Consider the following 72089-nt stretch of genomic DNA (forward strand, 5'->3'; position numbering starts at 1 on the left):
CCTCGCAAGCCGAAGCCTAAGGTTGTTATTCAGCAGAGGAACAGCACCTACGTTCAAGCGCTGCCACTTACCGGCGGTCAGTCCTAAAACAAGACCTTGCGCCAAAGATGGCAGCACCGGAGGGCGGAGTCTACGAAATGAGCTTTCTTTCCGGACAAGTGCAAGCCTTATAGTCAAATAATTCCCCGAAGATCTCCAATTCTTACGCATTTCAGGCCTTTTAAGATCCCATGTCAGGAATGAAAGCATCCAGAATTCTTAGACAAGCACTGTCGGTGACCTTCCGTGGAAGTCACCTGTCGACGTCACCCACAAATCTGAAAAATCTGCGCCAGCCAAACAATCATTTTCCCCCCCTTGGTGCCCACTGCCCAGCGTTGGAGTGAAACGGTGTGCACTTGTTTATGCACCGTTCCATGGAGTCAAGAAAATATAAACAGGCAGAGAATGCGTTAACGTTGTACTTTATTTATGACGATTTTGTATATTGTACAAACAGGAACACAATGGACCCATGACTATTCGACATGAAACAGGTTCAGCTCGTTTGCTCGTCAATTACCACGTGACGGTACGGGGGTACGAAAACACACTCCCGCATTGTTAGAAACACGACACTGTACTGAAAATAATCGGCATACTCTGTGTTGTGAGAGTGGAACAGTGCAGACAAATTTTTCCCAGACATTGCTCAAATCACGCAATTACCATTACCAAGGTGCCTGCAAACGTCTGAAAATAGTCTCCAAAACAACCTGTTTTCAGTTCAAAGAGGGTCGCGCACTGACGTAGAGTGTGCCACCTAGGCACTTTCCAAGGAACATTGAGTTTGACTGGAGTCATGTGGTAGACATAACATATAAAGCTCAAAAAAACAAGGGTAAAACAGAATAAGATATAATCGATTCACTTATACAAGAAAAAAATAATAAAGCAGTCCAAACCGTTCGAGGCTGGAGCTTATGCTTTACACATACTTGAGTTATACTAGGGCAGTTGCAGTGATCATCGCTGGACGAGACTGTGCCAAGTATATGCAAGGTATGACAGTGTCCGTCTCGGCTACGAGCTTGGATGACGGGACTTTCAGCGTGAGCGACTGAGTCTCAGGACGCTGTGGACGCTCAACGCGAGCTTGCCAGCCCAGTTTCACGAGCGCAAGTATTGCCAAGAGCGCTGCAGTCCGTCGCCTAGCGCTGGGTTATTCATCGCCAGAAAGCCCATCAGTCCAACGCGAAGTTGCACATCGTGTGTAAAAAGTTAAGTGACGCTCACAAGTGACGTGACCAGATCAGCACACGTGGAGTATGACTGCACAGAACGACTGAGAAAAGTCGCTGCCTGCGGGAGCTCTACAACCGCAGGCCATTAAAAGCAAACAAACAAACAAACAAACAAACAAACAAACAAACAAAGGAAGCTTCAAATCAGCGCGACGCTTAAACAATAAATTTGTGAAAAACGCCGCGCACAAGATATGAAAACGCAGTTTCAGATTAGAAACTAAAGACCTTTGTTCATTCAAAAATATGCACGAAACAAGCACGCACAGGTACAAATAATGGGGGCAAGTGAAAAACAAATCTGGGGAAGAGAAAAATGCCACTTCACACTTCGCAGCGAGCCATTCCTTTCACAATACGCCATAGGCAAGGGCAGTGGCTTCGCTCACAGCCGAACCCTGTCATCCGCACTGAGGTCAGCTACGCCTAGGCCTCCTGAAAACGCACCTCTTAAGCGACACACTAGAAGTCCGATCACCAAGAGCAAATGCAGCACTTGTTCCTAAATGCTCCACTCTCCACGATGGGTACAACCACAAAATGGTGTTAGCCTCCCCATCTTTTTCCAAAGTTAAGCGCGCGCGCACACACACAAACAAAAAGGAAATAAATGGTAGAAACCTCAAGCCATATTAAGATATGAGCTGCCACTAGTACGAGCGAGGGCAAGCACGAGGCTTCATTACTAATGGGAGAAGGCAAGGCCTTCTGAAAAACAAGTTGAATACAACCGTAACATGGAGCGAGCCGTAGCGATAGTAAAAATAGTAAATGAGAACTCAAATGCGGCGGTGTTAACCAAAAAGTTATATAGCAAAACCACAAAGCTTTTTTTATCATCTTACAACCGCTCATCATTTACCGCTCTTGTTATTGCATCTATCGACCGCTACCTGCACACGAGTACCGTGCGCATGCGCGGTTTGGTTCCCGGCAAATGCCTTAATGGTAGCGGGAGCGCCTAAACGGTAGGCTGATACATCGAAACACCGCCCCTATAATTTAGAGGAAGGCAAAGTTAGTAGCGCCAGCTCGTGACGTTGTTCGATAATTGCACGCTCAAAGGCAGACAGAGTGCATGCGGTGAGAGTTTAAGTACGTAGGGGCTTTTCCTGATGATAATGCTGTCGCGAGCCTTCGAAAAGCACTGAAACTATGAGGAGAGGAAGCAGCCTTTGGTCCGGCACAGGGAAAGCATGCGTTTTCCTGGTTAAAATTGATGTATTCTTATCTATGTACCACTATTCCCAGCTTTCTGTCGAGGTTTCTTAAACCAGTGCCGAAAATCGATAACATGCAACCTGCAGCACGAGATCACTACGCCGCCAGGGCGCCGGACCGATGTATAGCAATCCCAGGCATCCCAAATTTTTTTTTTTCCCCTATGGAGCCATGGGGATACCCCATGGGTGCTTTCCCTTACTGCCTCTTGTTGACAAGCCAAGTGTGTGATGACCAGTTGCTCGCTCAGTGTTTGTCAGGACAGAGTAGTGAACACAGTCCTTTGCGTGAAGTGGCGAGCAGGGGCTGTTCAGGCAATGGTGCGAACCTCGTGGGGCGAGCGGGCCTGTTTCTTGGACTCCTCGGGCACCAGCGCGCTTTTGGTGCGCTCCCAGACGGAAGCATCGCTGGCCTTGTACTCGAGGTCCATGAAGTGGCAGGGTGCCAGGCCCACGCAGGCGCGCAGTACGTTGACAACGCAGCAGCGCTGCTTGAAGAGCGCGTTGACCACGGGCGCGCCAGGAGGCACGGCGGGCGCCTTGCAGAGATACGAGAGCAGGGACAGGATGCTGTGGAAGCCCTGGAACTTGCTGCCGGCCACGCTGAACTCGATGCGCTCGCACAGCTCGGCCAGTACGAACAGGTCGATGATGAGCGGCGCCGCAAGCAGCGAGTCTTCGCACGTGTTGTGCACCACGATGGTGTTGTGGCCGCCCAGCAGGATCTCGCTCGTGTATTCGTCCATGGCGCGCTTGCTGTCGCCCACGTACGGCACATACTTGATGACCACCTGCGATATAGATGGACGAGACAGTCACTCCTCTCTCTCCGGTACCAGGTCAAGTAATAGGTGCCAGGTTAAGTAATAGGGATGAGGGTTCTAGCAGCCCTCATCCCCCACCCGCTTCTCCGGGACGCACGATAGAATGAAACGCTAAGGCGGTGCTACCGCACCTGTGGCCCTGAGCACACCCTGTCCCTCGTTACTCCGGATCAGACTGCAGCTGCGAACGTTCTAAAGCGCGCTGCTATGAACAGTACTATGATTCCATCAAGGTTCAAACAAGTGCTCTATTCCGTGGCAGCGCGTACCTACTGCCAAGGCAGTGAGGCATGTACAGTGAATTAGAAGCGTCCTACATCGTTCGCGCTTCGAATTCACTTTACGATTCGTTCCGTAAGACTGTTCGCAGGACCCTAGCTAAGTTGCCGTACATTTCGTCAGAAACGCTTAACAGACTACACGTAAGAGTGTGCGTCCAATACAAAGCTCTGTCGGCCGTGTGAGGCTACCAGCGATCTTACTCGCCGTCTCGTGTCGGCGGCCTTAAATCGGAACATTCTCGAGCTTCGGGCAAAAACGGGACAATTACGCGACAATTTGATACTTACGCAGTGGTCAGGCTTCTCTCCCGGTGCGTAGAGGATGGAGTTGCTGTCAACCATGTCGTCGACAACGTTGCTCTTGCTTATCTCCTTGGAGCGGAACTGGGCAGGTGCAGACAGATTCTTGCCGTCGTTGTTACCCAAGTGGTTGTAGCTGACAATGGAGACGGGCTTGATGCCGGCCGAAACAAGGAAGTCCACAAGGACAGACTTCAGTTTCGTTTGGCCAGACTTGAAGTCATCGCCAGCCAGGAATACTTGGCGCTGGCTAGCCAGCTCCTGAAGTCCCGGCACGAATGTGTTCTGGGGCGAGCCATTTATGTAGGTGCACTGCAATGTCAGAAATGCGCACATGGCGTTCAGTAGTAAACACACAGCTGAGGGTACAAGCAATGTCAGCTATGTTGCATTCTTAATTGCGCCTTCCGTACCCGATTATCAACAGACGAATATTCCTCAGCGAAAATAACTAACCGAGGTTCCCGAGGGCTTTGCACCATACTTCAACCTTCGTTATCTAACTTTTCTTAATGATTATGTCGCCGAAAAAATAGTATGCCTTCGACAGGCAGCCGTATATGCCCAGCGACTAAGCTGGATTTGCGATGACAGCATACGAATTATTTCATTACAGGAGTGTTCGCAATATGAAAGTTTTATCTATACTCCACTATGCCATCAAGCCGCTGCCAAGAAAAACGTGAATGCGTTGAGCCGCAAGAAAAAAAAAAAAATCGTTTTTGCATATGAAACGAAGTCCCGTTGCAGTGAAATTCGATGTAACAGAAATAACACACATGCTTAGTATTTCGTTAATATAGTGTACAGTCCCGTCAATTTACTCTGCCTGCCTAGTAACGCTGCCTGTTTTGCAACATTGTATTGTGCCTATATAGTTGAATTTTCTCTACCATTTTTTAAAGCTTTTCCTTACCCCTTCAAGCACGCTGGCGACGGCGAAAATAGTCGACGGAGACACTTCGGGGTGGTCGTTCTCAATGGCGGCAAGAAGGTTTGCGGCCGTATCGTGGACCCCTTCAGTCACGTCGCAGTAGCGCTCCGTGTTGGCGGTCCAGAGAACGATCACCTTTTCCACGTTGCTCGAAGCAACAAAATCGCGGATGTCAGCGCGGATGCGTTCCAGCTGCACTTGCTTGGTGCCTGCGGTACACAGGAAGTGAATAAACCGTGTTTTACGCACAGTGACCACATAAAAGATAAGGGGCGGCAAAGCGCAGGTAGTTGGGGTCCCTGAGCTGATCGCACTGCGGCCGAAATAACCGAATTTATTACGCCTACTAAACTAAGGAGAATATTAATAACCAGCAGGGTTGTGTCCTGTACAGAAAGCCGACAGACGTGAACAGTAAGGAACGAATGAAAAATTATGGCAGTGCGAATTTCGCTAAAATGAAAGTCAATTGCCCTTTGTAATGCAGGAAGTTTTTTGTGCCTCCAGCGGCAGCAGCATGCAAATGTTCAAAGTAGCGCGGCAGTGGCACCTTTGATCACGTTGTCGGCGCGGTCCTTTTGGTTGGCGGCAACGAAGGTCGGGTCAAAGATGCCGGGACGGGGCCGCATCTTTTCCATGTGTGGCACCAGCTGGTCCTGCAGCTGAACGTCGAGAACCTTGGCCCTGCGCATGGCCTCAGCCATGTTGAGGCTCGAGATGTCCCACCCATCGAACACCACGTCGTTCGGGTTCACCATGGGCAGCAGGTCCTTCATCGGCACGTACACCTCGCCCTGGGGTCCGTTCCCCATGCTTATGGTGGACGCTTGCGTAATGGAACCGTAGTAGTTGGCCATCTGGAAACGCGGACAAGTGCGAAAAAAATGGTCACGAAGCCGTCCCAGAGAGCTGAAGCAACAAGTGCTCCGTAAGTACAGTAGTGAGCAAAAGTGGTATACAACACTCCGCAGGTGACAGGAGCTGCGAAAAACTGCATTGAAACTTCATCTAGCAACAGCTATCTGGGATTGAGGCAATTGCAGCGGTGCCCCATTTTGTCTGCATGCATATGCCGCTGTGGCTGTCCCTGTCACTAGACGGCAATGCAGTTTTCCTGAGCTCTGTCCCTGGCTAAGTGTTGTATACTACTTTTTGCTCACGACTGGACATTCACATTACGTTTAAATCAACAACTCAAACGAATAAATCGTACTATAACAAAAACGCCTAGGGGCATTGCATATGAATTGATCATTTCCTTGCAGTTATCAAAAAGAAGAAAAAAGACTTGCCGCGCCTTACAACCCCCCCCCCCCCCCCCCCGCCTTGCTCAGTGCGCTATTACAGTCACTGTCTACAATTTTCCCTACCTACACACCAAAGAAGTGCCTGCACTCGACAGTCGAAACATTCACGGGTGAGTAGTACTGCCTTACTAGCGTTTATTTAACAGGGACCCTGAAACGCGGGTGTATATCGTGAGAAACTACCTGGGATTATTAAGATGCCTTGGGCACGAATCGTGGGAACGGAACGCATTATATGAGCATATCTGTATACAGCATCCGCATGCCTAAAACTTTGACGACACAATTTCAAGGCATCGTAGGGCACTGAGGTGATCAATATTTGCCTGGTTTTTCAGGGTTTCTCCATCACTCTGCAGGATCTGATACAACTTGCGCTGCGCAGGGTTCGCCTGACTGCTTCGCCCGATCAATGCCTAACTTGCCTTCTAGCTGAAAATTGTATGTATAATTTAAAATTAGGTTTTCAAAAGTTTATTTTTATTACAAGCAAATATTGGCCAGTTTTGTCAAAATTTGTCTAAAAAATGTTTTTGCAAATGAATTTATTAAGACATGGAGCACTTTAACGAAGTTGATATTTATCAGAATCTTGTATACATAGCTTATAAACCTAGTTTGTGGACCTAAAATTACAATTATCAAAATGCCGCCTTTTTCTTTTTTCCGCGATGCCGGAATAGTCAACCTTCCTTGCTCTGTTTGACAGCGAAGTTTCCAATTCACATGGTCAACATAAACTGCAGTGAATAAACTTGCGCTTAAAAAACAATTCTCCTTGGCACCGGCATTTACGTTTAGTGCTGGCTCTTCTCGTTTCCCGTTGCACCTACATGAATGTTTATTCAAGATGAATGCTTTCACAATGGGCAATTCTGACCTTGCATAGCTACTCCACCAATTTGGCAAAAGCGGCGCATGTCATTTTTAATGTTGGGAAATGATTACTCCGACGTTCACTTGAAACGCTTCAGGAATGCTAGGAAGCAAAGTGCATTGTGTACAGGTAAGAACGGAAGAAAATGGAAGGCGCAATCGCTTCCCAGCCATACTTACTGGTAAAGCAGGTAGTAATCGCAGGTAAGGTTCCTCGACTACACAAGACGTTTCTGGATTTCTGCTTCTATGGTCTTGATTATGTTCACACCTGATGGTACACCTGGGCTCATAAGCGTAAGCCATTGGCTAAGTGTGCGTGTACTACAGTAGCCGAACTCTGTTCCAGACGTCTCGTACGGGTTGGTAGAAACAGGTGTATATCAATAACCTCTACAGCATTCATGCAGCCAGCGCGGGTACTCACCTGGACCTTGTCCTTGGTTCTCCACGAGAGGCCTAGCTTGTTGGCTAGCGTGGCGGCCACCACGGTGGAGCCGTTGTTACCACCGATGCCGACCAGCATGACGCCCAGCCGGGGCACGCGCCTCTTGGTGCGGAACGTCATGCGGACGTCGCGAGGTCGCACGCGGCATACGTTGCCCTCCACTTTGGCCTCGGACGTCGAGTACACGTAGTCGGCCTCAATCAAGTCCGCCGTGTAGCGCACCGTCGGGCTGTCGATCTCCACCTTCACCATCGTGGAAGCTCAGGAAACCAAATCTGCTACGCGTGGACATACAACACGCGCCGCGTTAATGACGGACCTCCGGAATCGCCATCGCGTCTCTGCAGGCCGGCCGAGGCAGCTCCAACCTGCTGTGGCGGCCCCCGCCTCTGCTACGAGGGGCACCGCGGTAAACGGAGCTTCCTCCGCCGAAGCCTGCGACCAGGTATGATCAGCGAAAAAAAAAAAGGCAGGCGAGAAGCCACCTCGCCTCACGGGTGCTGACAGAGAAAAACATATCCCGTTCGCAGCACTTAGGCAAACTGAGCAAATTGGGGGCTTAGGCTTAGCAAGAGAAAACAGTTTAGCCACGAATACGTTCGTGGAGTAAAGTCGGCCCCAACGAAAGAATTCGCAACGAGGTGGATTCCACACCTGCGCTTCAGCGATGCACGCCGCGTAGGTAGCGTCCTAAAGGGCTGACTACGCGTTCTTTGGCGTGTTAGTGACTGTACGGGGTCAGCGCGCTGCAAGCAAAGGAAGGTGTAGAAGGAGCTGACAGAAAGTGCACTGAAAGACGGTACGAAACAAAGCTTCATCCGGTGCTCGGCTAGCCCGCACGCCAAGAACGAGGAACGTCTCCAGCCTTTCTGGAACCCAAGTTCACAGTCGTTTCATGCTACCACACGGTAGGGCAGGTAAACATTATTTCCTTGCTTCCTAGAAATCGTCTTGACGCGCACGACATGCGTGTTCCATAAGTGCTTAGTTTTACAAAAGAAAGACAAGTGGTTCCACGCATACATTTTGAGCGTTACTGCCTTCCAGGATAACGGCTCGAACGGTATGCTGACGTGTGTTAGCTCTCACGATTGCCATACGAACATGTACACGAATACGCACACTAACACGCAACTCACACACATACACGCACCCACCAGTGTCGAAAAAAGCATCTTGCACTAAAAAAGACGACACTAATTCAGGCCTTAGCTGCGTAGAAACTGGCCATGTTCGTTACCCTCGCGAACTAGTTTCAGGCACGAGCAAAGCGCAGAGTGCTTTCACGAGTGGCTAAAACACGAAGGCCATCACCGCTAACGCGAGATAATCACCGACAGCCCGAGCGAGAGCAGAGTTCATGCACAAGGTGCTCGACTCATGGGAGCTCCTTGTCGCGACACAAGGAGTCAATGCGCAGATTCACAAAACGAGTACGTAAGCTTAGCCGGCTCCGGTGGTTAGTAGAAGAGGAAAAAAAAAAGACGCGTCAGCCCAGAAGATCGCACCCAGAATGGTGTATCTAGTAGTGTCAGAAAAACGCACCGAAAGGTTTTGACAACGGGACTACAGAGTTCTGCAGCTAAGCGATTGATGCGTGGGATTATATGCGATGTTTTTGCCCGGCCCGCAATTCAAGGCTTCCGCGTGGCGGAGGAACCCCGTGCACGAGTCTCAATCTGGCGCCTCCGCACTGGCAGCATTTGGACGTCGCACGCGCCTCGTGCCATTTTGCTCAAATGCTGTCAGGAGTGGAGTGCGGAACAGAGTGAACCTCACGCTGGACTTTCTCCTTTTTTTTTTTTTTTTTTTTCCGGTTCGTCACTTGCTTTAATGGATCCAAGAGATTTTTTGTTTTTCATGAGCCTTTCTACAGTCACTAGAAAGCTCCCTGAATGGGATGCAGGTCTTGCTCAAAATTTGACATACCACGTTGTCCACTTGGCATGATCCACTTGCGGTCGATGACTTGGATGGCGCGCACCACTGAAGTTCAAGGGTGCTCTCGATACAACGAGAAAACCACTGTGTCTAGTGTTGCCTATGCCACAAGTAAACAGCCCACCTTCAGGTGCTTTTTGTAAATGTTTGCAGCATTGCACAGAACTCTACGTAAAGGCATTTGCTTATCGTTTAAGGTGTTAGTGCGCACTGTACTTTGGTAAGGCCTTCATGGGCAAAAGTTCTAAAGCGTATACCACTAACACATTTACAGACTGTCATCCGCAAGCGGAAAACTTCGGATGGAACTTAGGGTAGAGGTAGGATAGAACACTTCCGTCGTTGGAGGTTATTGGAGTGTGTATATAGTCTTCAATGGACAGGTGTTTCACGAAGATACACGCCACTTACTTTGAAAGTATATCACAGTGCCATTTTTTTTTTTTCATGAAGGCAGATGGAAAAATGCGGGATGAGACTAGATCACTAACATTTTTGAGTACTGTCATCCGCAAGCGGAAACCTTTCCTGTGTAGAGTTACCGTCTAATTCACATATCACAACATACAGTATCCATGTTCAGGTTCTGAATGGAATACATCTGCAAGTGGCGTGAGAACAAATTGAGCCAGAAAATTAATTGGATTTGCAGAAACTGTATGCTACACTATGAATAAGTTATCATTATCTTGGAGATGGGAGTTTAGCCCTTTTCTTCGAACCTGCTTTTTTTTTTTTACTTTGTCACTTTCTCGCGGCTTTCGTTACGCTGGTTACGAGGTCAGAACGCAAGGCGACGATTTCCCCTTTTCTATAATTTAATTGCTAGCCTTTTCTTCAACGTCTTAGGAGCCGCAAGTAAAATTTTACACCATTTTAGCGGGAAGAAAAATTGTTTTTGTTTCACATGTGATAATCGGTTTTGTATTAGTGCCGAGGCTGTGTACCAGGTAGAGAAGGCACGCAATAGTTCACTATAAGCCCCAGAATGACACTGAAACCCTGTTATGTCACCTCGAATACTCCTTCGCTGCCGCTCACATCGCGCGCCTCATAAAACACGTGAAGCGCGGGCCCACAGAAGCTTTCATTATTGGCAACGCGGCTGCATTTGTGGCAATTGCTAAAACTGGCTGTCTCGCCGATATCTGGAAATAGCAAATATTTAAGGCAGTTCTCTAAGCCAGGGGCTCAATACAGCGCTCTTTGGAAGAGAAAGCCCAAAACTCAGCCCCCGAGAGCTATAGCGTTCGCTGTGAGTAACTGCCTTTTCAGTAAACGGACGAATGCGCTATTTCGAACTGTACTACGGACGGTCTAAGCGGAAATGTTGACGTCAAATTACGTGTAGTTTCGCGAATTTGTGAACTTCGATACTGCTGTAAAGTAAACGCGAAACAATTGGTTGGCTCAGTAAGCAGACAAATGCCCCCGGCGAGTTACGGGAAGGCTCGCAGTGAAAAGGTGACACCTACAGTTTTGATGTCTCACCGAGGCGAGCAAACTTATCGGTACCCACCAAGCCGGCGGGTGACACGACAAGTCGGTTTAATTGCGGCAGAGTGTTAAGCCAAAAGAAGTGACAGGCACAGTGGGCTAGAATAAACGCTGAAAGCTGGCCGCAGCGACAAAGGAACTCTCTTTAAAAAAACGCTAGAAGCATTTTCTGGTTCACTAACTGTGGAAGTGTCGGTTTGCTGAAAACAAGTGACCAGCATGATGACGAACGCCGAAGCCGCGCATATATAAAGTACTGAAGTTTGTGGAGATGTCAGTGTGGGTAACTGCGCAGATGTGTGTCGGCGAACTCGAGTAATGTTCCCACAATGGAAATATCTACTTTGCACGTACACGCGTTGTTTGTGTCTGTGCTGCAAACCAACGTGGTGAAGCCACGTGGCTGAGACAGGCTAAGCGGAATGGTCATTGAGCGTTCGGGGGGACGACGATTGCCTTTTGGACACCAGCCTTGTGTCTGTGTTTTAGGCTGCCGCTGTTTGTTTGTTTATAATAAACTGTCACACGTGAAAGGAGTGACAAGAAACATGAAGCAGTTTGGCATGCAAGCGTCGAACGGCCGTCTTGAAAGCCAAACCGACAGTTCCCGCTTGCAATAATACAGGGCACAGGTTTTCCATGGGTGAATCAGTTTTATGTCAAGGAAAGGATACGGCGGAAGAGTATTATAACATGGGAGTCTTACAGGTATGGAAGACTAACAGACCGAGTTACCAATGTCTCGTATCGTGGCAAACTTTACGAGGGTGCTTACTGCCCTATTGAGCGCTCGTTCAAATCTGAAGGCACTGCTGCAACTACGAGCTGGGAGTGGTAAGTTCTCTTGGTCCAGTCCAAAACATGGAGCTAATTTTAATACTAAAACACCAGGAAAATGAAACTAACTTTCGTCGCACAACGCAGTGCGCTATGGGATTTTTATCAACCTTAAAGCACCATGCACTGAAACACACTCATGCTGATGCTGACGCCTGCGACCAGCCAAACTTCTCGCTATAATTCTGAGGTAACGCAGGAGAGTAGCTTCAAAACTGAACACCTTAAAAGTTAAAAAAATAAATTAAATAATCTCAGTTCGACGTGAGTATTTGTGTCGCGGCAACCTATGCATATGTTACTGCTACTGTATAACACAGTGTATTGTGCTTAACAAAATAGCACATTAAAGTTTATGTTAGAAGCCCAAGCGATACTATAAGGCTGCAAAGTAAGAGTCCATGAACACCTGCGCCTAGCTGGCTCGTCTTTCTGAACTTTGCCTTCCGGTTCTGCTGCTACAACAAATTTACCGCAGCATTTTTCGGCTAACTCTGCACCGTGGTCTGTCGTTTGACCAATGGTATCATGCGACTGCTTGTCACTTGCAAGATTTTCGCTGTCTATCCAGGGTCTTAAGAAAGGTTATGTGAATAGTTCGTCACACAATGCAAATCCAGCGTGTAATGCTGCTACAGGCTTTGGAAATGGCAAGAGGTAACGCTTTGTTCTAAGCACCGCGTCACTACGAACAAAGGAAAGCTTTTTTCTAAACACCTGATGGCTACAACCAAAAGGAAGCTGACGCGAAATATGTGTGAGCTACATACTTTGTTCTCTTCGTGCGCATACGGCGAAAAGGTGCAAGCAATGACTATATAAGGAACGTTTACTTGTTTAATCTAACAACAACCTAACAAGTGCCCAAATAAACAATCAAGGATTGTGGCAGCCCACAGAATGCACTGACACAGACCTGGAAAATGCTGCTTGCTAAATGCTGGGAATCTCAGCAAATATAGCTAAAGACCCCTGGGCGCAGATTGGAGTGCATTCAAACCATCTGCCCGTGAGAGAAATTGCATTTGCGCAGTGGTGACGATTAATTCGTTTTATTTTATGTTTCCAGCAGCCTTAGCTTTTACCATGTGTGGTTGTTTTCAAGGCTATGGTGGCAGTCTGAAGCACTGTACCCGTGAAACGCAATAAATTTAAGCCACGAGGTTTGGTAGTACTTATGATGAAATAACTCCCATGATATGATGCTTAGGGTCAGCCATAAGAGTCCGGCGAGAGTAGGGAAATTGAGGGTGCACAGAGACAGAATGCCAGTTTCATGGCAAAGCAGGACACTTCACACACAATATATCTTTTTTGTTTTCTGCGTGCTGATAACTTCCTCGCACCAAACACACTGCCGGCCACGAGGCGTGATCCAAAAAGCAACGCTGTGCGCTTTTCCCTCTATTTCCTTTTTTTCCTCTTTTTTTTTTTTTGCCATGCGGTTTTGCCAATTCAGATCGCCCGAACGAATTGCCATCAGTAATCGCGTCATGCTGGGGTCATATTCATTGTGGTTCCCGGCCGGGTTTTTGATGCGAGCGCAGTTGCATTGGTAAAGAACGTTATGAATGCGAACGGCATCCCACGAGCGGCGGGATTGGAAGAGATACCAGCAGATAAAAATTAGTTTTTCAGAAGACTCCGCTCGAAAATGATAGCCGGCAAGCCCAATATGGGGGCCGAAATTCTCGATCTCGTTTTTGGTCTCTTCCAAAATCGCCTCCCGAGCGAAGAATACACTCCTGTGTTTGACACCACGGACACTTTTTCTTTTAAATCGCATTCAGGGACTTTGCACGCATTCGTCCCTGTTTTGGAAGCCCCGCATACTGTACTTGTAAGAGACACAAGACACGTTGTCCCGAAAGAGGTCATAAGCGTTAGGCCTAACCACCCGATATAATGCACATTACGAACTAAAAATTTCCGCGCTCCGCATAACCGCAAAGTTCAACCAGCTTGTTGTACTGCTGCGCATGTTAAGCATGCTTTACCTGAACACACCCAAAACCGCATATAAAGCAAAATTGTATCGTACAACAAGGTAGTTTCCATGAGGTTGCGCGGAAGCGTCAATAGACATATTCACAGTCGAACATGCTTCAAGTTGTTGTTTTTACATGCTTGGACAGTTCCGACAAAACTAATATCCTGGAAACCCGTTCTTACGAACTTACGAAATTACGCAAGTGCACACAGGCTATCTCTGAACAGCAAGATCTGCCGACAATTTCATGCACCGATCTTTATGTACACCCTCAAAAATGTGAATGTCAGTCCAGATATATATATAGTTAACGCGAGTGACTGAATGGTGGCAAGCACGACTGCGCCCACTAAGAACAAAGAAGGTACTTTATCCAAAATAAACAACGGCCTTGTTGCAAAACCCATTAACAATGCCATACTGCTGAACGGGTTTGCCTGGCTACACAAACGTTGGATAAGAAAGCCTCACCCACGTCCCAGAGTCGGTGGCCTTTCAAGACATGGCGCGAAACCGAAGCGAGCAATTTCGCGTGACCAGGTCCACTGAGTGACGTGAGTTGCTTTCTTCATCCGCTAGTGGCGTTGTAAACGCTACCGGTGCCACGGTGCACGTTGAACACTTGCTCTTGGAAATTTATATACAACGCCAAATGTAACACCAGAAGTTGGAAGCTTGTCACGCACGTAGGTTATTGCAGTGCTTACTGTTCATTTTAGGCGAGCCCAATTGGCTAAAAATGGGCCGGTAATAATTTCTTTTCCCTTCAAATTTGTACACAACAGCTACCAAACGCAAGCAACGCATGAAGCGGGGATCTCTTGCAGTAAAGTCACTGCTATCTGATATAACACGCCCGACAGCGGTTCTTGTTTCGGTAGTAAAAACGTTTACTGTCAGTGCCCCTAGAAAGCGGCGGTCCTTGCTTAGGAATGGCGAATTAGAACCAGTGAGGTACATCCTTTCCTACAGAGGAAATAACATCAGAATATACAACAAAAGACAAAACGCACATGAACGACAAGGGACAAACGATGGTATTTCCTCTCGGAAATCATGTACCGACCAGGCCTGCGCCAAATTTCGCACGCATCACCGGGTCCCATAGGCACGACCCCGTTTGGCAGTCATTCAGTGTGCACCAATTGATGGTCAACCTCTACAACAGACACTGCAGCAACCAGTGAAGAGGGGACACATTGGGGACCTTCCGGCCACGAAACAAGGTTACATCTTCTGGTTGAGACTCGTACACAAATACCGTTCTAAGAAACCCCACTGGCACACGACCAGCTCTCTCGACACATCCGGAACTGAGGCGGTACATGTATCCGCGTGCGCCTGAGGCGTTCAGGTCGACACCGACCAGTGCCTAAGCTACTGGCGCCACCCGAAGCGGGCTGAAACAGAGAAGAGAACTTAAGCATCGCAGCGCTGGGGGACAGCAACACACAAGCAGAGAGAGAGAGAGAGAGAGAGAGAGAGGCTCGAAACGCCGCCGCCCGGATGGGGAACGAGGCAGAACAGCGGCCCACCACATGCGAGGCCAAGCGGCTCGGCGGAGCGCGGGAAACTTTACGTTTACTACGCTACAAATGGGGCGCCACACGGCCGGCAATGCGCTGTCCGGCGCCCACGGGGAGCGGCCAACAGGGCATTACCCCGGGACGGGTCCCGAAGCTGAAAAACAAACAAGCGACATAAACAAAAAAAAAAAAAAACGTAACGAGCGTATCAGACTGCTCCGCGCATGCAGGCCACGAACGCCAATCGATTGCGACCTGAACGATGACTGCCTGCTGTCACGCCAAATGATTCAGTTTCTCTGCCGTTTCCCCTTCCGGGACGCGGCGCTTGGGCGCCTCGTTCAGAAAGCAAAAAAAGATTCGCCTTGGAGCGTAATGCAGTGCAGGTCGCAGTGCATTATGCGCTCGAGACGACACACATGAAATTGGACCAAGACTTGGGTCGTCTGGCGCCCATGCACGCGCTTTCATGCGGCCGCATTAAGATTCCTAGGCAAATCTGTCACTGCGCCTGCGTGCACACAACACTGTGCTGTCCGGTCACGTGATTTTGCCCTTAGGTGAATAAATGTGAAAAAAAAAAACAAAAAAAAAAAACAAAGCATATTCTGCTCTAATTTATTTTCGAGCACTTGCAAGCTGCCTCTATTCAGAACATTAACTTAAGGATCGCAAACCCCGTTAACCTAGAGGGCGGTATCTTATGCAAGTACCAGGCTGAGTCGAGCAACAAATCATCAGAACGAATAACAAAATAACAGAGAAAAGTAAAACGTAAACGGCAATTCAAAAACAGCCAACCGGCATATTCATCTCAACAAATTTAGGAGTTTTGAAATCCGAGCGCAACAACCGCACGCAAGTCGCGGCAGAAAAACAAAATAGGGGTAGAGGCTCGCTACGGGCAACGAAAGACGCCAAGATGGCGGCCTCGCTGCTCGTGCAGCCCGGGACAGGGACATTTTGAAATGTAAACAAGAATGCCGGTGCCCCGTAGGCCGAAAAAGTAATTTATGAACGCAAGCAGCAGTTGGTGCCAAGACAGCTCGTGGAGAAGAGTAAAAAAAAAAAAAAAAAAAGCGAGTGCGCCGGCTACATTCCAGACGCATAAATAGCAACAGTGCAAGGCAGTATGGAGGTGTGGAGAGTAAATACACCCCACAGCGCGTTCATTCTTTTTTTTTTCTTTCTTCTTTTCGCGCGTCGCCTTTTGAGGGGTGTGCAGTGTTTATTAACCGCACTACCAAGCTCTGCTACTTAACGAGCTCTTGGGTACGAATTTCGGTCTGCCGTTTCGGAGCCGCTACAAAATATAACCACAGCACGCTGAATCTCTTCATTGTTATTATAGGTAATTTACGATTCCTTATATCCCATACAGAATGGCTATTAGCAAAAAAAGTGTACGTAAAAATAACCTGTCATTTCGACGCCCCCCCCCCCCCTCCCCCCCGTTTAATTTCTCGTTTACTATTTTCCCGTACAGACACATTCCATTTAAGTGCGACGCTTCTACTGCAACGTGACTGACTGATTGAGGAATTACGAGATAAACGGATATGTAATAGCGCAAGTTTGAAGTAAGAAGGAGGAATAATATTAAGGAGAACAATGAGTGCTCTGCAGCAACGTTATGAATTCCCTGGCCGGTTCAATGACTATACATAAGTTCTGCGCCTTCGCTTTCCGATTGGCTGGTGTAGCAGTGAATAGGCCAGCCATCAAGCGTTCTTGATTCGAACCGCTACGTGTATTGATGAAAGAGCAACGATCGATTAACGGCTCTGCAGGGACTAGGGCACCACGACTCGTTGGAAGCCATGTTCTTCTCGAATAAGCTCGGAAAGCGCGCCGAGGAGCGCAATGCGATAGCGAAGAGCGACTTGTAAAGGGCAGGCCGGCACAGGGTTGAGTGCGCGCAGGCATGCTTTCAGAGGATCCGACCAAAAGCGGCACCTACCGTACGGCGGGCAGGAACACTGGAGACTGGGGCAGCAGGAGACGCTGGCTGTTATCGGCGAGGGTTGGCAGCCGAGTGTCTGACGATCTCTGCCAGGCGCTGAGACTGGAGTGTGCTCTGCTCGAGGGAGCGAAGAAGCGACTGACGAGTGGCGAGCTGCGTCGACTATTATATAAGCGCGTCCACTTCCGGACTGGCGGAAAATCGATCCTCACATCGAATGCGCTCGGCGGGGAGAGAAACGCCTAGAAGCGGAATTTTCCTTCGGCGGCTACTGCACAGGCGCAGCCGGTGGCTGGGCGTCCCGTTGCCCCAGCGACGCGGTCACGTGGCCGCGGCGGGAAGCGAGAACGCGAGAATGCGAGCGGCCGTCACGTGGTTCCTGCATGACGCGCGCGGTGGAAGCGGGAAGAGTGGCGTGGCCGCCTAACCTTGGCACCGCCGGCGGCGTAGACGGGAGACGGTCGCTGACCGGCGGCGCCCCACCCTGGCGCGGTGCTTCCCCCCGCGCACCAGAGCCTGCGGAGAGGTGGACTTGCCGGCAACAACCGGTCCCGCCGGCTCGGACGCTTTTCGGGAACAACACAACACACTGCAGCGCAAAAATGTGTGTGGCGGTGCAGGCACACGTCGTCGCCGAAAGAAACACTGGGTCGCGATCTGAGTGCGACCCTCGCGGACAGGGGCAATGCAGGGGCATCCGAAAGCGAATTAAATTCTCTTAGATTTCCCTCAGTAGAAAGCTCAACAGAGTTTGGGGCATAATCGTACACGAAGGGTGAAATTTCACGCACGCTGGCGTGTTTATGGTAGCATAAGGTCAAGAATTTTAGGGCAGGATGCCAGCAGCGGGAAGTTCAATTAACGATGCTCATCGCTGAATATTGTACAATATAAGACGAAACAAGTAGTTGGTATACCGGCACAGAGTTTCTAACGTGAAATATTTGGACAGTTTAGACGTCCGGACGCGCTTTTTGCGAAGCGCCTGGGCCTTTTCACGGTCAGGGCCCCTTCTGTGCTGTGCGCATCCTTTCTTGGAAATTTACGAACATCGTTCATAGGCTGCGCACCTATACTCAGGGACAACTTTCTGTGGCAACATGGTGGAAGCTACGGAGCCAAAACGCACCAGCTCGCTCCGCACAAGAATATAGTGCCACCAGAAATTTCGCAGGTGATGCTCTGGAATGCTATACTATTACGGAAAAATTAACCTTATTATTGTATCAGGCTTATACTGCAGTACAAGCCAGTACAGCGAGAGTTTAATACGCAACTTTCGTGTCAATGGCTGTCTGGTGGGATGCGTCTGCCGCTTTTCTCCGCCCATTTCTGCGCGCTTTCGCAGTGTGCGTCTGTTTTTGACAGCGTACGTCGTGCGCGTTGCCGACATGCCGAGGCAAGGTACTTGGAACTACATGGCGTAGTAACACAGTTAGTAAAGCCCCGCCCCCGTAGCTTTGACTCCATTGCCACAGAAAGTTGTCCCCAAGTATAGTACTCTAGCTTGACATAGATTTCGAGCTGGCGGAAGCTCCGACAAACGCGGAACATTCGTTGTGACAAGATGACAGTCTGATGACAAGCGCGACCGTCTTTCGAAACAGAACAATCCCCAGGGCACTTCCAGAAGGGGGGGGGGGGGGGGGGGTCTTAAACCTACTGATTGTTGAGTAGACTCCGCTCTCAAAACAGCGATGACTTTCGTCATCGCATAAAAATAATTCCCCGCGATGGGCTTTCATGAAAGATTAAAGTACACATTTCGTTGATGAGATACATAAAGAAGCTGCGTATAAAAAAAAAAAAAAATATGGAAATGACGCCTTGCTTCTCTTTCATGGTTTGCAACAGTGACCGCGCGTTTCGCCTCTTACTATTTTCATGTAAAGGTGAAACGACCCTCTCTTCCCACCTTTTCTCATGTTAACGTCAAGAAGGCCTATATAAAATAGACCACCACCTTGAGCGCCTTCTGCTTCACGGCGCAGTACTCAAGCACTTTTTTTTTTTTTTAATACACAGCGCAGCAAACATAGGACAAGCGAGTGGACGGAAACAGCGCTGACTATCAACTGCATGATTTATTTAAAGAACACGAATATATACCAAAATGCTCTGACAACCAAGTGCGGATGTTCGCAGATTAAACAACATTTCACTTTAACCAGTTTCGTCAAGATATGAGATTTCTCGGGGATGAACGTTGGGGTGCTTACGCATGTGTCAGAATTCTTGTGAACAAGATAGGCCCCTTTTAATTATCGTGTTAATTTCTCTCTGTGCATGAACAACACTGTAGTTTCTTTGAACAGGGGAGTGCAAGGAGGTTGCAAAGGGGGTTTTTGGCTACATTCTTTGCGTAGTGCCAGGTTCGATGACGGGGCCTTTTCTAGGGAGTTTTCATGTTCTCTTAGCCTTATGTTTGTTGCGCTGTGTATTTTTTAAAAAATGATGCACCAACTAGCTCAACATTCCGTTCTATTGCAATTCAAGGACTTGTTTGTCCAGAGAGCCTCTTTGCCGTCCCTTATTTCTGCGCACGTGCTTCGAGTGCTGTGCGCCATGATTGCGCGCTGTCATGCGAGCTCGGCACTCGCGGGCACAGCTTCCGTCCGCTCGTCATTGCCATATTTGTCGCTGTCCTTGGCCGTGGCGCGGCAATGTGAGTGGCGCGCTCCGGAGAGGACACGATGGGGACACAGAACAATGCGTTCCGTCGCCGCGGCGCGAAATCCGAGCACCGGAACAGCCGCCGCTTGTGCGCACGGCCCGCGTACCAACCTGTACCTGCGCGCTCTCCAAGCTTCTAGAATGATCCAGCGGCCACGTAGGACGAATGAAGAAGAAACAAAGATGGCGTGCAAATCATCCCGGTAAGGAATAAAACCAGCGGAAAAACGCAGACAAAGAGAAGCACACAACACAACGCTGGACTGACAACTGAGTTTATTGCTAAGAAACTGACATTCATATATACCTTTCAGCGAAGAAGCAACACATGTGCACGTGGCAAGAGAAATAATAAAATAATAAAAATGATAATCATGGGAAAAATTACCTTAACAGCACGCTATCTATGTGCGCTGTAAAGGCGGCTTAGGAACTGAAATTCTTTATCGTACAAGGTAACAAAAGTTTCGCTAACATAAGTCTCATCATTATTAATAATGTGAAAAGCTTCCAGGATTTCGCGTTGGCTCTTTGTTTTACCCTGCCCCAGGATGACTGTTTCCTTAAGCAGCGGTCTGCATTTATGCTTCCGGCAGTGCTTCGGCAAATTGGCCCGTTCGTCGGAAAGTACGGATCTTTCATGCTCACGAAGTCGGGCATTTAAGCACAGACCTGTCTGTCCAACGTACATATTCCCGCATGATAATGGAACGTAATACACAACTTGAGTTGCACAGGGTACAAATTTTGTCTCATGGTTCACCGTGCACTGTGACTTTCCCTTATTTTGTAATTCTCCTGCACGAACCAGCTAATTTAAGTGGAGCGGAAAAAAAACCACTTGAACACCTTGACAGTTGGCGACCTTTGTTATGTTGTGTGCACGTAAGGCATGACTTCGATCTTGTGATGAAAGTCTTCGGATATGTTGATGAATTTTTGGTACTTTTGAATATTCCTCCCGATGACAATCTGCATGATGCAGCCGCTGACGTTTTGGACTGCTTTAGATCATGTTCTATAGCTCTAACATTCACTCACGAACCACCAGACCGCAACAGTATTAGGTTTTTAGACATTGTTCTGACGTATCATGACAACGAGTACCTTTGCTAGGCCTATGCTACACGTACAAAAAAGGCCTTGCTACCATAAAGCTTACGTCATTCAAAGTTAACTAAAAGGAGTATAGCTAACCTGCGTCTCAAGAACGCGTTGCAGAAAAGCTGCTTTCACACCGTGCACGATGGAAGGAATCTCTGAAAAACTGCTGAATGCAGTAAAGACGAAGCAAACGAAGCTGACAGATAAAATGGAAAAAAGAAAGATCGAAGTCATTCCTTACGTGCACACGCTTTCACACAACATAAAAAAGGTCGCCAATCGTCAAGGTTTTCAATGGGTGTATTCCGCCTCAAGTAAATTAGCTAGTTTGTGCAAGAGAATTAGTAATAAGTCAAAGTCACAGTGCACGGTGAACCATGAGACGACGTTTGTACCCTGTGCAACTCAAGTTGTGTATTGCATTCCGTTATCACGCAGGAATATGCAGTACACCCTCCCACTTTTTTAACCTGAACGCACGAGCGTCGACCGTTGAGTCGATAAGCGCCATATGACGGGGTACAGTGGCGAAATCAGCGAGAATACGCGCATGCGCGCAATGAGCACTTCGGTGCAGCTGTCGTCTGCGAGGCTGTTCTGGGAACGGGACCTCACCCCTGCTTCTTTTGAGCACCGTTATCGTCATTATCATTTTTCTTTTCTGAACGCTTCCAAGAAGTCAAATAAGCGGTCAGGTGGTAGCGCTGGATGGAATGCGATATACGCCCGCTGACTAACTACATGCGTATCAGCATTTTGTTTCTTTTTGCTATGGATCACGTAGAACTTTCCCGTGGCAAATTCTTATCAATTCGTTTCGCTTACTTCGCTTATCAATTCACACCTTCCTCTTATACAGGAAAGCGAGCGGTACCACGTGGCCTTTTCTAATCTTTTCCCAGCGGCATGTAGAAAGCAAAAGGGAATGCGACAACGCGCAAAAAAGCAGGTGGGGTTGGATCCGGTTCCCGTAACAGCCTGGCAGAGGACAGCTGTACCGGAGTGCTCATTGCGCGCACGCGCGTATTCTCGCTCTTTTCGCCGCTGTGTTCCGCCGTACGGCGCTTATCGACTCGGCGGTCGACGTTCGTGCGTTCAGGTTAAAAAAGTGGGAGGGTGTACGTTGGACAGACAGGTCGGTGCTTAAATTCCCAACTTCGTGAGCATGAAAGATCCGTACTTTCCGACGAACGGGCCAATTTGCCGAAGCACTACCGGAAGCATAAATGCAGGCCGCTGCTTAAGGAAACAGTCATCCTGGGGCAGGGTAAAACAAAGAGCCAACGCGAAATCCTGGAAGCTTTTCACATTATTAAAAACGATGAGACTTGTGTTAGCGAAACTTCTGTTACCTTGTACGATAAAGAATTTCAGTTCCTAAGCTCTTTACAGCGCACATAGCGTGCTGTTAAGGTAATTTTTCCCGTGATTGTCTTTTTATTATTTTATTATTTCTCTTGCCACGAGCGCATGTATTGCTTCTTCGCTGAAGGGTGTATATGAATGTCCATTTCTTAGCAATAAACTCAGTTATCAGTTCAGCGTTGTGCTGTGTGCTTCTCTATTTGTCTGCGTCTTTCCGCTGGTTTTAATCCTTACCAATGTGTACCAACTGGACCAACTCTATACTCTACTATAGAGCATCCCGGGGCGCTGCGATTTGGTGCGCTGCGCGTCTCCCCAGGGCGCAGTCAGTTAAGTAATCGGACACTTACGAAATTAGGAGATTTCCGCCTGAATACCCGTTTCGGATGGGGTGTGGAAATAACAGTGGGAGATGCGGCAGGACAACGCGGTTCGTCTCTCATAAAGGCCAAACGCGATGAGAGAGTTGCGCACCCAGGCACCTATTTATGGAATATACGTGTTTGTTTTTCTGCAAGCGTAACATTTTGCATCCCACTCACGGCGCTCAGACGAGCGAGAGATAATGACCCGATGACGCCTTCCGCTCATCCGTGGGTATTAGTGTTGTACAGGCAACACGACAGCTTCGTTTTTTATTGCTTCGGCAGTTGTTGATGTCACAAGCACTACTGTGAGAACTACTAAACTGCACTTTATCAACGTATATCGGCGTTCTGCCTTGTAAATATCTGTATGTTGAATTAATCGCGAGAGGAGCTGCGAGGTTTGCTTCGCGAACACGCTGCCTAGGCGAAGTGCCACGCTCTGACGATCAGTAAATACACGATAACGCATCTACATGTAGCATTTCTGCACATATAAAAGGAGAAGGGTTGACATTAAGCACATGCAGTTTTACTATGCGTTGTTTATTTAGGCGCAGGAAAAGTCAAATATCTGTCATAATTCGCAAGGTAAATGATAGATTATATATATATATATATATATTGTGAACCCTCCACGGACCTTCTTTCATTTGTACATACCATCGTCATCGTCCCGCGGCGCCGGCTTCGGCGTGCGTCTGGGTTCACCATCAGATTAAACGCTGACACGGCGTACCTTGCTTTGCTGTCACGACTTTGCCGTCTCGACATGGCCTTCTTTCACTATATATATATACCCGGGTGTCCCAGCTAACTTGAACCAAGGGTTACAAAATAATATATTTGAGGTAGGTCAGTGAAACCAGTTGCATACAACTGCCAGCCTGTTTGCGCACTACAGGCAATTTTTTTGTCCTGCAATTCCTTAATTAGCTAATTATGTTAATTTCTCTAATTTAATAAATATCGACTTTAGACCAAAAATGTGAATTTGAAAGTTGTAGAGCACCTTCAGAAACCCCCATTCCATTAATTGCGATGAAGAAAGTCTCACGTGTATCTTTTTTTCCGGGCTCAGAAGAAAGCCCGCGAAATACAAATCGTACCGAGAGGACACTGTCCAAGGTAATCCGCTTTAGCTCTGTTAGCTTCGTCTCCATACTTGACCGCAACTGTTGCCTCAAAGAACCCGACTAAGGTATAACGAGGTTCAGGCTTTTTGCGTACGACGTTTTTTTCTTCTTCCTATTTCTTATCACTCTATTTAAGCACAGGGTTCCTCGGCCAAAATCTGGGGCAGAATCTTCGCTAACGGACACAGCTAGCGTTAATTGACCTCGGCAGTCGGCAAATTCCTTTCCCCCCACCACCTTTCCGTCGAGCAACGGAAATTCACGCAACAGTTTACACAAGACAGCCGCCGAAAGCGGGCAACCGGTCGAGGGTAGCGCGTACTGCAGCGATGGTTCGACGCTGCAAGCCTCAGGAGTTCACGGCAGTGGAGCTGTGTGGCCCGTTTTCTTTGTTTCTTTATTTTTTTTTCTCGGCGGCTCTAAGCGGCAGCAGCTGCGTTCTCCCCAAACAGCTGCTCGCCCGCGAGGCGAACTTCTGGGCCGGCGAGCGCGACCGTAAAAAAAAAAAAAATGCGAGCAGCTGAGCGACTGCGGCGCCTCCCCACCGCGTGCATGCGGTGTCCCGGACTAAAGACGCCGACCATGTAGCGGGGCCACTCTGCGGCTCCCAAACTCCAATTAACCAATAAACGTTTCCACCACCACCAACCACCGCGGCCTTCTCAAGCCGCCCGGTCCCCTCTCGTAGAACAAGCCCCCCCCCCCCCCCCCCCCCCAATCTCTCTCTCTCTCCTCCTTTCCGCACTCCCATCTCCTCCCCTTGTTCGCCCCACGTCCGAATATTAGCGAACACCCGATGCTGTTTGGAAGAAAACACGACTTGATTGCCATCTTGCCTTTCCTGTTCGAGAGCCGAGACGTTTCGAGAACGTTAACGACTCGGTAGCACCGGAAGAAGCGAGGTTACCAATCGTCGACCCACTTTTATACTCGCCAAATAAAAACCAACAAAAAAATTGCTCTTCGGACTGGCTGGAGGGACCTCCTGGGGACGCGGCGGTCGATTTCGCGCGCGAACACGACGCTAGTTCCTCTTGGTTGACATGGGGGGGGGGGGGGGGGGGCTGTAATGGAGGGAAGTGCTGCAGGGGGCAGTATTGCTTTTGTTTCTATGCGCTACTGGCTGATTCCACGAAAAACAAGCTCTGCAGCACAGCGCACCAGTATAAACGAGGCCCACGTTCGCCTCCATTTGGGCGTTGTCGGAGACCGTTAAGAGCAGCGGCAAGATTTTTTTTTTTTTTTTGTTCGTGTACTTGTGTGTTAGAGACGCTTCGCAAAGCAAGATTCCACCGAAAATGTCGTTTACCGCCTCTGTTAGTAGATATACAAACGAACAAATTTATATTCTGCAAAGTAGGTCGAAACCGGTTCGCTGCCATGGTAACACGAAATGATAAAAAAAAAAAAAAAAAAAAAAAAAAAAAAACGTTACTAGTGCGGAGGTATATTTATCGTTGCTGGCGGGGTTTTCGGGTTCGCAGCTGGGGGAGCCGAGCTCAGCTCGAGACGCGAACCTCCTTTCGCCGTAACGCAAGCAGGAATCGATAAGGTTCGATCGCTCTCGGCCAGACGTTACGAAAGCGTCGAACTCTCGCGAAACCTCACCAATGCAGCAGCGACCCCTGCGACCTCGTTCACAACATGGTCGGGATTCGGAAACAGAGCACAGAAAGCATCCTTGTTTACTCAGAACCCATCTAACGGAGCAATGCCGACGAACCGGCGAGAAATCGTTCGCGTCAAGCGCCCCTGGCCAAGCTTTTACGCAGGGAGAGCCTGTGGGTTCTCGAAGTTTCGGCAAATAATGTCAGTAGTATGATATAGAGAAAAATGTAACCTGTTGAGCACGTCTCCTTTGGAAGTTGGAGCTGGTCAACAGCGCCTGAAGCATTTGTTTGTTTTGTTTCCCCCCCACTTGTTGTCAAATGCAACGAAAAGGGAGGCATCTGCCCGGCTTCGCTAGACGCAGAACCGGTTTCTGTTATGCACAGCCAGTGAGGAAAGCAAAACGAAACTTACTTCTATAATCCGCGGGGGACGCAGAGGAATGCAGCCTTTTCTTTTTTTTTTTTTTTTTGTGTGTAGGAAACAACACTCCCATGACAAGCATTCCGCAAGGTGTTTGAAGGATTTCCTAGAGGTTCCGGTTTTACTAAAACAAAAAAACAAACAAAAAAATGCCCCAAATGCAACCTCCCTCAACGTTCAAGTAGCTAGCTCAACGGTTGTGATTGTCTCACTAACTTTTTTGTATTTAGTCACACTTCTGTACACCGCTCTGGCTCTGACCTGTCAGCGATTACGGCGTAGTTCGCACTTCGTATTAGTGTTTTTATTTGAGGCGTTACAAGATGGTAGTTGGAGAACGTCCCACTCTTAGCGTTTTTCCAATTTGTCTGTGGAGTATAGCGGCAAAACCGTATGTAGCTTTTTTTTTTTTTGTACATGGCAGTTGGTTTGAAGCCGTTAATTCACCCTAGGCTCATAGCACAGGCGCATAAAATTAATAGGACGTTTATTTATTTATTTTTTTTCTTTTTGCTTTATAGCAGGACATCTAAACAAAATAAGGCCTTCCAAGTCAGGTGTCTTCGTAAAAGGTCTTTCTACGCCACCGTGTTGGTCACTGACGTTCCGGGCCTACAAGTAAACAAGCTAGAACCCTTTTTGTTCCCTGACGTTGGTCTAAGGCGCCTGCTGCGATTGAAAGCCATGAATGATTAGTAAGGCCCGGGGGAATCGCTCGGAAACAGGGCTGCGTAGGATGCCTACGGCCTGGGGGGAGCACAAAGAAGCGTGGGAAGTCAGCAGCAAGAGTGCGGCGACGGTATGGGCATCAATCATCAGGGCCTGACCAATACGTCCGCAGCAAGCGGAGGCGGTTACTGAATCGCCACTGCTGCTTCGAGGGCGCGGAAAACCAACGCTTCCGCCGTAGTGAAGCCAACGCTCGTGTGCTTTGAAACACAGTACGCATTTCAACGCCGTGTGCTGTTCGCGCGAACGCAACGCGCGCGCCAAAATTGAAAGCCGCTGATATACTGCGTCAGCCTGAGGCGAGGCAAACATCGACGACCATTGAGACGCATCCGCGACGAGGCGTTCTTTTCTTTTTCGAACAGCCGTGACAGCTCGCGTGGAGACATTTAGGGATCCGAGAAGACAATCTCGCGGCCTTGCTGACGTTGTTTCAGGTTCAATGCGACGAGACAGGCTCTGTATACGGAACATCCCATCAAATAACGTTTGATGAACACCCCGTGTCGTTGTAGCAAAGGCTCGGAGGCAAGGTTGTCAAAGGGAGCGACTTCGGAGCCACGTGCGGTTGCGGTGGAGTTACGCTCTTTGACGGAGCGTAGGAGGTGACCATTTTGTTATCTATTATCCTTGAGCTATTCCTATACGTTTCTTTCTTTCTTTTTTTGCCTTTTGAGATGCAGGGGAGCTGTTGCCCAATATCACTATTTAGGCTATCCGTAGTAGGTTTTGCGGAAAATACGAAGTGGGTTGCGGGACGGAGAAAATATTTCACCATTTGCCCTATATCACTCCGACTCTTTCAGAACGTGAAGAATGATCAAAAGGGTGTCATGGAAATGTAAACACACAATAATCGCGATAGGTTACTGTGCTAATTATTCTGCGGTACAGCGCAGAAGTTCGCTTACTGACCCCGGAACGAAAATTAAGTAGAAAACACCCCCACTGCGTTGCAGTAAACAGGTGCGATGAGAACGGGATACCTTTAGGTGTCAGCTAATGAAACAAGACACCGGAATTTAAGAAAACACTGTCAAAATGTTGGAATAGCGTACACAGCATGAAATCCGAATTTTGATCTCAGAACAGCAAATTGCAGAATACCGTGGCTGAGAGCACGTTAAGGTAAATAAATTCTAAGAAAGGAAATACCTACTGTATAACATCCCGAGTCGTCGCCAGAACACAAGTCATCGCCCATCTCTAAAGCACGTTAGACATGGGTTTCGCAGCTTGCCACAAATACCCCCCCCCCCCCCCCCTCCCGCCTGCCGTCGCTACGGCCAACAGAAAGAAAATGAGGAAAAGGGCAGAAACACTTTTGTTCGCATATCCTCCCGTTTTTCCCAGTATGGAAGGTCGTTATCTCTTTGTAACGAGGTATGCAGCGCAGATGCAGACGGTGTCCGCAATTCGATTGCCTCACGACCCCTGCATGAATCCTAGTTGCGATTATGTACAACATCTTGCGCTTCCTTTCGAAAGGGGCCCATTTAAGCGGCAGTTTTGCGGTCAGTAGTCATGCAGTCTCGGTCGCGATGAAGGGCAGCTACACCATCAAGAGGAAAGGGCAAGTTCCTGTTTTGGATTCGGCACAACACTGTTTTGGATTCGGCAAACGATGTTTCCTTTGATGGTCTCTGATGAGGACAAAGAGTGAATACTTCAAGTAAAGGTTCTTGTCGGACGCCAAACGAACGTTTTTTCTTACAGTTCTTCTACAAAAAGCGGTTCGTCAATCTGCTTGTATAAAGAATGCGTACATTCTATCTTAACTCATTTCCTTTCCTTTGGTAGCCAAGACATCGCCCGCCCCACTTTTTCAATGAATTTCAGGTGGCGGCGGGGTATGCCATGACTCGGGATATTAAGTTTTTTAGCAATATTGTAAGGGTTTCATTGCAATTTATTTCGGCGAAAACATCAACAATGGACAAAGGACAACAATTATTTTAATTCTTTAATTGAAGGGCACTCGTCAGTAAGAGTATTTAACGGTGATTATAATGAAACAATGATTTACAATTTTATGGAGTGCAGTGTTGTCCTGACAGAACAAGCGTCGAATTTCATCCCACTTCTGGGATTTAATTCATCTGGTCGTTTCATTTTTATTTATATTACCGTTCATATTTACAAAGGTGGATATTGTCAGTGTTGTGAATTCTGTTTCCTGTTTTTCCCTCTACATAAGTGGAAACGGAATTTTGTCACTTTGCCGCTCTGCGCTGATTCTACTCCGCGTAGAGTATAGTACGGGGTTCTGAACCCAGTCAGGTGCAATAAATCACCTTTTGCGGAGGAACCTTTAGTTCCTTGCGCACGGAAAATGAGAATAAAGAAACGAATAAAAATTAAAAATGAGGCATCCGTCACAATAAGCGCCGCAAATATCCCGATGGAACTGAGGTAGCTGTAATACATTCATTTTGCACCTTGAGTGCAAATGCGTCCTTTCAGGAATTAGATATCGGACTGTCAATGCCCTTAAAGTGCAGCGTTAAGGAATATATATTAAGGGAGTAATTATTCAGTGACATCCAACCAAACGCAGCCATACGGCTACAAAGGAAAGCTATATAGCTTTCCCAGAAACTTCATAGTTAAAGAAACATTCGTCTGGTCCGGGGATCGAACCCGGCACTACCGCCTTTCCGAGACAGTCGCTCTACCGACTGAGCTAACATGGACGGCTAGCACAACACATGGCAGGGCGAGAGCGAACTGATCTATAACTCGATCTATACACTTAGGGAGCTGTTGATGGAGATAGCCCAAACTTCGCTAGTACACGGATACTCATAGATCACATGGCACGAATGAGTGGTGGCCGAATTATGCCATTCCTTTCAAGTAAAACCAATATACTAATCAAAGTTCTTAGCTCCGGGTCAAGCTTTAAATGTGGCCCACTGAAGTTAAGATATAGGAGGACAATTACTATCAAGCTTAATTCTAACATTATCCATGCCTAAAAATCGAGCTGACTGCGTATTAGTAGAGTAAATAGATGGACTTAATAAGCGGTATAAGCTGAAGGTTGTACAAGCCTATGCACCTACATGTAGTTATGATGACCAGGCAGTTGAAAGCTTCTACGAAGATGTACAATCGGCAATGCGAAAAGTAAAGACGCAGTATACTGTACTAATGGGCGACTTCAATGCCAGGCAGGAGACAAGGCAGTAGGTGACTATGGCATTGGTTCTAGGAATAGCAGGGGGGAGTTACTAGTTGAGTTTGCAGAGCGCAATAACTTACGAATCATGAATACCTTCTTCAGCAAACGGAAGAACCGGAAATGGACATGGAAAAGTCCTAACGGAGAGACTAAAAATGAAATCGACTTGATAATGTGTTCAACCCCCGCCATCATGCAAGATGTAGAGGTAGTCGGGAAAGTGCGATGCAGCGACCACAGGATGGTGAGGTCCCGAATTAGCCTAAATCTGAAGAAGGAACGCAACAGATTAGTAAGAAAGAAACCCATCAACGAATTAGTGATGAGGGGGAGGGCAGAAGAGTTCAGGATCTCGCTACAGAATAGGTATTCAGCTCTAACTGAGGATGGCGACATTACCCTAGAGGCAAGGAACAATAATTTCAGAGATATCATTAATGAGTGCGCGGTAGAAGTAGGCGGTAGGATAGTTAGAGAGGATACCGGTAAGCCGTCTAAGGAGACGAAAGATTTGATTAAGAAACGCCAGAGTATGAAAGCTTCCAATCTAACAGACCAGATCGAATTAGCCGAGATATCAAAGCTAATCAATAAGCGCAAGGTGGCCGATATAAGAAAGTATAAGATGGAGAAAATTGAGCATGCTGTAAATCACGGGGGAAGCCTTAAATCGGTAAAGAAATTGGGCATAGGCCAAAAACCAGATGAATGCGATAAGGGACAAGGCGGGAAACGCCATCTCTAATATGGACAAGATAGTCAAAGTAGCCGAGGAGTTCTATACAGATCTCTACAGTAGCCAAAGTAGTCAGGACCGTAATGAGATCGGCGGTAGGGAAAAACAGTCAGACGGTCCACCAGTGACGAAGGACGAGGTCAAGAAAGCACTAGAAACTATGAAAAGGGGGAAATCGGCTGGAGAGGATCAGATAACTACAGATTTGCTGAAGGACGGGGGGGATATCGTGCTAGAAAAACTGGCCACCCTGTATACGCAGCTTGCCTGGTTTCATCGACGGTACCGGAACCATGGAAGAATGCAAACATTATCCTCATTAATAAGAAAGGGGACTCTAAGGACATTAAAAATTACAGACCAATCAGATTACTGTCTGTTACGTATAAGGTATTTACTAAGGTAATCGCTAATAGAATCGGGACAACCTTGCAACCTTAGACTGCAATCAAGCAAAGGAAGGATCAAGCAGGGTTTTGGAAACGGTACTCTACTATCTATCATATCCATACCATCAATCAGGTGATAGAAAAATGCTCGGAATATAACCTGTCCTTATATATAGCATTCATTGATTACGAAAAAGCATTTGATTCAACTGAAACCTCGGCGGTGATGCAGGCATTGCGAAATCAGGGGGTAGACGAGCCGTACGTGAAAGTGCTGGAAGATATATAGGTATAGTGGCTGCACAGCAACCATAGTTCTGCATAAAGAAAGTAACAAAATTCCCATAAAGAAAGGCGTTAGGCAAGGAGACACAATCTCCGCAGTACTATTCACAGCTTGTTTAGAGGAAGTATTCAGAGACTTGGAATGGGAGCAGTTAGGGATAAGGGTAGATGGAGAATACCTCAGTAATCTGCGATTTGCTGATGACATTGCCTTGCTAAGCAACTCGGGGGATGAACTGCAAAATGATGATTGATGACCTAGACAGGAAAAGTAGAAAGGTAGGCTTGAAAATCAATATGCAGAAGACTAAGGTAATGTTCAACAGCCTCGCGAAGGAACAGCAGTTTACATTAGGTAGCGAAATACTGGAAGTAGTAGGCGAATATGTCTACTTAGGACAGGTAGTAACCGCAGATCCGGACCACGAAAAGGAAATAATAAGAAGAATACGATTGGGATGGAGCGCATTTGGCAAGCACTCGCAGATTATGACTAGCAGCTTACCGGTATCGCTCAAGAGGAAAGTATACAACAGTTGGATCTTGCCTGTACTCACCTATGGGGCTGAAACGTGGAGGCTAACCAAGAGAGTTCTACTTAAGTTGAGGACAACCCAGAGGGCTATGAAACGAAGAATGGTATGGGTAACATTAAGAGATAGAAAGCGTACAGAGTGGGTCAGAGAAATAACTCAAGTTAACGACATTCTAGTGGAAATTAAGAAGAAGAAATGGACATGGGCAGGACATGTAGTGCGAAGAGAGGATAACCGATGGTCGCTGAGGGTAACAAACTGGATTCCAAGGGAAGGAAAGCGTAGCAGGGGGAGGCAGAAAGTTAGGTGGGCGAATGAGATTAAGAAGTTCGCAAGGTCAAGTGGATGCAGCTAGCACAGAACCGAGTTAAGTGGAGAAATATATATATATATATATATATATATATATATATATATATATATATATATATATATATATATATATAAATTATTTATTTATTTCAGAAAATTACATACAAATACGAGCCTGCCCAAGCCAACAATGGGCTTGTGGGGCAGGGCCTTCGCCCTGCAGTAGGTATAATCAGGCTGCTGCTGCTGCTGATGATGATGATGGTGATGATGATGATGATGGAAAGTTCGCTACCTCCGGAGCGAGTCTTCTTGTTAGCTGAAGATTTTAGCCTCTACCGTGCAGCTGTAGAGGCACGAGACACGGTAATGGGGTCCGCTAACATTTCTTCCGAAAGGAAAGCAGAACGCCGACAGTGCGAGAAAGTAAAGGCAAGCTGGAATATTTAAGGCACGCGCATTGACCACGAGACAATGGAGAGGTAATAGAAAAAAAGAAATAGAATGCACTTTGGCAGCTGCGCGGGGAAGGACGCTTGAATTGGCTCCTCGTGGAGACGGCATAGAGCACCGCAGCTACATTTTGTCCCCTTCCTTTCATTTGCACAGAAAAAACGGTAGGCTGACCTTTACGTCGACGGCGCGCTGAGCGTAACCGAAGAGCGGTTTTTCCCCAGGCGAACGGCAACGCCCAAGCTGCCAGGCCGGCTCGCGGGACAAGGTACACATCCGCTGCATGACACGTACAGCGCGCCATGAGGCACGTGACGATATCGGTTGCGCGCGGTACCTGAGCGCTAGTCCTACATCAATTCTATTCCAGAACTCTCATGCGAGTGATGTCGCCGTTATAGGGTGTCCCAGCAGCAGTTCCAGTAAAGGAAAAAGTGCCCCATAACTGCGCACCATTTCTCGTTTATCAGCTGATCGCAGGATGGTTGGATCAAAGGTGTCCTCAAATCTCGATGCATGTCAAATAATCGCACGACGGAAACAATAAAGATGTCTGAAATACTTTAACAAAACTTCTCTGAAATGCGCTTTTGATTAGATTTTAATTTGACATTACTTCGCAGCTCTCCACTAGGACAGCCCATCGCAACCACGCTTCCGATTGGGCTCGAGGATTTTTTGCTTTGGTGAAGGTATCTCAGCCTGCAAAAAAATAATACTGAAGCTATTGTCACTTAGCTAGTGCTACGTGCACCTCAAGCCGCACGAGTTTGCGTTCATTTCGCTGGTAGTGAGAGGAATTCTTGTGAGTCTTATCAGCCTAATCTTTCCCGCAGGAATACTTGGCACGCATCTACAGCCGATAAGCAGGTTTAGCACGCCGCCTAGACACCAGCGTTCAACAAGCGTATCTGCTTTAACGCGCAATTTGCGTCATCGTCTAGGCAAACATCTCTTGTTTCTTTCGTTACGAGCCCAGTGATTACGAGCACGGAAATCTGCGTTCCAAGAATAACAGCATTATATTGAGACTACCCCGTATACGTAGCGTAACCTAGAATATTCCTCCCCCGTTTTTCTCGCCTCTAATCTCAGATTTTTGAAGGCACAACTGCGCATTTAATGTACGCATTTATTCTGTCCGGCCCTACGAAGTATGAGGGGTTCCGAATTAGCCAGGAAGCAGAAAAAGAAGGGTTTGGGCAATTGTGTCTATTTATAGAATTGTGTCCCACTTTTGCCTCAAGGAAATCAAAAACTTGGAAGTGAACTCAAGGTCGGATTTCACGGCCTCTCCTTTTGCCCCTTTGACGCCGTGGAAGAAAAGAACTACAGTTTGGAACTCGACTCATCATCCTGTAGCGCGCATGCACGCGGCGTAATTTAAGATTTGCCGATGGAGAGTAATATCTGTCAGAACTTTCGGCGAGGGCGATGTAGTCAAATTTATTTGAATGAGACGGGCAAGCAACGGTAGGTAGCACGTACAAGGGTGGTAGAACGGGCTAGTTGGTAGTGCATATTTGCAATAAGGAAAGCGTAAAAGGAAAGGAAGGAAAGCGTAGCAGGGGGCGGCAGAAGGTTAGGTGGGCGGATGAGGTTAAGAAGTTCGCAGGGGTCAAGTGGATGCAGCTGGCACAGAACCGGGTTAATTGGAGAAATATGGGAGAGGACTTCGCCCTGCAGTGGGTATAGTCAGGCTGCTGCTGCTGCTGATAATGATTTGCAAAAAAACAGCGCACCCTTAAGACGTGGACAGTGAAAAAGATACAGCGGCACAGAGATGATTTCAACTGTTCAAATAAATAAATAAATAAATAAATAAATAAATAAATAAATAAATAAATAAATAAATAAATAAATAAATAAATATTACTGACTCCCCCATGTATTAACCAAGCAAAGAAGAAAATACAGAGAGGAAGATAGAAGAAAAAGAAAGAAAGGAAAGGACGAGGGAACAGAGAATTGCACAACAGAAAAAGAATAGAAAGAAGAAGCGAGAAAAGGAGCGAGAAAAAAAGATAGCAAAGGAAGACGAAAAGGGGGAAAAGAAGAAAAGGAAGAAATAAGAGAAAAGAGAAAAACCTGTGGAGGCATCCCTGCATCGCAGCCACATATATTGGAGATGCTCGCCAGAGCTGCTTTCTTGGCCCTTGGCGTGATTACCAGCACGCTGCATATTTTTGACGACGGGCCCAAAATAGTGCGGACACGTCTAGGACAGTGTTGTATGCAGACTTCCGAGGGTTATTTGCACGACGTGACAGGGCAGTAGGGCCCGCAGGAAAGAAGGGCAGGGCCACTTTGTTTTTAGTTTTTTTTTTTTAAATACCGCGTCCGCTTTATCTTGGATGCGTTGGCAATGCGCAGTGCGCTGCTAATCAGTACAAGGGCGACAAGAGCAACTTGAAAGTGCCTCTCCAATATAATCCGTAACGGCGCGGACGCTTCTACAGTTCTAACCTTGCTTTATTTATATAAGCGTTGAGGAAAGAGTTGCGAAAGGCGAATAAATAAGCAGGATCAACTTGAGCACTGACGTCAGATTTCAACTCAGGAACGTTGGAGTTGAAAGGTAAAGCGATAAAAAAAATCCATATTTTATCGTCACTCGACGTTCTGTGCGCACCTTGCGTCGCTAGCTGAGTTGTGGCGTTCCCCAAGAAAGAACGCAAATTTAATTTTGGAAGTAGTGCCAGAGTCCTGTCAACGCTCGCAAACTTGAACGGGAGTCGATACCCGGATATATCGGGAACGCTCATTTATTTGGCTTTCACAAACTCAAGCAAAGCGGCAAAGAAATAAAAGTGAGGTTTCGACGATTTTATATATTACGGAGTATATCACTGTTAAGAAAGTGAAGTTGTGAGAAGTCCTGCCATAGGAAAGTGTCAGGAACAAATGCTAGATCATTTGAACCGTACTGACTTGGCAGTGATGGTTTCTCCGGAACTCTTGAGGCTTGCACGGTCAACTTTCAGTACTTGAAAAGATTATGGGCGCTGTGTAAGTGGAAGCTAAATGCAATCGATGAAATGCGGGGATTATAGTGTACGCGCCGACGGATGACGCTCATGAAGAACTTTAGAGACACTGGAGAGCATATGTTTGGGGCTCAATATAGTAGACCGCGCGCAGTGTTACGAATGGTCTTCACAAAACGACAGCAGTTGCGAAGTTATAGAACAGGATGTTCCGGCGCAAAACTCGTAGCCACGAGTTTTGCTATATTAATCGGTAGAACCGGTCATCCTGAACATACTCGACGTGCATCGAAGAGCAGGCGGCTTGATCAACTGGCTTCCATGCTTTGGTGAACGTCAGGAAATGCTGGATTCGCGTGCTCACACGTGCCATGACGACTTTTCCTCCTGCGCGCACCCAGGAGGAGACGGCAGTCGTCCGCATAAATATGCATGCTGTCCGTCGTCAACACCCGCGGCTTTGAAAACGTAGCGGTTCTTTTCCTCTAAGCATAGCAACATAGCTCGGAAAAGCTGGAATGATATACCGGACGTCCCGGCTACGGTTTAAAGAAGGGGGTGTGTCCTGGTCCCAGTGAAACCAAGTGAGGGCTATTGAGACTCGCGTGGTCAAGTCTACACTATTTTTCGTCCTCCAAACTTTGTTCAGGTCGGTATTGACTACTTAGCAAAGTCTTTATATTATTGGCTTTAATAAGAGAGTGTTATACAGAAGTTGTAGTTCGTCTTCAAAAACAGCTGACTCAAACGTGTTCCCTATATGTACTGCGGTTTTCCTACCGGTCTTTCGTGTGACACCGGTGCCGCTTGCAAAGCGTCCGAAGACACGTCTCAGGGAGCACAGTCATCCCGGCTTTAAAATACACCCCGTAATATGGAGCTTCGCGTGTGCGCTGGTCGAGAGATACGCGTCAGCAGCTGGTCACGTGATAGGTTTCTTTTTGAAGAGATCCTGAAATAGTACTTCCTAAAGCTTGGGAAAGAGTAGGAACGGTCTGAATTTCATCCCTAAGTCGGCGCACCAGAAAGCTTTTTGTATGGCACTAGAATAGCGTAGACCATTGTCAATAAAAAATCCCCTCGTTTCACAGATTGGCGCCTTGTTTTGACTGAGCAAACGTTTGACACTCGCACGATATCATTAAATAATTGGGAGACGGTACTTGTTGCTTAAACAGCAGAGCAGCCTTGTCATTAGTAATAGTTTTTGTATTTTCATTTTGTTCACTTTCGGGGCAATTTTATTGTTTGTGGTTTTTTCTCCGCTTCGTTGACTTTTTCTTTAGGGAGTAATTAAAGCTCGCGCGCTTTGTATGCACTGTAATTTAATCATATATTATGGCAATAATTTATTAGCGTTTATTTACTCTTAAAAAATTATCGCACCAGCCCGTCGGAAGTGCTCAGAAACGCCACATAGAAACGCTACACAAACGCCGCAACATGGATATAGGAAAGGCTATTCTACAATCACGCAACTTGCATCGGTTGTTAATAGTTTTGCATACGCTCTTGATAAATCTGGTCAAGTTGACATCTTCATGGACTTCAGTAAAGCATTCGACCTCACCGCCCATGTTAAATTAATTCAAAAGATTCTTCAAGTAGATCTTCCAAACTTTATAATTGATGAATAAAAGCGGTAAAGACGAGTACGAAGAGCAAAGATGCAAACAGGAAGAGCGCTGACTGGCAACTGAAGTTTATTGAAGACAGCACAGAGTAAAAACCCAAGCCAAGCCGCATCAAACCACACACGGTTCAGATACCAAAAACCAAATCATGACAACCCAGCACCCATGCCATGTTCAAAACATCTAACCTCATTATCTGTTAAAGCGATTGAGGGGTGACTGACACATGTTTCATCTAATCGTATGATGTGCCTGGCCTCAATGATTTCCCGGTTGATCTGTGCTGGATGGGCATCCGAGATAACTGTCTGTGGAAGAAAAGGATGGCAGCCTTCACACGTCCCCTCAATTCGCACCCAGATTAGACCCTCTAGCAATCTCTAGTGATCTCTCGTGCTCTCGTAACCAAACATTAATACACCTGCCTGTTTGACCCACATACACTTTATCACCGACTTGTGTATATCACGCCCACTCTACAAGGAACATAGGAATACTCATGCTTCACTCGACGTGTTTTTTTCCTTGACATTTTTCTCTGCTTTATTCTTAACTAATATGTAGCATAGTTAAGAACAAAGCATGGATGCACATCCGGCAGAGATCAACCGGGAAATCATGGAGGCCAGGCATATCATGGGTTTAGATGAAAAATGTGTCAGTGACCCCTCAATCGCTTTAACAGATAATGAATGAGGTTAGATGTCTTGAACATATATCATTTGTGCTGGGTTGTCATGACTTGGTTTTTGGTATTCGAACAGTGTGTGGTTTGGTGCGGCTTGGCCTGGGGGTTTTTATTCTGTGTTGTCTTCAATAAACTTCAGTTGCCAGTCGGCGCTTTTCCTGTTTGCGTCTTTGCTCTTCGTCCTCGTCTTTAGCGCTGTTTATTCATTATGTCTCCGTACCAACGAGCCCAAATGTCTCTTCTACTGCAGTTATAATTAACTTCGCATCAGCTTACTTATCGAACCGAATTCAGTTTATTAGTATGAATGACCATTATTAAAGTAACCTTCGTGTCTCTTCTGGTGTTCCCCAAGGAAGCGTCCTTGGTCCGCTATTATTTTCAATATATAGACATCGTTAGCGCAGTCGCTCATCAGGTCGAAATCAGGCTGTTTAAAAATGACTGTGTACTGTTTAACCTAATAACTTGTGGTGAAAAACCAGGTCTTGCTCAATTTTGCCTTAAATAATATGTTAAACTGGTGTAATAAATGGGACATGAAACTTAACGCTCAAAAAACTGTGTTTATGAAATTAACCCATAAAAACAGCAGTCTCGTGAATTCTTACAGCCTTCCATCTTTCCAGCTTTCCGAGGCAACTGAATATAAATATCTTGATGCTACGATAACTAATAATCTAAAATGGAATAAGCATCTAAGTAAGGCTTGCGCATCAGCCAGGTTTTCACAAACTCTGCGTTCTCAAACAAACTAAACAATGCGACCGCAGGCTTGACGCTTTTGGCCTATTCGTCATTAATCCGGCCTAAGCTAGAATATGCATTTGTCGTCTGGGCCCCATTTACTAAAAATTGAATTCAAGCTCTTGAAATGATCCAGCGCAAGGCGATCCGTTTTACATAGTGTAAATACCGTTCAACAGACTCACCAACTGCCATAATGTGGGAGAACCGGATCCAAACATTGCAAGTACGACGCAAAGTTCTCAAATTAAATTTTCTTCCTCTTCTAAAACACAGGAAGTTGTCAATGTGCCCAGATCCCTATCTTAAGTCATTTTCCGCATCACGGTCAACAAGACAGCGTCACTCTGATTCACTAAGACCATTCAGCGACAGAAATAACTTGCTTAAGTACTCCTTCTTTCCTCGTGCCATAAGTGACTGGCATGTTTTACCTATAACTGCATTACGTGCCATAGATTCCAATGAACAAATCGAATATTAACGTCATTACTGTTATCTTTGCGTTTTGTAATTGCTTTCAGTGCTATTTGAATTTGTACCACATTGTATTGCCTCTCCTGCGAGGTGCAAGGGCCTTCAAGGGCCTGCAGTATTCTGGAAATAAAATAAATTTGTGCTCGATGTCAAGAGGACTATAAAATAGTGCTTTTGCTAAAAATATTACACACGTTAGACGCATCAACATTTTGTTTCACTGCGACTTTTTACGTCCATAACCGTTGAGCACACCGACAGAGCGTGGGGATTGCTTGTTTCTGGTCTGTGTCATAATTTTAGCGAAAAAAAAAAACACGAAAAACAAACAAAAATTCTAGAATTTCTGGTCTGCATTAAACGGCGTGCAAAGCGGGCAGCCAGCCGTTTTCTCTCTCTCCTTTATTTCCCTATCCGCCTGTGCTCAATCACGAAAGACACCCCTTTGATGGAGCAAGCCAATTGAAGCACAAGGTGTCCGACAGTACAAAGACGGGGCATCAATTCGAAGAGCAGAGTTTGCACCGCCCTGGTGTATCCTTGGCGGGTTGCTTAGGCGCCTCATACATCAACGTAGTACTCCACGCCTTTGGGCTTGCATTGTAGTGCTCTGCTCTTGACGATTCCTCTGCCTTCGTGTTCGCCATTTGAGAGCTGGATGAGCATGCAATCTGGATTGTTGACCCATTGGAAATTTAAATGTAACACACGCAATGACAAAAGCTGCTATATATTGACATTTAAGCTCTAGCGTTTGATTGAATTTAGTGACATCGGTATAGGATTAGGGGGTTATTTTCTTTAGGTCAGCTCTTCACCGCCACTATTTTGCTGTGGACCTAAAAGAACGCGTTAGCGAGGCGAATTCGCTTTCGACGAGCCGGTAGCGGAAGCAGCGCATCAGTGTTGTGCCGCCGTTCCGGGAGCTTTTTTTACTTACTCGTCTGGGCCGCTTCCCTCCTCTCCGTCTCCTAGCCCGTAAACTAACACTCAGAAATGCAAAAAGCAGGCATTTTGCCCCCGGAAATCAGGTCGGAGCCAAAATTAGACTCCCTGACCTCGCTCGGCCCGCGCGAGAAGGTTTTGTTGTTATCCTGAAATGTTGGTCCGGCGCCGGCGCGACTGCAGCGCTTTTTTTTTTTTCTTTTAGCAACCTGTTATCAATGATGGGATGTCATTCGCTTACAAGCGACATCGCTCGTGACACATGAGAACCTGTTTGTGGTGATATTTTTGACCGGATCTCTCGCCCACCTATGTTTAGAGCAAAAAAAAAAAAAAGATTAGAAACCAATGACAAGATGCAAAACTGCGCAGAGCCATATACTTCGTCCTGTCAAAGGTGCGCCTAATTTCCTGTCTGCGCCTCGCTCAACGGTTACCCACGGGACTTGAAAGCCGTACCGGAATGCTTTAATGCTCCTATATTGGCTCGCATTGCGCACTCTGCGAGCTCTCTCGGGTGCGCATTGTGTACGCGTTCTGTTAAAAGACTCTGCTTTATTTACTTTTCGTTGGACGCAGATTTTCTGCGAATTTTTCATAAACGGCACTGCACGCTCGGATTGGTCCCTTCGTAAACAACAGAGAATTGACAACCGCTTTTAAAGCTGGGGAGAATAATGAAGAAAAAAAAAAAAGCCTACTGCTTCGCTGTCATTCGTGAGTCGTGGCCTTCTGCCTTGTTGCGGCGTAGCGATTTCTTTCAACTGTGGTGTTAGGTCGCCAGACCAGTTTTACGGTTGATTGACCGATCTGATTGGCTGCGTTGTTCGAACCGAAGCGAAAAAGTATAGGTTTAACACGGCTGCACCTAAGAAGACAGAGAAAGCACGCGAGTCCTCTAGGACACCATATCCGGGTCCAGACAACACGAAGGTGTCAAGGGCGTTTTGAAGGGTGAGGTTATGCACAGTTATTGACTGTTCAGCGACATCGCTCACAAATGGTACACCACGGGCAACCGTGGATACTTATAGCCATTGATAATGCTGTTGTAGCATTGCTTTAGCCTTGAGTAAACTATCTTTACAACTCTTGGCGACGCGAAGTGATGTCGGCCAGTGGCGTCGCTAGGGCCACCAGCACCTGGTGCGGAGGCGCGGCGCTTCCCCCCGCCCCCGTCCTAAGCCTATATAGTAGAGAGTTTTAGAATAGGGGACCCCAAGCTTTGGGGCCCCCAAGGAGCTTGGGGCGTCGAAATGCGCATGCGCAGAACGTAAGGCGCGCTTGGGGTCTTGGGTTAACGCTTGGGGCGGCCCCTATTTTTCCAAAATAGCGTTCGCCCCAAGCCGCCGTTGGGTCGCTTGGGTTACGGCAACATGGCGGCGCTCGGCCAAGCGGCGGCCGCTCGCCTCGGCACACATTCGTCGTCACCGCTCCATGGTGTCACGCGTTCATGGAAAACGAAAGGCCAACGAAGCTTATGCTATGTCTCATGATGCCCGCACAACCAAATTTTAGCGATAAAACGCACTATATTTTCAGATTGCTTCCGGATTTACCGAGCTGTTAGGCTTAGCAAGTTCGCCTCCTTTGGTTGCCATGGGGACCAGACGGCGGAAAGCGCGGAAGGTTCAAATGAGGTTTCCCGGTCTCGGCCTGGATTGACAATTGGCCGATTTCGTCTCGTCTGACGAAAACGGTTTATATAACCTGTAGTCTTAAGATAGTTTTTGCACAATAATAGTACTTTTTGATGAATAATATAACGTTGTTTGCTTTTATATATTAAAATGCTTTTCCTTGGCTACCGTCGTGGCGCTGCAATCGACGAACGCAAGCCCGGCTCCGCTGCGTCGGGAAAACCCCTATTCTAAAACTCGCCGCTCGGCTAGCACGTTGCGCTGCCGCGCGCTATTTCCTTGGGGGCCCCAAGCCTTGGGTCCCCCTATTCTTAAGCTCCCTAGTAACTCTAGTCGGGCTGTACACACCACGAGACGTCCGCGGAGGCACGTGGCGCGCACGACGCCCCTTCTCGGACGTGAAAAGCTCTGCGCAACTGTCTTTCCCATAATTCTGCAAACTTATTTTCTTTCCTTTTGATGACACCAATGTTCGGGTGATAGGCATTCTTTCGCGACCCCGTGAGATTCGTATAACTGATCACTTGATCGGAATCGGTGCTTTTTGCCAGCTCTCAATCGATAATAATGCCAGATCTAATATCCTAAACTGACCTATTGTAGACCTGAAATAGTTTTTTATTAGTTTCAACTCAGAGAAACTTCCCTCACATGATGCCACGGACACACATATCGTGAGAAACAGCTAGATCCCTAATGACAGGGTGGGTAGGGAGTCTACAAAATCAAACTCCGAAATGAATGTCAAGAAGTCCAATGCTGTCCAACTGTTGGAGACTTCGAGGGCAATGCCGGCTGCTTTGAGGTATCCCCTCATGCTAGGAATTTCGATAAGGAGAGCGCTGTCAAGACAGTCCGTCATAGAATTCGGTAAGTTTTGGAATAGAAACTTTGAGCTCTTCCTCAGCTGAATAAAGAAGGTTTGCTTCAACAGGTCCAAGCAGAGCTGCCACATCTCAAATCGCTTTTGGATCTTGCGCAGAGCTCGGTATAAAATATATCAATGCCCTCCAGCAACGCCCTTTTATTTTTGTCCTGCAACGAAAGACCCGAATCTCTGGCTTGCTCACCTGCCATCCTCTTCCTTAACCTGACACGCTTCTCAACTGCAATTCCAAGTTCATTGCATTTTATGAGCGCCTGCTCAACAGCTTTTTCCACTAGGCGACCACGTACCTTTTCGAGAAGAAGCTTTAGGGCCTCCAACTTTGCTCCTACTTTGTCAAGCGATAGTCCTTTTGTCTGCAAATACAGCTGCGCAGCATTGAATTCGTGCAAGTAAAAAGGTGCAAGTAACACAGGTGCAAGTAACACAGCTGCCCTCCTCATTTTTTTTTTTTTTTTTGTAGTCAGCGCGTAGCGATCAGACTTGCCATCCTCTGAGCAACATGCATTCCGTGCCTTTCGGAGTTTTGAAAGTGTGAGGGGGATGTGTGACCGTGCCGAGGAGCGAGAAAGGTACAGGAGATAAATGAACAAGACAAAATATAAGACTGCTGGAGAGATGCTGCCAGCGGTCCTAGCTTGGGAAAGGAGAGTGAGGTGAACATAAACAAGAAGAGGCGATGCGGCGGACGACGGCTGTTGCGGCTCGCGTCTTTCTCTCGCTCTTCTTTTTCTTTCTTCTCTACTTTCTATCTCTGTCTGCGCGAGGCAGCGGAGGTGGCTCAGCTGCAGAGCCAGTAGCAGGTCCATGCATTTTCTTTCCTTCTTCCCACAGCCACAACAACAGCGCAGCCGCCGACGGGTGTCGTATAACATGCTCCCGCGCAGGGTACACGCACGTACTACATAGGCCCGGTTCAACGTTAAAATGGCGTGCAGTCTCTTCTACGAGGAGATCACACTTGTCATTCAGTGTCTCCACCAATGCGCGCCTTTTTGTGCCTTTACACAACATTTATTTCGCCCCCACCCCTTCCCTCATCTAACTGCTGCCCCCCCCCCCCCCACCCCCAAAAGAAAGCCCAGCAGCGATCAATATTTGCACGAACCCCCTCTGCACGATCCCCAAAACGCGTAACCAATCGCGTCGGCCATGCCCCCAACACCCACATTGTCAGGGTTGCCGACATGCAGACAAGGACGAAGCGCGTTGGCACGCTGTCAAGTTCACTGGGTGGACTGCCGCCGCCGGCGTTTCCGTAAACATAACAAGCCGTCGGCGCACAAATGTCTTGCCCTACGCTGTACAGAAAAGTGAACGCTCTAAAACAGGTTTCAAAGAACTAAGCATTGTGCATGGTCCGTATGAACAGCAAATCGTCGTAATCACGAACAAAAAGTCTCACTGCGCCACTATAATACGGTGATATGTGCAAATAATATTCTCTAAGAGCCTGTAATTAATGGAACTCCTTACCGGCATTATTAACTAGCATCAATGATCCCATTCAGTTTGAAAAGGTCCTTACAACGCCAAGTAATATTTGTTCATTAACTGATTTATTATCATGCTTTGGTGCACTACATCACATTATTGGTCATAAATATTTAATGTAGATTTAAGAATGTTCTTAACCATAATTTTACCTGTATTGTTTTGTATTGTATAAATTATGCTTGGTGTTCTTTTTCACTGTTGTGAAATTCTCTTCCTCTATATAGTACACTCTGTACTCTGAGGACAAAAGAACCAAAGAGAGGAAATAAAAAAAAAAAGAAGCAACGAAATAGAAATTCGTGTGGAGGAAGTGAGAGGAAGTCAGTTCAGTGGGAGCTCGCAGAACCCAGTTAAAGAAGCTCGAATTTAAGGTAGGAATAAATTAACTAGCGAATTAGGAATCAAACGAGTGTGCGTAGAGAGGGCGAACAGATGAGCGGGAACATTGATGCGCGATCCAGAAGCAAAGTTAAAGAACAAACGAGACGAGCGATGGTCAATGCGTTGTTGCCAACGGGCCGCCGCGGCTTATTCGTGCAGCAGGTTCAAATTACGCGGGAAAAAATGCTTCGCCTTTTACGCCCTTTTTTAAGCATGCTTGACGCCACTAATTCACTAAACTGCGCATAATAACGGACCTACACAAAAACAACGCAGCAAAAATAGTTTCCCCTCGTCATCGGCAACAGTTTACGAGAAAATGGCCCACAAAAAACGCGTATTCCTCATAGAAAAGCACTACCGCCCTCTACGTCACGGGGATGGATGGATGGAATATATGAGCGTCCCCTTTGAAACGGGGTGGAACCAGTTGCTATCATGAACATTTTTTCCCTCTATATCTTAATTATTGTTTTAGATTGGTTAACTATACCATCATTATATTTATTGAATTTTTATTTCTACATTAGTATCAATATGTCACTTTTCTGATTTTAAGCCACCATTCTTCCAATCCTTTTTTTGCCAGCTTCCACAGCAGGTTCATTCACCCGGCCACTGGTATCTCTAAACCCCAGAGCTTCAGGAAGAGTGACTACGCCTGCATCGACTTCTGGATAGATACCATTACATTCGAATATAATATGGTTAATCGTTTCTGTGGATTTACCACCTACTGAACATGTGTCATCTTCCTTGTTAAATTTCTTTTTGTAGCTGCGTGTTTTAAGACACCTTGATCTAGCTTCAAAAAGTAGGGCACTGCCTCTTGAGTTATCAAAGAAAGCTTCCTTCCTGATCTGCTTTTTCCACTTTCGGTATAGTTCCACACTCTGTTTCTTTTCCATCGAATTTATCTAATTTTACCTTCTGTGTTTTTCACCTGTTGCTTAACGCTCTTTATTTCTTCGTCCTTGTGACCAGCATATTGGTAAGACCGAAGGTTCAGCTCCCTTCCACGCGGCCGGACTCGAGAGGCGACGATGCGACGGCAACGGCGGCGGCAGCTCAATGCACGGCTAACTCCTTTGTTGGTAAAACGCGGCGGTGTAAAACAATTCTTCGATATTTCGCCGCGAGCCGGATCCACAATTTCTACGTCGGTGCCTTAGTTCTCACGGCTTGGATCAAGGCCGGAGACTGATGACGAACACGTATGACGTGATCAGCTCAGCGAAGGTTGCGTGGGTTGTGCGGTGAGAACTCAGGCTCGATGGCGGGTCGAGTAATTGCACTCGTGTTGTGCCGTAAGCCAAGATGGTGTTCTGCCGGACTCGTATTCTCACGGTCAAGGCCTGGAACTGTGAATCCGATGCCCGGCGCCAAGTCTGAGTCGTGGCTCGTGACTGCAAGTAGCCATAACATCGCCGAGAGATCGCCACAACATCTCCGAGAGATCGCCACAACATCTCCGAGAGATCGCCACAACATCTCCGATATTATCAGACAGGTCGAACATGTGACTTCTGGACAAACGATGTGTCTTTGTGTGATGAATCACGTGGTGGGTGGAGCCTAAGAAGTGGCTAGAAGGCTATTGGACGATTAAGAAGCAGTTGAAGTCCCCAACTCCGGGGATCTGGGGTCGACAGACTGTATTTAAGCAGCCCACGGGCGGATTTTTGATATGCTCTATTTTACGCTCTCACTATGCCCCTCTTATGATTTTCCTGTACTCTTGTAGACATGTAGATAAGTCTCTTGCAATGTCATTTCTGCCGTAAGCCTCTGCCCATTCCTCCAAAACCCCTACTGCTCATCGGCCAAACCCCTACCAAGATCGACCAGAGTGAGAGCCGAACCGAGGGTCCCACATCTAACAATATTTACTGGTTAGTTTCCTAGTTCTTTTCCTCCATAATGAATCAACGCTTTTTATGTATAGGTATTTAAATACTTTAGCTGCCCATCTGATACTGTCCAATTTCCTCAGGCGTTCCTCATAATATTTTGCTCTGAGCTTCCCGTACTTCTAAAGATGCCCAACCCATATCTCCCTGTACCGCCTCATTTGTAGTTTTGCCGTGGGCACTAGCTAGTGCTATTCGTCCGACGGCTCTTCTGATTTATTTCCAATGTCGAATGTACTTCTTAATTTAGGCACAAAACCGCATTTTCGAAAGTAAGCCTGGGCACCATAATTCTTCCAAGTACCCCTCAAAATCTCATACCTGTTGTATCCCCACAATGCCCTATGCTTCATTATCCCGGCATTTCTTCGCCCTTTTGCCTTAAGTGGTTGCTCATGCTTTCCAATGTATGCCAATCCTTCGTTTACCCATACCCCCAGATATTTATATTCTGCCACTCTGGGTATTTCATGGCCTTGTATTCTAAGACCCTGATCAGTTGAGCCACTGAAAATCATCCGACCCGACGTAACTGTGCTAAAACTGAAGCCTAGAGCGTCCCTTTCGTCTCCGCAATACTTGACCAGAGTTTGCAATTCTTCCTGACTTTCTGCTAGCAACACAATATGGTCTGCATACATTAAACCAGGGAGGCGCTGCTCTACCGCCGTTCTGCCCGATCTATATGACAGGCTAAAGCCTAGGATACTTTCTTGTATCCTCCGTTCCATATTTATCATATAAAGCATGAACAGCAGCGGTGATAGAGGACAAGCTTGTCTTAATCGTTTGCATACCTTGACAGCTGGTTGGTTTGTGGGGTTTAACGTCCCAAAGCAACTCAGGCTATGAGAGACGCCGTAGTGGAGGACTCCGGAAATTTCGACCACCTGGGGTTCTTTAACGTGCACTGACATCGCACAGCACACGGGCGCCTTGCTTTTCGCCTCCATCGAAAAGCTGCCGCCGAGGCCGGGATTCGATCCCGCGTCCTTGGGAACAGTAGTCGAGCGCCGTAACCACTGCGCCACCCCCGGCGGGACCTTGACAGCTTCCGTACTTCTTATCGCTTCCCAAGTAATTTCTAATTTGTTAACCCGGTATATTTTCTGTAGAAACTCTTATCTCATGACCGACACCTTCTTTTAATATGATCCACAGGAGTTCCCTGTTTACGTTGTCGTACGCCCCCGTTTATGTCCAGGAAGGCCAAATACAAACCTTTATTTTCTACTCTAGATATTTCGATGCATTGGGTAAGCACGAACAGGTTATCATCTAAGCGCCATTTCTAAAGCCGTTCTGAAGTTCTCCAAGTATCTGATTACTTTCTACCCATGCTTGCAACTTTAATTTCACCGCCTGCATGACCAACCTGTATATACAGATGTTATGGTAATCAGCCTGTAGGATTTTATATGCATCCTTTCTCCTTTCCCATTATAAATCAAATTCATTTTACTCTGCCGCCGGCTGCCCGAAATTTGCTTATTCGTTATGACTGTTTCCAAAGCTTTTAACAGCGTTTCCTTACTTCTTGGACCAAGTTCATTAATCAGCTTGATCGGAATTCCATCTATTCCTGTAATGTTTTTTAGGAATATTTCTTTCTGCCTTTTTACAATTTAGATTGGTCAGTTCTAAGGTGCTTTGTATTCTGCTATCTTGTGTTGCTTCCTGATTTGCGGAGATTACCCTATCGTCGCTTTTAAATGACTCAGCTACAACTGATGTAATGTAGTTCACTGCGTTGTCTCCCTTATAACAATTTCTCTCGTTATCTTAAATCTAGTCCTGCTTTCTTTGATTCTTTTTACCTAGCCAGCTTATATGGTTCCAGAATTTTCTTGGTCCGCCTCTAGTGGCATCGTGCATGTCAGCCATCTAGCGATCGGTGGACTGCTTTATTTTACTTCGGACGAGGGCCAGTACATCAAGTTTCTTTTGTCGATATAATTCCCATTTTTGGTCTATTTCCTCCTGAGATACCTGTGCTTTCTTTGCCTCTCGCTGTTCCCTTGAAGCTGCCCGTCGTTGTTCAATGGCTTCCCTGATTTCCTTATTCCATCAGCTCCGTGGCTTCCTCTTTCCATTGCAGCGATTTGCTACTTTAACCTCCTTAATTTTTCTCCTTATGAGATGTCCTACCTGTTCATCATCCCAGTCTTCCATGGGGCTTTTCTCTACTGCTTCCTCTATGTCTGCTGCTATCTGCGCTATTTGATCGTCGTTTAATTTTGCGTTTACGTTTCGTCTAAGTTCCATTTCTCTTTTCATCAAGGGCCCCATCTGCAGACTAATACGTTTATGATCACTTCCCAGACTACACTCCCCTTCTTCGTCTATTTCCATTTTTGTGACCTTGCTATAAATTCCCTGCGACATTAGACAGTAGTTAATGGTCGTCTGCCTGTTGCGGAGTTCCCACGTGATTTGTCCCTCGCATTTTTGTTTCGCTATTTACAATACCTACGTTGTGTCGCTCACAGAAATCTAGTATTAGCTTCCCGTTACAATCTGCGTATCCATCCAGATCGTCGATGTGGCCGTTCATGTCCCCCAGTAGAATAATATCGGCCCCATCTCCAAACTGGCTTATATCGTCACTGAAACATTCAACGAGATCCTTGTTTTCTTGCCTGCATTGGTGTCCTGTTTCTAAATAAACTACTTCTAGCCATGTCCTTATGCCGGCAATTGTTCCTGATACCCAGATATGTTCTTTGCAAGATGATTTCATTCTTTGCCAATTTGTTCCTTGGCGTATCAACATACCTACCCCTACCCCCCTTTTTCCGTTCTCGTCCTGTTGCACCCTTCCCGGACGTAGCATTCTATAAATGGCAGATCTTCTAGATCCCCGAGATAAGTATCGCATATAGCGTACACAACTATTTTGCCATCCTTCAACTGCGGTTCTATCTCCAGCCATTTCGCTCTTTTTCTCCCTCCTTGCATGTTTATGTAGCTGAGCGTACTGCCATCTCGTAGGGCTTAGACGAACTAGAAGATTTTATCTGACGCCGGTACGGTCCGCTTTGTCTTCACTATATCTTACGCCGTGCGTGCGATGTAGAAGGAGCAATGCATCAGAAGCGAGCTCCGCCGGCTCAGCGCGCCACACGTGCGAAGAAGCGGGTGGCGCGGAGGCCGCGCGCCGCTATAGGCACGGCCAAGGCCATATGAAACACACCGACCAAGCTATGGAAGAGGCATAGTAAAGCTTTCACGGTGAAAGCTGAAAGCGTATGTAATCTGTGTGTATCCGCGTGACAGCTAACCATAAGCTAAAAAACAAAGGAGACGTACACTGGTGACACTCCGCGAGCCCATTGTCATCGCCGGTGGTCGCATATATGCTCTGTTATGCTAGGAATTCGCGCAGCGTATGTCTCGCATGTGCGCACGCATGCATGTTCATAGCCGTGCTCTATCGAAACCATCGGTCAGCTACACCCGCAGAGAGATAGGAGGTTTCATCATCGTTGCGTCATGCTATGCCGGAGCTATAGCTTTGATACTCATTCCCCCCCCCCCCCCTTTTTTTTTTGTGTGTGTGTGTGTTTCCGGATTGTGAAAGAAGCTTGTTGCATTCTCATTTTTGAGCCTTTCTGATACCTTTTTGCCGCCGGCGTACCTCTCGCGGTGCGTGCAGTGACGCAATTCCCACAGGAAAGCTATATTTATGAATAACCCCGGGGCATCATTTTCCTCCTTTCATTCGTAAGTTACATCTAGCAGCTGTATGCAGGGGAAAATCGAAAATACAATAAAAATAAAACGCCGCATGTGGTAACCGTTTGCTCTGCTGAGACTACCACCGTATATACGTACAAGCAGAAACTGCAGCTCGGATTCGAGGAAAAAGGCTATGCGGCGATTAGAATCGAGAATACAGCTCTTCACCGAACCCTTATGAGGCTCCCACATTCACGCTCAGTGGTCCGGAGCCGCGGTTTTATTGTGTAAAAGAACAACCTCGTTCGTGTGACACTGCAAAAACAAACCATCGAATCGGTTTTATTTACGATCCGGTTAAAGCGTCTACTTCATAGCTCTGAGCGCTATTATTAGCTTCACGCCTTCACCTTGGTTTTCGACGGAGGCGAAATGTAACGCGCCCGTGTGCTGTGCGATGTTAGTGCATATTAAAGAACCGCAGGTGGTCAAAATATCAGGAGCCCTCCACTATGGCCTGTCTCATAGGGTAGATTTGGGACGTTAAACCTGATAAACCAAACAGAACCAAACCTTGCTGCAGGAATATTTCTGGGGAGGAATAAGAAATTGAAGAACACCCACTCCAAGCTAAATCTGATTGGAGGAGGTCAGTTTACTCGACTTAAGATCTTTAACATCGCCTTTTTATTGCGCGATACATTTAAAACATTACCTGCCGGGGTGGCGCAGTGGTTACGGCGCTCGACTACTGTTCTCAAGGGCGCGGGATCGCATCCCGGCCTCGGTGGCCGCTTTTCGATGCAGGCGAAAAGCAAAACTCCCGTGTGCTGTGCGATGTCAGTGCACATTAAAGAACCCCAGGTGGTCGAAATTTCCGGAGTCCTCCACTACGGCGTCTCTCAAAGCCTGAGTTGCTTTGGGACGTTAAACCCCATAAACCAAACCATTAAAAAAAATATTATTTTTGTATAAATAATTTCAATTTTAAAATGATTATCACTGTACCATCAGTACACATCCCGCAATCTCGCGCTAATAAGTCGTACGCACCACAACCAGTTCACTTGGTGCCCCTCTAACCCGCGTCGCACCAACGACCCTTCGAGGCGTATGCGTTGTGTATACCCGTCTGGCATGCAGATGAACTGGGTTCGAGCCGTAATGGCGACAGATATATTTCATACCTCTCTTTAATTTGGGGCGTTTGAAATTCCCGCACAAAGTCATGTAGTTGTGACGTCTTAACCCTGTCGACGAATCCAGATTTTTCAGCACGAATATCTCCGAGTCAGTGGTGCCGACAACTATACTACGACGCAGACAGCTTTTCAACCGAGCAATCTGTATACGTTTACCTTTGAATGGTAATGAGAGAACAACAATTGCGTACTGGTGCGCGGCAAACACGTTCTTAGGTTTGCTGTTACAGGATGCATGCAGCTGCGCTCTGTCGTGCTTATATATGGCGCCCAAGTTGCCCTTACACGGCATGTAAGTACCTGATCAATTGCTTTGCGTGCGTTGGACGGCATCATCATCATCATCACCATCACCATCATCAGCCTGACTATACCCACTGTAAGGCGAAGGCCTCTCCCATATTTCTCCATTTAACGGTAGGACGGCAGCGGATCGCTATTAGGAAAGAGCGCATAATGTTGCTGCTGAGCTGCTTTAGGGTATACGTGTACAGCGGACGTGCTCCGAGTGCATACGAGGATAGCGCGAAGGGTAACGGCTGCCACCTTTTGCCTAAAATGAGTTGTCGCATTGTGCAGGCAGGAAGAAGCGGCGGTAAACTGATTAAACATGCGCGCTGTACCTTTTACCGGGCAGCAATTAAGCCAAAACGACGGATATTATGGCTTGAGTCCAAGCTCAACATATATGGCGTCCGCGAGAGGCAGAAAATTAGGCACATACAGTAATTCTACATTTTATGGCGATTCTAATAACAGTCGTCGTTCGAAATATTATATATATATATATATATATATATATATATATATATATATATATATATATATATATATATATATATATATATATATATATATATATATATATATATATATATATATATATTGCAGTTTCGGTTTTATTTGCCCCGAGGCTGATCGAGGAAATGGGTGTCTATTCCCCACCTGTGCCATTTTACGTAACAACAAAAAGACATGTATACTTTGTACTTTATAGCTCCCGTCTGTGCATAAACCTCGCTTTCTCTGACTTGACATCCCGATACGCCCGTTCAGCTGGCATAACGAAAGCAACGAAACGCGCAAGAAATTGGTAGGATTTTCGGGAGCTTTCTATAACTGCGAGCTGAGATCGAAGCGTAGATGGTGCAAGTATACAAGGCTCTCATGCGTCCCCCTTTCCTGCGCTGCCTGTACACTGCAGTGAAGCGCATTTCCTAAGCATTTCTTAATGGGCGGCATCGGTCTCGATTAAGGTCGGGAAGCGTCAGATGCCGCACAGCGTTGGCGGCCGTCATAGCCATGGATGGGGCGCACGCAGGTAGAAGAATGCATGGCTTGAGACTGCTCCTCGGCACGTCCCTGCATGCGGCGGGCGGTGTAGTGGTATTCGATCATCATTTCGCGCGTCGATGAGCGCTAACGAGCCGCTTGGCTCATCCGATGCAACTCGGAAGCGCTTCCGTGACCGGATAACGGGCTGCATTTCGTCAACTATTTGCTCCTTGCAAGCGCTGATTTCGTCACTTGATCAATGGAGCGATTACTTGGAATAACACGCGGCTGTATAAATGCGTCTACTCCATACCGTGGCCCAGTCATGGCATCGTGCTTTTTCTATACTGCTAATACAGCTTAGTTTGTTTTATGTGTGTGTGGGCATGGGACCTCCACTTTTCGGAAGCCCCTCTTGTGGGGTAAGATTTGGGCAATCATCGGTGAAGGTGCATCTACAACCTATGAGCCTCCACAAAACTACCTAAAAGCAGACTTGTACACGTTACAGAAAGTAAGTAACCGATTACAAATGCAATTACTCCATCCGAAATGTAATTGATTACAAGCGTAATTACAGTTCCGCAAAAGTAACTGATCAATCACAGAGAAGTAATCGATTGCTTTTGCGTTACTTTTGTTCGAACAGTTTATTCATATATAACACAGGTGTACAGAGACGACAGAGAAACTGGGGATTGCGTGATTATACCGTTAAACTTTGTTAATTTTCAAGAGCAGCTGTTTTTCTATGTTTTCGTCACTAATCATCTTGCGTTTTCTCGTGAAGAGGTCCGCAGCTAAGCCAAACACTCTCTCAGTATAAGCAGTGGAGGGAAGGGCAATATTATAGCGAATGAAAACCAGCTCGTGGCTGCGCAAGGCTTAGAGGCTGGTGGCTGAGTCCTCCGAGAACCGCCGCGCTTCGCTGCTGCTGGCGCTCTGGTTAGGAGTTGCATGGCACGGTCAGCGAAAAGCGGAGAAATCGTCTCAGGAGAATCAGATGCGGCCTCTGACGTGGAACCGTAGCATGGACGGCTCAATTCATCGGCCAAGAGCTGGTCGACTTTCCTGGCATCGCTCTTCACTTGTCACCCACGTAGCCTTAAATCGAGGAATCGTAAATGCCGAATCTGAATCGTACAGAGAAAACGACCCGGAAAATAGTCCCGACTTGAAGTAATGAGGTTTCTTATTAAACATATTATATAGCCAATGTTGGTTCTGGCATATTTCTAACCCAACTGCAAACTTTCAACGTTAGAAAGTAAAAAGAAAAGGGTTTTCTTGATTGAAACAAATTCGCTATGCATGTATTGTCACAAAAAGCACCCAGAGATGGCGACACCACCAAAAACAGATCGCGGAAAGAGCAACGTGCGAAGCAGACAGGCGCATGCGGGCATATTATTTGCTGGAATGGCACAGTCACACGCTTCGCCTGTGTGCTTCCCCTTTATGCACAAAGGAAAGCCTTTTTTCCAGTATGATCAGCATATGCCTGCACCCCTCTAGATTGTACAATATAGCGACCTGCTCAAAAGCAGCTGCGCTATCGTGTCGGGTTCACTGGATTTTACTTGTTTTTAAATTTAAAAAAGTAATTGATTACCAGTAGTCAATTGCACAGAAACTAATTGAATTACCCAAAACGTTACATAGTTGATTAATTACAAAATTACGTAAACACGTAATTGATTACAATTAACCAATTACTTGTAACACGTTACGTACAAGTTTGCCCAGAAGCACCCCCCCCCCCCCCTCCCAGGTCTTACCCTCCCCATCAAAGGCATCCACTCAATAGAAGTCCTCGTAGCCCCGAAAAAGAAAAAAAGAAAGCGAAAGCGAAATCTAATTAAAATGAAATTTGGGGGACACACATGCTCAGCCTCTAAGGATATGATGCGATAGCGTGAAGTGCATTGTCTTCTCACTTATTTACCAAAACCTTAATATGTACCACTAATGTACCAAATATTCTTATCAGCATACAGTACTAAACTACCACGTTATTCAGCTACCGGTCGTAGGCGACACCCCGACAACAGGGTGTCCAAGCTAACTTTAGCCAAGGATTATAAATGAAGAATTTCAGGCGGGCTAGAGAAACCACTTGTATACAAGTGCCAGGGCACACCACAAGCAATTTTTCATTTTGGAATTCATATAATTGTTCTAACTCACTAATTATTGCCTTTAGAATAAATGTGATTTGAAAAGTTGGAAAGCACTGTCTGAAACCCCCATTCCATTTACTTACGATAAAGAAAGCATCATCTGTATATATTTTTTCAGGCTCTAAAAAAAGCCCGCGAAATACAGAAGAAAAAAAAATATATCACGTGACTAAAGCGTTCGTGTGCCACGGTTGTGGGGCTTTCAATCGTGGTCTGAGTGAACAAAATTAGCTGTGGCTGTGACTCGGCAGCCCTGTCCCAGCGGTAGGCTAATATTGGCGATGGTTGCACCAGACAGGGGAGGAGGAAAAGCATTTATTTAAAACCAATATTTGTGCACTTGTAGTAGGTGGCCGGTGGATAGCTCGCTGCGACTCGCACCGTCCGGTGCACCGACTGCCTGAAGCGGACGAAGAAACCATCGTAGACATACCGGCCTTCTAGCTGCTGCAAGTGCGCCGTGGAGCCAAGGTCGCAGCTGGTTTAGTTCACCGAAATTCAGGTTAAAAACAACGCAATCGTGGCGCACCAATGCGCCAACAATCACGTTATATATATATATATATATATATATATATATATATATATATATATATATATATATATATATATATATATTGTATTTCACGAGCTGTTTTTTAGAGCTTAGAAAAACGCTACACGTCAGGCTTTCTTTAACGGAAATAAATGGAAAGGGAATTTCAGAAGGTGCTCTCCAACTTTGCAAATCGCAGTTACTTTCTAAAGGAATAGTTAGTAAATTAGAAAAATATTGCAATTACTAATTAGCTAATATTGCAAATTTAAAATAAAATTGTCCGCGGTGCGCCAGATGGCTGGCAGCTGTATACAAGTGGTTTCTCTGGCCTACCTGAAATGTTGCCTTTTTTAACCCTTGGCTAAAGTTAGTTTAGAAATCCTGTATAAAGCCCTGCTTTAACAATGTGATCTAGGAGTAGCGTCGGCGCCGACTCGGCATCGAAGAGCACTGGAAGGTCGATTCTCATTCCACAATCCCACCGCAAGTGGGCAACCCGAGTTAGCTGCTCCTCCCAATTTTCTCATATAATGTGGTCTCAATAAGTAGCACAAACCATCGAAGAATTAGTGCTCGGTCATGTCAAGGGCCAGCAACCATCTGACAGCGAGCGCCATTCCAATCAGTTTTCGCCCACAACGCCGACGCCAGATTTTCTGGGAAACGGGGTATTTATTGCTATCGCGTTAAAAATATGATGGGTAAGTGATAAGTGGAAAACCGGAAATCTGCAAGAAATACTCCTAACGTATACATTTATCGTATCATACGATCGCATGCGCATTGCCTTCGCTTTGTTTTTCTTTCGGAAACAGTGTGCGTGTAACGGAAACAGTGACGGAACGTAGTGTGTTTGTGTGTGCACGGACGCACGCTTTTCCTGTGGATCATGTCACACGATTTTATAATCCCATGCGCTTGCGCTTTCTGAATGGAGGACACGATGCATATGGGAGGCAAAAAGGTCACTGCCAACTAATAGCAATATATCAATCACTGTCGGCTCCGATTTATTTCTCTGTTCACCAAGTCCTGCCACGTTCAGCACGCTCCTCCCGCGGACGTGTGAACGGAGGACGCTCTGCGAAGGGAATGAAAGCAAGGGTGCGGTTGTTTACCGTCTCAAAGAGCACAACAACAGTCTGCTGCCCTTGGATACGTGAATTATTGGTTAGAGCGCCAACTGGCAGCTTCTCCGGACTTGGCTGCTTGTGTGGGACGCGGGCTCTGTTAAGAATTAGGGCATATTTTTTTTTTTTTTTTTACTCTGCACTTCCTCTACGTTGACAGATACTATAAGCGGTAAATGTATGCGTACTTGGAGCACCGTATGACTTCCGCCGAACAGCCAACGTATTTTTCCTATTAGGTAAAGTCATAGCAAGACCGGCTTCATGAAATAAAGGCACTCGATGTCGATGATGCGCGTTGGAGGATATACGACCTGTTCTCGCCCATCCGACAACAGTGTGGTGCGCGCCCTGCATTGGGCAAAAGTGTCCAAGGTGGCCGGCTGACCAGGACTGCTGACACGGACCTGCGGCGCTTTCACTTTCTCCTCGCGGAAGCGGTGACGTGTTCTTGCCTCCCTCGCGAATGGGGGCTAAAAAAAGATAGTCGGCCCTGGCTGCAGACCGCAGCAGAAGCAGCAGTAGGAAGGGGACATTGGTGCGAACTTAGCTTCGGCTTCCGGCAGTCAGTATACAAAGCCTCTGCTTTGCAGGGGCGAACGAAGCGCCTGCGCTCGCACGCTTTCACAGTTGTGGCGATTTCTCCGTTAAAACGCATTGTAAACCTGATGCATCGGAACGTCGCGGATCGCTTTGGTAGGTCGTCGTTGTGCCCTGTTCTTGTGCGTAATTTAAGATAGAATCTGTAAAAAACAACAGCAACAAAAAAAAAACTGAGTCACAACAAATAGAGCAAGGTTAAGCCTAATATTAGGCGCCTCCTCATTAACACGTTGCTCAAATTTCAGGTTCGGCAGCATGTCAGCGAGCTGTGTCCTGTCTTCGGTGTCTGTTGTCCATCTCTTACTGCGCTAATCTTCCGGCAAATTCATGCACCAGCTGGCCTGAAAGAATGTTCTCGTAAGTGCACATGTACTGATTGTTGCACGCAAACTAAACCAGCCATGTTAACATGATGATAAAAAGAAGCCAGTAAGCGGTCTGTGCGCACGTGCGCGTGAATACACACACACATCTAAATATGCAAGTCAACTTGATGGCTTCATTTATATACGACAGGCGTTCATTATCTTGCCTCGTTTTAACTTGACATCTCCTGTGTACGCATGTGAGTGAGCGAATGTGTTTGTGTGTGTGTGTGTGTGTGTGCAAGTTAGTGAGGAGTGCGCGCGTGTGTGTGCAAGTTAGTGAGGAGTGCGCGCGTGTGTGTGTGAGTGAGCGAATGTGTGCGTGCGTGTGTGTGCGTGCGTGTGAGCGAATGTGTGCGTGTGCGTGTGTGTGAGCGAATGTGTGTGTGCGTGTGAGTGAGCGAATGTGTGTGTGCGTGTGAGTGAGCGAATGTGTGTGTGCGTGTGAGTGAGCGAATGTGTGTGTGCGTGTGAGTGAGCGAATGTGTGCGTGTGCTTGTGAGTGAGCGAATGTGTGCGTGTGCTTGTGAGTGAGCGAATGTGTGCGTGTGTGTGTGTGTGTGTGTGCGCGCGCGCGCGTGTGCAAGTTAGTGAGGAGTGCGTGTGTGTGTGAGAGAGAGAGAGAGTGTTTACATGCGCGCTCACATATCAGAATTTTTCTCCTGTTCATAAACCAACATTAAAGGTTTTATCTCCACGCTATTTTGAGTGCGAATCTTGGTTATAAATTGCACTATAATCACCAATTGCGCGCTCGCGAAGAGGCCGCTGGTCGGAAGGGTAGGGAAACAACGATATGTGCCACTCGGGCATGAGCTGAGCGCCAACGAATTAGGCTTCTCGTGTTGCACCATCGCGTTGCAATGAGAGATAAAATGAGAGAGCGCCGTCAAGTGACTCGTAACTGTTAGATTGGTGATGCAACATGGATGCAACGTTAAATTGTAATACCGCCGGTCTATTGCATCATACATAAGCCTGCCACTTCTTCTTATCGAACGCGCCCCGTACGCTGCTCTCTTCTTATTCCTCAGCTTAACGTTCATAATAGATGTGTCTGCTTTCTTTCTTGGCCTTTATTCATAGGGAAACATACGTAAAGAGCGGACACTTCCAAGGGTCCTGCGGCCGAGCTGCGCCAGCGCCCCGAGCGGCTGGTCAGACCACTAATTTCATCCTCAGAGATTTTCGGTGTGTGCTTTTGCTCTGTTTCTGTTTCGGTTTTAAATGCTTTCAGTGCTGATTTACCTTCAGCTGTTAAAATATTAAAATACATCGTCTAGAGCTTCGCGCAAGTGCTTTAACGATGCCATGCATACGGACGTATTAAAGTCGCGGATCGCAACCTCTTTACTGGAAATAGCAAGGCGCTCGCAGAACCTAAGCGTGGCTGACTTAGTTTATGCAGATTAAAATAATTCGATCAGAACTGTTCTTATTGTAATTTTTTGCCGTTATTGAGCTGCTTTTCTCAGTGGCACACAAGGAGGCAGGGGTTCCATACAAAAAAGTTTATTTTCTTGTTTACATATTGAATGCCACAGAAAGAATATTGGATCACACACTTTATAATACATCATACTACAAAGAGCAACAAGATTGAAGGTATGGTGAAGTACGCGGCACTGTGTGACGAAAAAAATTCGCATATCCACTGTGTGTTTTAGTCTAAAACATCACCCGTGAGAACAACAGAAACACAGTTGTGAACGGGTAGACACGAGTAAGAATGAAAAATTGCAGAAACAGCCCGCGCAGAATTTCTATAAATAAGCCTAGATCAGTAGGCTGTTCAGAAATTTAAACAACACACTGAATACATAATAGTATCCCAATGCTATGTTTGTACTCATGATCGCGGACAAAATTGCCCACTGCCCGTATGACAAAAGTATTACAGGGAGTGTACTGCACGCGACTAATAGCAGTAGATGTCAAAATGCAGGCCACGAACAAGCAGCAGCACTTTTTAGACCAGAGGGAGAATGCTTTAGCCATGAAAAGGAATTCGGCATGTAAAAATGGTGCTTACGAAGCGGCAAAAGCGCATGCATTGTGCAAATACAGCAAAGTAAACACCATTCACAAAACGATCCCAAATGCGCAATACACAGTTCTTCTCCTGCCAAATAAAAGGTTGTGTTACGATTCATCCGAGCCACCAAAAATTATCTGTCTTAAATCGTAGGTGCTACGGGGGATTTTAGAAAATTACGGAATCGAAGGAATGCACATGTTCTTCAGAAAAAACAACCCAAAAACATACAGTGACTGCACACTAAAAGTGCGTCACGGCTTCTATTCAATGCTACACGTGCAAAATACGTTCACTTTGCGCAACAAACGACTTGCTAAATTCTGAAGAACAGCGCGACTTGGACAAGGACGGAAGGAAGACAACACGGACAGGCCTTCCTTCCGTCCTTGTCCAAGTCGCGCTGTTCATCAGAATATGGCATACCAACTCGCCCAAGCATCAGTTCTAACGACTTGCTAAAAGCGCTCTTAGCTCAAAAAGCAACAAAATTATTTCTACAGACAAAAGGAAACACGTTACCGGCCAAACGAGGTGACGATTTGAAAAGCACGGGGAGGTGGGCGTACCCGGCGGCACATGATCGGTGCAGCATCAACGTTTATATGGAAAGAGCAAGGAAAGCATAAGCTTTGATGCATGCCGGTGTACGTATGATAAGCTGTCTACGTTTGAGGTGAAGTGGAAGCGAACTCGCTACGCCGCTTCGCGGGTGGTCAGACCATTGCTTGCTCGGCCGCGAAACGGCTGGAGTGTCCGCTCTTTACGTATGTTTCTCTATGCTTTATTTGCCTTATAGGAGGTATTCAGGTGACGTCACGGGCACTACTTCGCGGTGCTGAATACAGCTACAGCAGTGAAAATGGCGATAATGCGCTAAGATAAGCCTTTCGCCGTGCTACATGCTCTACAAAATGGCGGTCACTGTGACATAGGTGCATACTCCGTATACGTGAACAACGGCGATATATTCCTGCCTAAATAGCGAAGTTAGGACCGTAACGTTTTGTTTGTATGCAGAAACACTTTCCTATTTGACGCTATGCGATGCTCAGATTGGGTATTAGTTTGACTATCTGGTTTGTTTCTTTTTTGGGCGAGCTAACTTTACATCAGTATTAAGCGATAGTTTTTGCCTCTCGTTCAGTCGAAAAGCCGTCATCGGAGTCGGCGCCGCTTGTCGGTGAAAATCGTGATTGGTAGACGAGGTTACGAAGTCACAACCACATGACCTCATGCGGGAATTCGAAATACCTCATATCAAAATCAAGCTATATAAGGAATGAGAAATTGTCCAAATGAAGCCAAAATTGGGTAAATATGCCCCCATTGGGGTTCGAACCCAGGTCCTGTGCATTCCAGACGGGCAACGTGTTGTGGGGCACATGACCTACTAACATGTGTTTGGCATGTTTACTGATGTTACAGTAATGATAATTTTAAAATTTAAAAGAAAATGAGAAGCTTGAACGTCCCCTAACCTTTTTTTATAACGAACTGCTGGCTGTTTGAAATTGCCTCGGATATCTTCGAACTGATCGTTCAGTCTGCGTTCAAGGTTTTATTATGCTAACATTCGATTATGAATTTTTTTCCCCTTTAACTCCATCTTTAATTTAATTCACTGTCCAACACAGACTCCTTCTCAAGTTGCTTAATCCCACTCCTTTCATTCGTATCGTGGTGCCATTCAAGCTTTCTAAAAACTTTATCTGAGGTGTATGTAGGTAGGTGTAGGTGCCCCAGCTCCTTGTACAGCACAATTTCGAATTCTTGTGAAACAAAAAACCATCATTCATTGAAATGCTGGCCATATTTAAGAGATTGTAGTAGGAAAAAAAAAAAAAAAAAACACCGGTTCGCTGTTACTGTATTGTCATATTCGCTGAGTATTTCGGTATTGAATCGGCGCACAGGAATAGACGAGTGATGAGAATACAGTTTGCATGGTAGCCTCACGTTAAGGACCATGAGCGGAAGACAGCATTGAAGCGTCCTACGGTGTTTTATCTGCTAGCGAGATCTACGCTAGATTCAGGACACGGTTAGAGTAAAGTACGGCCGTATATCATGACATAAAGAATGTTGTCTCTACGTGTTTCACAGCACTTGGAAAGTTCAAACCCAGTGACCTAGTGGCAACAGTGCAGGGAATATATCGCGGATTTTTCCGTAATCTCTCGCGAAGGTGTTAGAATAATGTACACTATTTCGGAATGGTATTTGCGCCGAGGGCAATGCAAATGTTTAATTTTGCACACCATACTAATTACCGGTTTAAATACAAAAAGTACCCTTAAAACACATTACTGGCGTGTAGTGTGCCCGGCACACTGAAAAACCGTTATGACAGACGCGGTTATTTAACCCTACTCAAGCAATGCCACTTCAATGTTGCTGCTTTTTCTCCAGAGCGAAACGAAACGATTCATTATCTGTACCAGATAACAGGAAGCCTATTAAGACTGCAAAATCCCGGTGCTGCAAAGTGGACATTGAAGGGCACACAACACCCTTGTGAACTGCAGTAAAGATTGCGAAAATTCTTGCCCAGTTTTTGTCGCAATCTTTCTTTCTCTCTTTTATTTGGAAAACAGTATAAATGAAGCTGCGAGTTGCAGCTAGTCTATCACCTCCAAAGAAAAAAGCCTAATGCTTGCAAATAACGCGTTTTCTACGTTGCACATTTTGAGTCGGGAATTAAAAAGTAAACGCGATCGCAACTCCCGACACAGCTATGTAACTCAGTCATCTTATATTTCAAGTCTGACTTTACGAAGAGATAATGTAAGACGCAAGAAAAAAAAAAAAGAGAAAAAGTTAAGGCATTGACACCTGACTACCGCTCTTGAAGAGCAAACCTTGAGGTAAAACGTTATATGTTCACTGACGTCATGAACTCAGTTCTTTAGCCTCAGCATTCGCCCTCAGAAATAACGTCCAAGCTTCTTCGTAGCAATACACATCCGCTTTGTTTTTGTTTGCTTTTTTGTCCCAGATGATAAATGTGTCAGTAAAATGGTATAGTTGCACCTCGACCAAAATATAGTTCACTTTTAGATGAGTCAGCTATGAGACACTTTTTCTACGCATTCGGGACGCTGCCGTCTCTGACCATTTGAGCCTTTAGGCAAGCGTTAGCTTTCACTGGGCGCACATATGAGACGGCCAGGTGGACACCACACGCACGCCAGCAGGCAAAGGCGCACGTCGGGCTTAGGCGACTTACGTGCAAGGTCACTGCCCCTCGTAACAAGCCGGTCGCGACGAAGCCTTCCTTGAGTGTCGGAGTCCGTGGCCCGAGCGTATATACTGCCGCGAACGGCCGAGCAGCTCGGAGAAAAGGGGGCTGCAATAACCCTGGCTTGAGGAGCACAGTTGGAGACTTCTGCTGACGCGTTCAGAACTGCATCGCACGATGTTTTTCGTGCTCACCTTTTGCTACCTTTTTTTTTTTTTCGTCGCGAGGTGACGCGCGTATCGAGTTTCAGCCTGTACCAGACGATGTTATCAGGTCGCAGTCGTATCTACAGCGATAGCGGATGTTTCTTGCAGTACATATTGGGAGTTTACGAGCGAAGCACGCCTGAAATGTTGCCGTCTTATTTTGCCTTAACTCTGTATTGACAGGCTTATTACGCCCGCGCCAATTCTCTGTAAGAACGACTGTAGTTTCCGCTCATGCTTGAAAAAAACAACGAGAACTTCTTACAGCAGATTTAAACAAACCGTCATTTCAGACACGTTTCTGTAAGTCAAAGTGTCAACTACAACACAGCATGTGCGCAGAAAGCATGTTCTAAGCTCACCCACAAGATGAGTCCTCATAGCAAAGTCACAAGAAAAATTTAAGTTTGTGCACGGCAACATCGGCTGCTGAGGGAATGATTGTAAATTTTGCTAATGTGGCCCTTGTAGTGCATGACTATGAGCGGGCATTTTCACCGCTGACCTTATAACAAATGACGAATTTCATGATCATATCGTGAATTTGATGGTGCACGCATAGTTTGGACGGACAGAGCCATGACCAAACCGGTCGTTCGGCTCAAGGTGATAATCAGACTGCCTTTTTTTAAGGCTAAAACCTTTAACGCTTTATACTGTCGGCCACGATTCTGTCACACACTTCCGTCATACAGCTGTCCATCATCTCGACTTAGCCAGGCCGGAAACTTAAAAAACGTACCTGAACCAATTATTACTGTTATTATTACTATTATTAGTCCTCTTTCTCCAGCTTCATGCCAACGCTGTTGCCATGGGGACAGCCGCTGCTGTTTACCTCTAAAGCTGGTGGTAGATAGTGACCGATAATGATAGTTGTAGTTAGCGATAGTGACAGTAATGATGATAATGACAGACATGCCTATGGCTATGACGTCATCATAGGGTGACGTCATGGGTTGTGATGTGATGAAGCAAAAGCGTATTTAAACCCCTGCCAGTGATGATCGCTTTGCCCAGACGAAGACAAGTCCACTTGTCGAAACGTTGGCTCGACCTGCGAGCTGAGGCGTACCCCATTTACCCTTGTTCAGTGCTCCTTCATACCGTGTAAACCAGCTTCTTCCTCTCGTTCTACCTGAGTGTGATTTTATCAACACGTGCCAGACATTTGCTTTAACTGACCTGATCACCACCCCTGCAAGGAGGCAAACTACACAATCGTCTAACATTCTAGATGTGATTCCAACTTCTCACCCAGAAACCCTATCGATGCGATCATACCTTCCGGGACTTAGTGATCATTTGGTAATCTACGCCACGTTTTTTAGCCCCCTTCCTCCCCCCCCCCCCCAGACAAAAAAAGCAACCAAGATAATAACACTTTATGATAAAGGCGATTACAAAAGCATTAACCATGAACTCGAAACCTTCTGTACCAATTTTTTAATCGACTTCGAACAACACACACCCGAAACTAACTGGTCACTTTTTAAAGACAAAATGCACCAACTGATTTCAACATCATCATCATCCTCATCATGACTATACCCAATGCAGAGCGAAGGCCTCTCCCATATCTCTCCAATTAACCCGGTTCTGTGCTAGCTGCATCCACTTGACCCCTGCGAACTTCTTAACCTCATCCACCCACCTAACTTTCTGCCGCCCTCTGCTACGCTTTCCTTCCCTTGGAATCCAGTTTGTTACCCTAAGCGACCATCGGTTATCCTCTCTTCGCACTACATGTCCTGCCCATGCCCATTTCTTCTTCTTGATTTCCACTAGAATGTCAGTAACTTGAGTTATTTCTCTGACTCACTCTGCATACTTCCTATCTCTTAATGTTACCCCTACCATTTTCCGTTCCATAGTCCTCTGAGTTGTCCTCAATTTAGGTAGAGCCCTCTTAGTTAGCCTCCACGTTTCATGAAAGCCCCATAGGTGAGTACAGGTAAGATGCAACTGTTGTACACTTTCCTCTTGAGCAATACCGGTAAGCTGCTAGTCATTATCTGCGAGTGCTTGCCAAATGCGCCCCATCCCAATCTTATTCGTCTTGTTATTTCCGGTTAATGGTCCGGATCTGCGGTTACTACCTGTCCTAAGTAGACATATTCGCTTACTGCTTCCAGTGCTTCGCTAGCTAACGTAAACTGCTGTTCCTTCCCGAGGATGTTGAACATTACCTTAGTCTTCTGTATATAGATTTTTAAGCCTACCTTTCTACTTTTCCCGTCTAGGTCATCAATCATTATTTACAGTTCATCCCCCGAGTTACTTAGCAAGGCAATGTCATCAGCAAATCGCAGATTACTGAGGTATTCTCCATCTACCACTATCCCCAACTGCTCCCATTCCAAGTCTCTGAATAATTCCTCTAAGCAAGCTGTGAATAGTACTGGGGAGATCGTGTCTTCTTGCCTAACCCTTTCTTTATGGGAATTTTGTTACTTTCTTCATGCAAAACTATGGTTGCTGTGCAGCGCTATATATATCTTCCAGAACTTTCACGTACGGCTCATCTACCCCCTGATTCCGCAATGCCTGCATCACCGCCGGGGTTTCAACTTAGTCAAATACTTTTTCGTAATCAATGAATGCTATGTATGAGGGCTGGTTATATTCCGAGCATTTTTCTATCACCTGGTTGATGGTATGGATATGATCAATAGTAGAGTACCGTTTCTGAAAACCTGCTTGATCCTTTGCTTGATTGCAGTGTAAGGTTGTCCTGATTCTATTAGCGATTACCTTAGTAAATACCTTATACGTAACAGACAGTAAGCTGATTGGTCTGTAATTTTTAAGGTCCTTAGAGTCCCCTTTCTTATGAATGATGATAATGTTTGCATTCTTCCATAGTTCCGGTACTGTCGATGACACCAGGCACTGCGTATACAGGGTGGCCAGTTTTTCTAGCACGATATGCCCCTCGTCCTTTAACAAATCTGTAGTTATCTGATCCTCTCCAGCTGAGTTTCCCCTTTTCATAGTTTCTAGTGCTTTGTTGACCTCGTCCTTCGTCACTGGTGGAACGTCTGACTGTTTTTCCCTATCGCCAATCTCATTACGGTCCTACTGCTTTGGCTGCTGTAAAGATCTGTATAGAACTCCTCGGCTACTTTGACTATTTTGTCCATATCTGTGATGACATTGCCCGCCTTGTCCCTTATCGCATACATCTGATTTTTGCCTATGCCCAATTTCTTCTTTACCGCTTTAAGGCTTCGCCCGTTCTTTAGAGCATGGTCAATTTTCCCCATGTTACACTTCCTTATATCGGCCACCTTGCGCTTATTGATTAGCTTTGATATCTCAGCCAATTCTATCTGGTCTGTTAGATTGGAAGCTTTCATACTCTGGCGTTACTCTGGCGTTTCTTAATCAAATCTTTGGTCTCTTTAGACAGCTTACCGGTGTCCCTTTAACTATCCTGTACAGCGCACTCAGTAATGGTATCTCTGAAATAATTGTGTATGGCATCTAGGGTAATGTTGCCATCCTCGGGTAGAGCTGAATATCTATTCTGTAGCGAGATCCTTAACTCGTCTGCCCTCCCCCTCACCGCTAATTCGTTGATGGGCTTCTTTCTTACCAATCTGTTACGTTCCTTCTTCAGATTTAGGTTAATTCAGGACCTCACTATCCTGCCTGTGGTCACTGCATCGCACTTTCCCGATTACCTCTACATCTTGCATAATGGCTGGGGTTGAACACAGTATAAAGTTATTTTCATTTTTCGTCTCCCCGTTAGGACTTTTCCATGTCCATTTCCGGTTCTTCCGTTTGCTGAAGAAGGTATTCATGATTCTTAAGTTATTGCGTTCTGCAATCTCAACTAGTAACTCCCCCCTGCTATCCCTAGAGCCAATGCCATAGTCACTTACTGCCTGGTGTCCTGCCTGCTTTTTCCCTACCTTGGCATTGAAGTCGCCCATTAGTACAGGTTACAGCGTCTTTACTTTTCGCATTGCCGATTCTACATCTTCGTAGAAGCTTTCAACTGCCTGGTCATCATATCTACATGTGGGTGCATAGGCCTGTACAACCTTCCGTTTATACCGCTTATTAAGCCTAATTACGATGCCTGCCACGCTCTCATTAATACTATAGAGTTCATCTATATTATCCGCTACATACTTATTGACAAGAAAACTTAGTCCTAGTTCTCGCCTCTCCGGTAACCCTCGATAACACAGTACATGCCCATCCTTCAGTAAAGTATATGCTTCATGCGGCCTCCTAACCTCACTAAGCCCTGTGACATCCCATTTCTTATCCTATAGTTCCTCTAACAGTTCTGCTAAACTAGCTTCTTTAGCTAGGGATCTAGCGTTAAATGTTGCCAAGGTCAGTTTCCAATGGCGGCCTGTCCAGCGGAGCCAGGAATTCTTAGCACCCCCTGCTGCGTCACAGGTCTGACCGCCGCCGTGGTCAGTTGTTCCGCAGCCGCTGGTGACTGAGGGCCGGGGTTTTATGGAACTAATCATGAGAGGTTGCGGTCAGTTATTGCACCAGGGTGGCCAACTCCTGTTCTGGTGAGGGAGTGCGTTGCCGGAGGTGTTCACCGCATCAGGTTGCACCCCAAACCTGTTTATAAAATTCCATCGACACGCGAATTTTTTTTTTTTTTTTTATCCAGTGGAGAATTGCGCAGCACCGGGATTTGAGCCCCGGTCCTCTTGCATGCGACACGGATTTTGTGCCGCTACGCCACCGCTGCACCTTTCAATGTACATTCCCAATATACATTCAATATACATTCCCGCAATTACAATAACTGAGCGCATTACTTCACCATGGTTTACTAACACTCTCAAACGTCTCAACAACAAGAAAAAAAAAAGGCTTTTTCGATCCGCCACAAGAACAAACAATCCCAACACATGCAAAAATACCACGAAGCCGAAAAATCTTACACCTCTGAAGTTTTCCAAGCCAAGCATTCATTTTACCCATCTACACGGGCTGATATGCCTCGCACAAACCCTCGTCAATGCCGGAAACACATCAATCCTGACTCGAACAATACTCTTACACTTTGCGACGAAGACAATAACCCTATCGCAGAACAAGACGTAGCGGAAGTTCTGAACTTAACCTTCAGTTCTGTCTTCACCCATGAACCTGACGGGGATCTCCCTAATTTTCCTTTCTTTGATTTCCCGCCAATGAGTGCTATCAGTTTTGAACAAAATAGTATTTTGAAACTTATGTACTCATTAAAACTAACGTCATCAGCAGGTACTGACGGCATCAATGCAAAGGCATTGAAAAACACGAAGCATACTACTAGTGCCATACTGTCTCGTATCTTTCAACAATCTCTTTCATCAGGTGTCGTACCACATGACTGGAAAGTGGGCAAAGTCATTCCAGTTCTAAAAAAGGGTTCTTCGTCATCACGTCATAATTACCGACCCATATCTATCAATAGCATTCCTTCAAAGTTGATTGAACAAGTCCTCTTTTCTCATATTAGGAATTTCCTAGTATCGGTCAACTTTTTTCACCCCAGTCAACACGGTTGTCATCAAAGGTTTATCCTGCGACACTCAAATAACATTGTTCATTAACGACATAAACTCTAACATTGATCTTAATATTCCTGTTGACGCCCTGTTTCTAGACTTTGAAAAGGCATTCGACAAAGTTCCTCATAAACGGCTTTTTTGTTTTTAACTTTTCCGCATAAACCTTAATTCCTTTGTTTTAGATTGGATTCGCAACTTCCTCACTAACCGGCAGCAATTTGTTGTAGCTAATAAATATTCATCTTCACGTACATCTGTTATGTCCGGAGTTCCCCAGGGCACCGTCCTGGGGCCTCTGCTTTCCCTTATTTATATAAATGACTTACCATTTAACATACGTTTGAATATCCGGATGTTTGCAGATGACTGCGTTATTTACCGTCCTATAATTAATAGCAATAACCCCCAAACTCTTCAACTGGACATCAAAAGCGTAGCAACCTGGTGCAATAAATGGTTAACGTCATTAAACAGGAAGAAAACATCATTACTATCTTTCCATCGTCGTCGCTCCCTGCCGTCATCAAAATACTTTATCTACAACACCGAAATCGTCCCTGTATCAACGTAAATACCTAGGCAATTATTTAACCCGTGTTCTAAATCGGTCCCAACATATAACGCAGGTAACAAACGAAGCTAATCGCGTGCTCGTCGTTTTTCGGCGAACACTGCACGAAACTCTCCCATCAGTTAAGTTACTAGCTTATCTAACATTTATTTGTCCCAAACTAGAGTATGGATGCGCTGTCTGGGATCCTTACCAAAATAACCTTTACAGCATAATAGAAGCAACACAGAATCACGCGGCAAGATTCATATCCTCGAATTATTACTATCATGTGTCACTGAACTAAAACAAAATGCTCACCTTACTAACTTAGCACACAGACGCAAAATTGCTAGACTTTGCCTTTTTCACAAGTTTTACCATCATCCCCTGCTCAAGTCTGTCATCAGCCCCGCCCACCATACATCAAGCCGCACGCACCATGAAAAGACCGTTTACCCTCCGCCTGCCCGGACATCTGCGCATCTGTCATCTTTTTTTGTTCGCACCCCACGGGACTGGAATGACTTGCCAAACACCGCCCTACTTCATCTCGATCCATTAACCTTCAGATCATCCATCGAATGATTCGTGTACTCATCAACCACTCCCGCATGTATTACCCCTTAAATGGGGCCTTTGAGGTGTAAATAAATAAATAAATAAATAAATAAATAAATAAATAAATAAATAAATAAATAAATAAATAAATAAATAAATAAATAAATAAATAAATAAATAAATAAATAAAAATACTCGCACGTGTTATTCTGAGCTACCAAACCATATTCACAAGTCATAACTATGTTAAAAATTATTTTCAACTCAGTAGAAATGTGCTCCACGCAATACATAAATGCTGGCACAATGGCACACGTAATATGAATTGAGTGATTTGGCTATAAATAGGAGTTGACGACAGGCCTAGATAAAGTATACCCGAAATATTCCAATATGAGCACTTTCGGGATTTGAAATACGCGCCAATTTTGCCCCTGAACCACGAGCAAAACAACCTTCCCGCAGTTGTCAGGATAACAAACAGGCTCACAGTTTTACAAATGCGCACGACGAGCTGCACTACGAAATAAGTGCATGCTTTATGCATTCGTGCTCTGGCGCATCATGGCCCCTCTTCCCACCCTCTTACTTTTGTAATCAAACCTGCATGGGCGCCGCGCTTTAAATGCCATACTGCGCCTTATGGAAACAACCCACTGTGATGTAAAAACACAACACTAGCCTGTGCTGACACTTTATGTCGATATTTTCAAGGGAAAAGACGCGTATCACCAGTTGTCCAGCAAGCGAAAAGTCGTTTGGTACACCGCAGCAATACCGAACTGGCAGAGCAGACGACTTGCAGCCTTTCATGTTTCTTCAATAAATACATCTTCATATGTATGCTAAAATAGTTGCCTTAAAGCAGAAGATAATTATTTAACGACAAGAAAGTTGTACGCTTGAATTTGAAAATATTTTTTTTTTTTTTTCCGTTTGTGCCCTCTGGCATTGGGTGAGATTGCCTGCGTAGTTGTGACGTACGTACTTCCTGAGGCCAGTTTCAGCCCAGTGTCCTCTCTTTATATTTTCTTTCTTTCTCTGTCATAATATTAGTTAAATTTTGCTCACATCTACTGTGTTCAAAAGAATAAAGTGCCTTATTCATATCCGTCTAGCCTAGTTTGTTTCCTGCAGCAACATGCAAATAGTCGCAGAAAAGACTCTCGCCTTACCGCAGTTGAGAGAGACCTAAGTGCATCCAACGAATTTGTATTGATATTGACATTGCACAATTAAAGTAAAGGCGAGCGTAGGCATTTCATTCTTAGGCTACTTGAGGGCACCCCCGTTTTCATTGCGGAATTTCTCTACATGGTTCTTGTCATCAGAGAGTTATGCACTAGCTATGCAGCGTCGTTATTGCGCATGTTTTCCACTTGTCCTCTTTTCTGATTTTGTGCCTGGTGGTGATAGTCAGGTCAGGCATGTTTGAGAACTTCTCCATAGCGGAGTTAACATGAATAACTAGGCTTTCTCGTATCGATCGCCCTTGAACGGGTCAGTTTCACTCATATTTGTTTTTCCTTGTGGGCGCGTGCCCGCTTCAGAGAGTTTTTTACTGGTGAAGCCCTCCGGGCCATGGATATTCACGAGTCACGTCTGGTCAGTCACGTGGTAGTTAAAGTTCAGGCGAAATTCGTGGCAGTGCCTTTTTCATCACTGCGAGGTGGTTCGACCAGTCTTCGATGAAGGATTTCTGTCTTAAATTTTTGTGTTCATATTTCTGAGGCAGCCGTGTGCTCTTTTTGCAATAAACCTGAAAAGTTTGATCATTTCCTCCTTTCTAGCCACCGATTCGCCCCCCTTGAAACACTTCTTGAAATTATTTTCCAAGACCGAAAGCTCTCTTTGACAATTTGCGTCTTGAAAAAGTTTTGCCATTATTTCTCAGTCAGAAAAGTCTGAGTATCCAGAAAATGTGTATATTGCTCATCCTCTTGGTCTCGAAAAAATAAAATAAAAATGCTTTCCAGGCTATCGATGAGGTTTATGGGGCTTATATGCTTTAGCGTTATTTTTCTGCGGCACACATTGTTATGTTATCGTCTATGTAATGAAATGACAGAGAAATTAATGTTAGTTTTTAAATCATTTATTGTGTTGAGGCAATTTCATTTTAGGAAACCTCCGACCAGTCCGTGCACGACCATGTCACCTGCCAAATACCACCTGCCAGATACATGCTCGTGATTTTTTCGGAGCGGCGAGGCTTTACCAGGGGGGGGGGGGGGCGTGTAGGAATAATCTCGGTATGTTAGTTGGTTGGTTGGGGTCTTTGGGTTCCCGGGGGGGGGGGGGGGGGATACCGGACACGGGTTATGCCGGCCTTAAGTCGCGGCGGCACTCTTGGTGTCCGGGGAAAGGGAAATGGAATGGGATGTTGGGAGGGGGAGGGGGGGTCATCATCTAGTAGTCGCTCTCGTCGTCCTCGTCATCGGCTTCGTCGCCAACGCCGTGGCCAGCAGGTCAGCAGGCCCGGTGGAAGGCTACAGATGTGCAGCCAGGCCGGACTCCTCCAGGAAGGCCAGCAGGAGCCGGTGGGCTGCCAGGGGCCTCCTGGCCGGGAAGAGCACCTGGTCCTCCGTGGCAGCAGGAAGTCCGAGGGCCCGGTAGCCTGCCTCCATCTTGCGACGGTGGTGGGCATGTGCTGGGCACACACAGAGGAGAT

The 72089-nt window shown here is 46.3% G+C and overlaps 1 protein-coding gene across 2 annotated transcripts; it reads right to left on the bottom strand.

Moving 5' to 3' along the window:
* Nucleotides 1-448: 448 nt before the first annotated feature.
* Nucleotides 449-17471, bottom strand: Inos (Inositol-3-phosphate synthase). 2 transcript variants are annotated; one of them, XM_084587927.1, is made up of 6 exons: nucleotides 17225-17471; nucleotides 7453-7751; nucleotides 5393-5699; nucleotides 4825-5051; nucleotides 3897-4220; nucleotides 449-3294 (listed from the first exon to the last, which is right to left on the bottom strand). In XM_084587927.1, exons 2-6 carry the CDS (start codon nucleotides 7723-7725, stop codon nucleotides 2815-2817), a joined length of 1611 nt encoding a protein of 536 aa, XP_084444053.1. In that variant the 5' UTR covers nucleotides 7726-7751; nucleotides 17225-17471; the 3' UTR covers nucleotides 449-2814. The 2 variants fall into 2 exon arrangements, with proteins under 2 accessions (XP_084444053.1, XP_084444052.1); XM_084587926.1 differs by having other exon boundaries at nucleotides 7453-7748; nucleotides 17225-17470.
* Between the last annotated feature and the right edge of the window lie 54618 nt (nucleotides 17472-72089).

This window comes from Amblyomma maculatum, chromosome 1 (genome assembly GCF_055883805.1).
Source record: "Amblyomma maculatum isolate TAMU_Amacu chromosome 1, ASM5588380v1, whole genome shotgun sequence".
Taxonomy (NCBI): Eukaryota; Metazoa; Arthropoda; class Arachnida; order Ixodida; family Ixodidae; genus Amblyomma; species Amblyomma maculatum.

Excerpts from the sequence above, each read along its gene's own strand:
- Inos (XM_084587927.1), bottom strand. The coding sequence starts at position 7,725 with ATGGTGAAGGTGGAGATCGACAGCCCGACGGTGCGCTACACGGCGGAC. Across the intron at positions 5,700-7,452 it reads GAACCAAGGACAAGGTCCAG|ATGGCCAACTACTACGGTTC; the intron begins GTGAGTACCCGC and ends CCGCGTTTCCAG. Across the intron at positions 4,221-4,824 it reads TCGCCAGCGTGCTTGAAGGG|TGCACCTACATAAATGGCTC; the intron begins GTAAGGAAAAGC and ends CTGACATTGCAG.